The sequence below is a fragment of the Diadema setosum genome, chromosome 7, assembly GCF_964275005.1.
Source record: "Diadema setosum chromosome 7, eeDiaSeto1, whole genome shotgun sequence".
NCBI classification, from domain to species: Eukaryota; Metazoa; Echinodermata; class Echinoidea; order Diadematoida; family Diadematidae; genus Diadema; species Diadema setosum.
The window spans coordinates 25,790,739-25,855,255 of NC_092691.1; the positions used below are offsets into that span (position 1 = coordinate 25,790,739).

Consider the following 64,517-nt stretch of genomic DNA (forward strand, 5'->3'; position numbering starts at 1 on the left):
CCTCGAACATGACGATTGAAAAAATTAAAGTCTCTCATAGCTTAGGAGAGACTTCGTGAAATGGTTTTTACTTCTCTGTGAAAGTCTCTCCTAGCTTAGGAGCGGCTTGGCCATTTTAAGATTTATGTGATAGCTTTTATGTGATAGCTTCATGAAACGGACCCCAGTTTAAGGACATGTGTCCCTCTGATGACGTCACAACGACCATAGTGATGGAACTTCCAGGATCCACGGTGATGGATTAAAACGTGATCTAAAAGCCTTGACGTAAAATTCATTTCATCAACTAAATGTTTTACCTCGTCACGTGAAGAGTCACGTGAAGAAAGGCCGTAAAACATAAACTTATCTTATTACTTATCACGTATTATATATATATATATATATATATATATATATATATTCTGTTATTACAATGTATTCAGGATGTTGATATTGCTAGCCTGTGCACTAATTCAGATTCTTTGCACTTGGAAGAGACAGTGATCTGTAAATCATAATAACCATATTTTTTTTTTTTTTTTTTGGGGGGGGGGGGGCTTTTAAACAGGCTTACGTTATTCCCGTAGGTTGTATATAGTTTACTGCTGACCAATAAATACCATTGAGACTGACCCTGTATAAATCGTATGAAAGTTGGCGAGATTAGAATGATGAGAACCCTAAGCTAATTTTGCTAGTACACACGGACTCTGCTTGATAGCCGAGACATCTATGGAAAATGAAATGACATAAGTTATTTCACTTTATAGAGATATGCTTACCGTACGGCTGGCATGGCTAGTCACTGTTAGTTGTCATTTTTTTTTACTCTTGTTGTGCTGTTACCTATACACTCGGGCATATAATACGATGAGAATACAATGTATATAATATGTGTATATATGTATATAATTGCGTGTGAACAAAAGAAAATCCAAGATTTTGTATACGAACTATAATTTTATGGCAAGTTGTCAAGGAATCGCATCATCAACCCACTCTTTTCGATGCATATTCAAATTGACTGTTTAAGATATGTTTTATTTATAACTTCCTAAATTTATCAGATTTTGATCCAATTTTCACTGTTGTGCTCATAAAGCGTAACTCTTTCTCATCAGATTAACTTCAAACAGATTCGGAATTCCCCTTTGAGAATAAGATAATGTTGTATGTTTTGATTAGTCAATTCTAACTGATGTTTAAATTAAGTAAATGCAGTAAAATCTAATTCTTATTGTTTTATTTTGCGCTACTTTGCAATATTCTGCTGTCAAAAAGGAAGTCGAAACTAATCGAGCTGCCTGCCTCGGTAATGAGGTATGATAATCACTTTTCATCCGCACTCACAATATCCTGATTCCAGCATTCCACGTAACAAAATACATGTATTTGTAATCAATAGGTCGATAACAACCTAGCAGAGCAATGGGAGCCCTGTGACCACTTAACAAGCGGCATGTCACTTCGTTATTGAACGCCAAATGGCCAATGAGAAGATACTCTGGTCAATTACTCATCTTGACAATAAGGCCCTTACTTCAGCAATCACTGAACAATGATATTCAACATCCGAGAAAGACGCATGCGCATGACCCTCCCTTGCGTATAATGAATACCCTTTTTATTATAACCTTGGTTACATATTCTAGAAGTTGGAGCTATTGTGTGAGTATGTGTTTGTGTGTGTGTGTGGGGGGGGGGGGGGTATGCATGTGTGTATTCAAGATATATTTTGTTCAATGTATGGAAACTGGAACAAGGATCATTTCCGAGTGATGATTGGATGCTATACTCAACATGCATCAATTTGAAAAATAGGATTCTTTTATTAGTAACTGTTGAATTTCTGTGCATCGATTATGGCTTTATAGCATGATACGCTCGTACTCAAAACATTCACAGCAACGACAGCAGCAGCAACAATAATAACACACACACGCAGTCACATACAATATCAATAATGATGTGATTAAAAACAAAAACACGGACTGGCAAAAATACAGACTGGTATTACCTCAGCCATAGTTAACTTCTCAAGCAATGGTACATGGCTATACTCGCTCAAGTAAAAAATTTGAGCGGTATATTTAATATAATGCTTTCATTAACTGTAATGCTGCATTGCAAACTTGTTTCTTTACATTGTGGTTATTGTTGTTATGGTAATATTTGTCACGGTAATAGAATTAGACATTATACATGCAGTTACAAGTCACTTAGATCTCAAGTGGTATACAAAACAACTTCTTTTGGAGAAGAGTCAAAATGTTAATGAAAACTTATACTAAAAGTATGAAATAGTTAGTATAAGAACAATGAAGCAGATGAGGAGGCAGGATAATATTGAAAATTGAATATCATCATTCAGAAAATAATAACTATGTACATATCATGTGAAAAGTGTAGGTAGAAACATAATTTTAAACTTTGCTTCGATTTCGAATTACGATTGTCTTTCGCATGGAACAAATCGAAATTCCAGTTCCAGTTCTTAGTTACTGGGGAAAATATATCAGAAGGAAGCTATTGATAACCACCAGAGTCCAAATGTGCTGACACTTTTTTTTTTGGGGGGGGGGGTGTGAGGAGGGGGATCGAGGAAAGAATGAATGGATGTCAGACGGTAGTTGGAAGGCGAAAGTACATTGTACCTGTATTGTGCATTCTTATACTTATAAAATGACACAACCAAATAAGGCTTATATGTTACTTAAATTACGAAGTCAAATGCAGAACCCCAAAATTGGCAGTAGGTAGTCTTACCATATTCGATATATAATCCTAAATATTTGTTGTAATCTTACCTCACGCATGCAGCAGCTGTTATGATTTGAAAGAAGACATGACGTCTGATTTTTTTTTTTAATTAGTGAGGAGAAATTGACTCTTACAATCACTGTCTGCCTACAAAATAAGTGTTATCTCACGACGAAATGAAATAAAAAGCTTGTTATGTTAAAAACTGATCAGGAAATCTACTTAAGTGACGTCACAGTAAAACACAACCGGTTTTGGAATGTTTAAAATCATATTGTCATTATTTGATTGCTGTGTGGCATTTGTCTCTCTGTCTTGGCGTATGAATAGAGACGTACTTTGATAAAACGAAGCAAGTTCTAAAGTAATTAATTATATAGAATACAACTGTTTACAACATTTATACGGATGGATTGCAGAGTCCAACGACGTACAAGAATTGTTTTTATGCTGACATCAATGATGATAGTTTGTAGAATACAAGAAAACATTTCATAAGCGCTATTCATAAAGTTTATAAGGTGGTGAACTCAATTCAAGACAAAGCGTTACTAGTAGAAAATTAGGGTCAGATATTTTGCATGATTAGATTTGAATCTAGTGAGCTTTGTCTGCTAGGTCTAATTTGGTTTAAAGCAATCCAGCACTTGTTGAAAATTCTTATGGACGTTTATGTCGTTATTTAAAGTGGTGATTTTAATGATGTATAGTTAACATTGACCGGGCCCTTTAAGTCATGTATTATTAGCATTAAAGTTCTGTTTTTTGTGTTGTTTTATCAAAACACTGCCTATGCCTCGGAGCTTATCTTAGCCGTTGCGTAGTTTGGATTATCAATGCCGGGCTCCTTGGAGATGGACGATGTCGGATCGATGTTGCCGCCATTTTTGTACGACATCGCGGCTGGCGGAAAGGCTTCGGCTCTTTGCTTGCGGTAGTGGAGAACGCCCAGGGCGACGAACACGAGTAAGGCAACACCCACGAGAATACCGAGGACGATGGCGGCAGTTGTTCCTGAATCAGTCGAAGACCCTTGTTGCCCGCCAGTGACTGACATTGATAGCAAGAACAAATAAGAAAGCAAAGCACGAGAAACAGAAGCAAATAAGAAGGAACACACAAAGGTCTATGGAAAGAAAACTCTTTGCTTGAATTCATCTCTTATGATGTACACAATTATTCTATCAGCAATACGCCGGGGATATTAGTAAAGACCTGTTCAAATTCAAGTCAGTTGAATTTACTGATTTACAGCCACATATTATTTTACACCAGTAACTTTATTCCCCGAATTTTCATAGATATGCGGTTCACAGTCATCCTACTGATATTTCTAAGAAAAATGCAAACAGGTACTTGGACTTGACATTGTCAAATGACAACAGAAATGACACACACACACACACACACACACACACACACACACACACACATATATATGTATATATATATATATATATATATATATATATATATATATGTGTGTGTGTATATGTATATATACACACACATACATATACACGAGGGAGAGAGAGAGAGAGCTAAAAACAAACAAACAAACGAGCACCGCAATATGTGAGTCCTATATAACATTCGTCTAGAAATGTATCTTACTTCGATAGGACGAAGACGTTATAGACAACTGCTAAGACATTCTGCGATTTGTTGCAGAACAAAGTGACCTGGGATGTGGGTGCCGACTACGCGAGAAACACAGATCATTGTCTAAAAAGGCCATGTACTTACACTGTCCGCAGTAACCAAATACGACGTAGACATTGTCGATAGCTGCCGTGCCCTTGTTGTCTGTACCAACTGTTGCTTCTAAGACAATCTGGAGGACAAAAAAAAATGGGAAATCGCCAATGATTGGATTCTACGTATTTGAGATGAGGTGGGCTCTTAACATTGATACAACATTGATACTAATACTGGTAGCACCAAAATATCCCGATTGACAAACTTGTCAGTAAGAGGGAACGGCGCAAAAAAGGAGCAAAAGCATAGTGCAAAATTAAGACTGGGTAGATGTCAATGGTATAGTCCTCTGAACATGCTGAAAGAACATTGCTAACTCTGAATAAATCATCCAGTGCAAATAATGATTATATCCTTTATCATTATCAGAAGTGAGATAAACTGAGTCTTCACTATTATGATCTACATGTTCGCGCCAATATTTAATGCATGGGCTATTCTTATAGGTTTTGAATAATTATGCAAGTATTTCGTTAACTAGCATCATTTTTGAGGTCTCGAATTTTAGCATTTGAAATTGAAGAACATCTTCTTATTGTCGTGTTTGTTTGTTTGTCGGTTTGGTTTTTTTTTTTGCAATCGAAAGATTAAAAAAAAAAGTTTGCACACGCCAATTTTAATTTCTCCCCTCCGCTCAAATTTGAAATCGAAATCGTGATTATAAGAGAGGCGGCGACGGTGGTGGTGTGTGTGTGTGTTTTGTATGTGTCCTCACCCTGTAATTGTTGGCGTGATTATCTGCTGTTAGCGTGTACTCTAAGGTGGAGAGCGTTTGCGTCTTTTTAACCGACTTCAGAATGGTCCGTTCCCCGCTGAGACCCTCGGACACGATGTTCAGCTCCATGGCTTCCTCTGCGGCGTAGTTGACAATGAGACAGTGGTCGTTGTATCGAAGTGTCAAGATGGGGGTCTTCAAGATGGCCACAGAGCCGGCGGTCAAATTATTACCGCTGAAGTACATGAACGACCCAAGACCTGTTGATACAAGCAGACAAAAGACACTATAAGGTTTAAAGGTATAAAATCATCCGGAATGTACGAGTCTGCCGAAAAAAGATGGTCCAGAACGGTTCGAAACGAGCCCGTATCCATCGTGCGATCACTGGCGTGGTATCATTCTCATTTGCCAAACTTTAGAGCCCGATAAAGGATTGTTGGATATCCTCTAGTGTGGATACGAACATATTACTGTCACAGGCACCCTTCGCTAGCGGTATACGGGAATGAGAGAACGATGCAACTAGTCATGTGTCATAAGATCATACTTGGTCAATTTTTTTTCTGTCGTTTGGATCTTAGCCCACTCAAGACTAGCGAACTGGGGACAACAACAACAAACTAATTTGTCTCGATGTTTCTACTTGAATTATAGTTGCACGGACAATCAACATACATGTATATCGCATATGGACATCGTGCTTTCAGTTCAATTTGCCTTTAGAACGAATTTTCTTGCCGTACAGTATGATGCTGCATATAAAGGGTAGATGGTGCTATCGCAATCCTGTATCTATAAGTCATCTGATACACAAACATACACACACACGCGCACGCGCGCACGCACACACACACACACACGCACGCACGTGATTATTATCGCTCTCTATATCTGCATAACTTTTTTAAATTAACTTTTGAAGGCATTCAGACGATATATTGCAGGGGACAAAAAGTGAGGTCCATATGTATACGTGTTCTTGGAAATGTCGTTCGTTCAAGGTACTGCCTAATTTTGATAGTCTTGGGAGAGCAATAACCGTGCCAGCCATTTACCTGGCATTTTGATCGGGGGCATTTCGGTGGTCAGCGCATCGAACCACATCCAGTCAGCGTCGTCGGTGTCGTCTTGTTCGAAGCTGCAGTCCTTGTAACCGAACTCGAAGTTGCACATGGTTTCCATGGGGTAGCCGCTGCAGGGTCCGGCCATGAGGACGACGTCATCGATTGCGATATCTCCCCGGTAACTGTTGCCAACGGTGGCTTCAAAAGAGATCTGGACACGAGAGGTGCAAAAGATCAATTATTATAGGTATTTGATAATGCACTTTGAAATTTGGCGGGAGATTCGACGGAACTTAACTGGATATTCTTGAATGCTATTCAAAAGTGTTCTTTTATCGTGTACAGATCTGTGTGTGCCTCTGAAAGAGTTCTCTCTGATGCAATTGTGAGTGTGAGTGTATGTGCGTGTGCATGTGCGTGTGTAAGTGTGTGGATCGATGTGCCTTTGTGTGTGTGCTTGTGTCATCGAATCGCTTTAAGCAGGGAGGTGAGTCTCACCTCCCTGCTTTAAGCCATGCAGCTCTGATGTGAAATATATGCCATGACAACATTACTTGAAAAGGTTACCTCCAGAGCAAAGAAGATTATTTTTTTTCTTTTTAATTTTTGATGAGATATCTATAAATAGCATGATTAGATAGCTATGATTTTTGTGAAGAGAAACTTAAGAAACACTATAATTGATGGCCAGTTTCGGAATTAAACGAGTTTATAATTTCCATGGGCGACTTTCGTATGTTTGTGCGTGTAATGCTACGATCACTGCGTATTGCTACTAAATCACGACAATGTCATTAGATCACAAGAAGTTAGTAGCAATGACGCTACATTTATAAATGTAGCATCTTAGCTACTAGTTCGTACATAAGATAGAAAATAACTATTGATTAACACGTAGATTGTCGGTGTATCTTTTCATTTTACTCATATTTGTATTCTCATATACTCTATATTATCTTGTATATCTTTTGTGTCGTTATGTGTAATCTGCAAGAATTGTATTCACTGGTTTGTCATATTGTTGTTTATATTCTTTGTTTGTACTCTCATACCCCGAGAGGGGGTCGAAAGAGTCAATAAAATTCACTAAAATTATGATACAATTTTTACAGTTCTGCCTGTTTATTGTACTCGACTTAACGGAGCTGGCTTGAAATTTTTAAGTTCGGAAGCAGCCCATTGTTATCCAATGTACGATGTTCTACAATTATTTCATTCTTGTTGTTGTCATTGATGGCGATGGTTCTTATTAGTCTTACCATGATGGGTCCATATTTCTTGGGGATATTGACGTTGTACGGATTCCATTCGGCCGTCGCGTACCCCGTCAAACGAGCGAGCTCGTTGTCGGGGTAGTAGTCGCCGCTCTCGTACACAACCAGCGTGGCGGTATCGAGCCCGCTCATATGGTAGTAGAACTCCATGCAGTAAGTGTCGTTGAAGTAGTTGATGACAGGCGAGACGATTCGGGCCTTGTCTCCGGGTAAGCGGGGTTGAGAAGTTTCAGCGTACATGTAGAACCCTGATGCAATTATGGACACATGTTGAAAAGGTGAGGATCCACACGAAAGTAAGTGACAATGATAATGTTGATAACAATTACATAGTGGTAGCAATCATATGATTTTGTACTATATTTATGTACAACTACCAATACTGCAAACAATTAAGAACGTAGTAGCAGTAGTAGAATGATGGTAGTAGTAGTAGTAGTGGTGGTGGTGGTGGTAGTAGTAGTAGTAGTAGTACTTAGTAGTAGTAGTACTTAGTAGTAGTAGCAGTAGTAGTAGTAGTAGTAGTAGTAGTAGTTTTAGTAGTAGCAGTAGTAGTAGTAGTAGTAGTAGTAGTAGTAAGTAGTAGTAGTAGTAGTAGTGGTGGTGGTGGTGGTGGTGGTAGTAGTAGTAGTAGTAGTACTTAGTAGTAGTAGTGATAGTAGTAGTAGTAGTACTTAGTAGTAGTAGTGATAGTAGTAGTAGTAGTAGTAGTAGTAGTAGTAGTAGTAGGAGTAGTAGTAGTAGTAGTTTTAGTAGTAGTAGTAGTAGTAGTAGTAGTAGTAGTAGTAAGTAGTAGTAGTAGTAGTGGTGGTGGTGGTGGTGGTGGTAGTAGTAGAAGTAGTAGTACTTAGTAGTAGTAGTAATAGTAGTAGTAGTAGTAGTAGTAGTAGTAGAAGTAGTAGTAGTAGTAGTAGTAGTACCAGTAGCGCGATGCAATAGCAGGAGTATCGCAGAAGTAAAAAAAAAAAAAAAAGTAAGAAGAAAAAGAGGGAAAAAAAATACGAAAAAGAGGTAGCAGTAGTAGTAGTAGTAGTAGTAGAAGTATCGAGTAGCCTAGTCATGAAATAATCATCAGTAGTGGTAGTTATGGTTGTTGCTCCTGTTTTTTCATGAGGGTATAGTAGCTGTTGCTGCTACGGCATCGGGGATTATTAAACAACAACAACAACAACAACAACACAACAAACAAAAAACAAACAACAAACAAACAAACAAATAAAAACAAAACTCACCCTGGTCAGTACCCGTCGTGTGATCTGCCATCGGCCCTGTTCCGTCCGTACCAGTCGGTCCGGCGTTCCTGAACCATTCAAAGTCGTTATCATCGGATTGAGTGTACCCACACATATTTGAGTCGAAATCGCAGGTTGCTACAGTTGGTAGATAAGTCGTTGGCTCTGAGGCTGGGTGGGGTGGGGAGGGGGAGGGGAGAAAAAAGATACATTCTTAATAATATGCCAATATCAATTAATGTATACATCTTCATGTTTGCAGAAAACATTTTATTTTTGTCGATATAAGAGACCGAGTGAAGGCACCCTACACAAAACTTATGATATTGCAAATCCTGGAACTCAACTGTCTGCATAACTGCTGTATAGCCTAAATCTAGGGATCTAGAGGGCACGGCAGACTGTAGGGTAACGCATGGCCGGCAGAAACGGGGGGGGGGGGGGGGGGGGGGGCTCGGCCCCCACTTTTTTTTTTTTTTTTGCAGCATACAAAGAATACATAAGTTGTCACCACTTTGGGCCCCTCCACACCACTTTTTTTTTTTTTTTTTTTTTTTTTTTTACCCCGGAAGTCCGGAAGTGCGTAAGTGGCACTAGAAAGAAAATAATAGATAGATACCTGAAAGTGTGAGGTAAGGTTGTGTTTTTCCGCTGAAGACCTTGTTTTTGGGTTTGGGTTTTTTTGTTTTTTTTGTTTTTTTGTTTTTTTGTTTTTTTGTTTTGGCTTGTTAGCAGAAGAAACCCGGAAGTGGAATGCTAAAGATGAGGTGAAGACCTTTTTTTTTTTTGTTTTTGTTTTTTGTTTTGCTTGTCAGCCGAAGAAACCCGGAAATGGAATGAGAAAGGTGAGCTGAAGACCCTTTTTTGTTATTTCTTTTGCTTGTTGGCTTATGAAACCCGGAAGTGCCCCCCCCCCACTTTTGAAAACGCTCCGCCGACCCTGTAACGGAATCACAAGTGAGAAATTATAGTGGTCTGCGTTAGCATTAGTATCATTGCCACTCAGTGTGTCAAGTGTTTATTAGACCTGTACCTGAGTAACAATTATGTTGATAGTATCAGTAGCATAGTAATAGTTATAGTAATATTGATAATTGCAGTAATAAGAAGTCGTAATAGCAGAAGTAGCAGTAATGATGATTATCAATTGCCAATAATGATGATAATGTCCTCGTTAATACTATCATTTTTTTATCATCATCATCATAAACATGATATTGTCATTATAACTATTCTGAATAACTTTTTGAGTTTAGTGCAATATAGTTTCATATATTTTTCATTAAAAATAACAAAAAGGTATCACAAAAAGTCGTGACAAAGCACTCGTAAATATGGTTCATACTTACGCTTATACAGTCTGACAATATACGAGAATGCTATAGATATATAATGATAGATACTCCATAGACAAGAGTGGAAAATAAAATTAGAAAACGAGGAAAAGGCCCGGGGAATTAAGGCTAAGCGTCAAATCAGGAAGTTATTGATTTTGGAAAGAAGATGGTTAGTTGGTTAGTTAATTAATTAGTTAGTTAGTTTGATTGTTTGTTTGTTTTTATGCTTTTTTGTTGTTTTTCCTGACATCAAGTTGTTTATTCTTACCAACGCACTTGCCGCCTTCGAGGCTTACATCGTCGATGGCTATATCAGCCCCATACGTCACTGCTCCGACTGTACCTTCGACGATAATCTAAATAGTGTACAGTAAAGAGTGAGTGGACACAAAATTCGACTAGATTGGATCGTATTGGCACTAAACCCAAGAATTCCGCATGGACTTTTGACAAGCACAACTTTCATCCGTGAAATTTTTATCATACGTTCTAGTTAACCTCTGTAAAGTTTCGATTCCAGATTATATATCATCATGAAACGATGATCGTGGTTATTTTATTCATTATTGCAAATTGGACAAAGAGTGTTTCGTGTATGATCAAATAAAACAAGGCAGTTTACTTTAAAGGGAAGTAATTAAGTCTTCAGATTCTGTGTTGTTTCATGTTTGTTTGTTTTTTGTATAGGTTTTGTTGCGTATCCGGGCAATTACCCCCAGAGGGCAATTACCCCCGGCTAAATACTGGTTAGTGACAAGTTAGAATAAAGATTAGGGTTAGGGTTAGGTTTAGGGTTAGGAGTTTGGGTTAGGGTTAGGATTAGGTCCAGGGTTAGGATTAGGGCCAGGGGAAGGGTAATTGCCCAGGGGGTAATTGCCCTAGACCCGTTTTGTTGCTTTTTTCGTAACAGAGGAAGTCATTCTAATCAGATACGGCTATATACACTGGTGTAATCAAGCTGATTCTCTTTTTTTTCCCCTATGATTTATTCATTTTTTCTTTACCTTTAGCACCCGTCGGGTGCGTGACCTTTATCAGGAAGGACTATTTCAATCAAAAATATCATGAAAATTCTACGATCCTACATTTTTGATTTAGGGGTACAACTTCCTGTCCTGGCATGGAAGCCAGTAGAGGATGAATGGGTCTTCATCAGCACCGTTTAATTCTTACCAATGCAATAAAGAAGGGTTCATAGAGATATTACAAATTGGCTATCTCTTGCACGATTATCAACCAGCTTCAACCAGAACTCCCCCATTAAAAAAAAAAAATAATAATAAAAAAAAATATATATATATATATATAAAACGACTGTATGATAAATTACAACCATATACCATGGGCTATCTCTTCTGAATCTACACCTCACTTTTAAGTTGAAGGAATAGACATCAAAACACGAGTTAAAAAATAATCTTCTACTGCATTGATGTTGCAGAAGAGCTGAATCTAAAAAAAGCGTCCAAACGCATTCAGCCGGGGAAGAATAAACAGTATATACCAGCTTTTCGGGTTTACAATTAATTCCACATTGTCTAACTGTATAATGTAAAGAAGAATATCTAATGGCCATCTCAAGTGATCGGAACACACCGTCTCTTATGACTTTGTGGACAGCGCTCTCTTACTTTAATTCATTAAGTCCTAGAAAAAATGCCATCTTGTCCCCATTAAATTTTCTCTCTTGAGTTTCAATGCACATCACACATTCGACAAGGATTTTGATGGAGCTGGTTACGTTTATCAAATTTGGACAGACTCAGAAAGAAACATACAAAGATACATTAAGCTGGTATGGAAAAGTAACAGGAACGTGGGCTTTCTACATTGTGTTTCATATAGACAATTTGATTATAAAGCTAGGACAGAAAAAGTTTTTTTTTTTTTTTTAAGTCTTCAACCGATAGAAACTGCTACAGATATGAAAAGCACGGGGCTGATATGAGAGATTAGAATGTATTCCATCTACCATGAGACTAGCAATTAATAGTAAAAATAAAAATAAAACAATTGATAAAGTACGAAACGAATGAAAAAAATATTCCACATTGCCATATATTTTCAGAATCATTCTTGTTACGACTGACACTCCTATAATCACGGCAACATAATCATCATCATCTAAACTAGCGTTAACACTTTTATAACCATTGTAGGCATTGTCAGTATCGCATAGTTAGTTGTACGGGGTGTGAATTTCGGCTTCGTACGTACGTTAAAGCTTCGTACTGACGCTGGTACGTCCAAAAGGCCTTCCATCCAGGCCTGTCCAATGTTGCCGTACAATTGCACCTGAGGATCAATCGGGATTGTGTTGCCATATTCGACGAGGTAAAGATTCAGGAAATTGGTGTTGCTGCCGTACATGTAGTACCAGAAATGGAAACAGCGGTCGCTACCGGACGGCGCGACGAGCGCTGACCTGAGTTCCGCTCGGCCGTTCGACGGAAGGTTGACGTAGGTGTCGATAAGCATATAATATCCATCTACAGGCAAAAGATGGGGGGGGGGGGCGAGGAAAGGTTTGATTGAAGGAAGTGGTGTGAAAGAAACGTTTGTCTTAAAGAGTTCACGTGCTCGTTTGCTCACGATAAAAGACATTACGCAGACACAGAAAGATGAGAAGACTGGTAAGTGAACCATTCGCCGCGTGCCAATAATTGAAGAACTTCATTTACTATTGTATGGCCCTAATTATGCCAAATTTGATTTTGATGTATACCAATAATGCATTTTTTACATGATGTATATATGAAATACACCTTTCCAATTGAATTAAAGTAATGAAGAAATAAACTGAATTGAAGTTAAAAGTCAAGGCATAATTTTGCCTTATGAAGTAGGATACGGATGCAGACTTGGTGCCCAATTCCATAGTTTTCGGCGAGAGTGCTGTAGAGTACGTAGGCCCTACGGTCAAAATTATCATGGGGTTGAAGGACAAAGGTATATTTCAAAACAAAATGTCACTTTATCAGAACGTATAATTGCTCACCCTCGGTTCCAGTGGTGTGGTCGACTTCGGGGCCGCTGCTGTACTCTGGGCTGGGACCTGAATTGCGAGTCCAGTCGAAGTTGTCCCTGACACCCTGCGACCAGCCGCACAACGAGTTATCGTCGTTTTCAAAGTCGCAGGTGATGCTGTTCGTTGTCGGCGGGGTGGTCGTTTCCGGCATGATACTTGGAACTTGATAGGGGTGCAAATGGTGATGATTATGATTATGATGATAACAGTAATGATGATGATTATGATAATAATAATAATAATAATAATAATAATAATAATAATGATAATAATAATAACAATGGTAATAATAATATATAAATACACACAAACAATCGTCACAAAATGGAGACAAAAAGGATAAGAAATCTAAGGATGCGCATAATCGCTACCGGGAGCATGGCATGCAATGTCGAGACACAAGCCTCTGTACTCCGTAGAAGAGTTTTGCCAAAGATCCGCTTTACTATAGCGTTCGCAAAAAGGAACAATCAGCAGGTCGTTAAGAGAGACTAGTGGAGACATCAGTTAGCGCCAAGAGCCAGTCCCCGGAGCCAGTCCCCGGAGCCAGTCCCCGGAGCCAGTCCCCGGAGCCAGTCATTTCGGAGATCTGGCTGCTATTCTTAACTTTACGCCTTTGTGATTACTGAATTTTACTACCCGCGTTTGGTAGCTGTCCGAAGAAGCTCCTGAAAAAAAAAAAAAACCAGCATAGTGATAACCATTACAATGCACTCAATTTAGATTGTCAAAGTGACTAACTGAGTCATACAATGACTTATAGGAGTGGTGCGCAGGTCAGGCTTTCCTGTGGTCATGATAAGATATCACAATCGCATCGCACCCAGCATCGGCTCCCTAGCCTTTCGCTCACGATTTTCAGTGCTTGCAATAGAGAAAGCTAAGAGAGCATTTGAAAAGGCTGTGCATATCATACTTAAGAAGTCTGCTTAGAGTACGAGTCGGGATGATAGATTTCTTCATCATCATACACTAGGTCTTATCTGCCCCGACCGTACGAGAGCAGACTGCTCCCTACGCAGAAATTTAGCTGCAAAGTATAAATATTTTTTTCCAGTTATTATTCTTATGCAAAGTATTTGACATGATAAAGATAAATGCGCAACTATTCAAATGTGAATGAGAATAAGATACGTTGGGTAACCCCGAGCCGCTTCGTGCGAGAAGAGAACACACTAACGACATTGTCATTTTCACTATCCATTAAAGTAGTGTGCTACACTATCTCAATCCACACATACAGGTTGGACACTGTTGACTATGGTACACATCGACGTCATCAATGGCCAAATCGTCACGAGAGTGGATACCGGTCTTTCCTTCGAATATGATCTGTCAAGAAGAGAAAGAGAAAGAGGCAGAGAAGATAAGAACAGATTGATACAATTTTAAGAGAGAAAAGAATGAAAACATATTCAAGACAAGCAGCGCAAGAGAGGGAGATATGGAATGCACATTAAGTCATTTCTAAATGGCTTCTCTCATGAGGGACAGAACCAATACACCATTCTCCAAGTATGATGTTAGCATTATATACAGTGGAAGTGATTGTGATTATCTAAATGTTTACAGCATGCTCATTTAAAGCATTCACAGGTAAAGTCAAAACAGAAAACTGTTAGTTGACATCAGTTGAAGTAGATTATCACATAAAAAGAATCCAAACTCGTGTCTTAATTTAAGTATCATTCGCTTTCGATACGTGATCTGGACATGCAAAGCTCGAATCCACATCATTGCAAGATGACTGTAATTAATATATCGAGTAGAATGAGAACAAAAGAAGGAACAGAAAGTAGGTTCATAATGATTTCATATCATAATCGAATGTTTCAGGTGAGTAGAGCGATAAGACGTTTGGCGAGGTGGGCCCTCTATTGTAGAATGGAGTCCAACTCGTAACGCACACTATAGGTCACAGTTGCTACAAGGAAAGGGATTTAATAAGTGGGTCCCTACTTCCTTATCTCCTCTATGACTGAATGGCGATTGTTCCGTTGGTTTTAAAAGCACCTATGCCTTGCGTTCGTAGGAGCTTCCAAAAGAGCTCTGTCGTAAGCAGTTGCTTCCTGGCAAGAGTTCACCGTGAAGTGACAGTTCTTAAGGTTTGCTCTTGTAGAGTGTCTTTGTATCTCTTGAGGGGTCTTCCCTGAACGTGGTGCCCCTGCTTCAACTTTTCATAAAGTAACATTTTTGGAATCATATCGTCTTCCATATGAACAATTATACCTCTTGTCCATCTCAGATGGCACTTGATGATCAAGCAATCGATGCTGGGGAGGCCGCACTTTTCCGGAACCCGGAGGTTGGACGCTCTGTCCGGTCACTCTGTCCTGTCCACTCTGTCCTGATGTTGCAATTAAATCCTCCACAGACATCGCTGGGATGGTGAAATTGTTCCAGCAGCTTGAGCAGGGGGATTTGCCGGCGATAAGTGGTCCACATCTCTCAACAATAGAGCAGTGCTCTCAGGACCAAGGCTCTGTTGCACGTCAATCCTGGTGGAGAGAAGGATGCCGTGGACTTGCTAGAGTCTCTTTGTCAGTAGGTCAACGGCGCCGCGCTAGCCTTTCCAGTGCGCTGCATCACCTCAGCATCCAGGGATCCGCTATATGTAACGATGCTATCCACGTAGCCGAACTATTTTCACAATATTAATCTCTGGGTTGTTGATGATGATAGGAGGAGGCTGTGGTGCGTTGGTAGCCTGTGGTGGTGAGGGCTGAAAAATGGCTCCAGTTTTTCCACGACTGCTCGGTAGCCCGAACCGTTTGCAGGCAGCTGCAAAGCGATCGATCAGTAAAGAACTGATCGCTTCTTTCCATGACGACTTGGGAGCCGGCTAGAGACAAAGAGAACGGCCACGCCTCTGATCTATTCGAGACGAGCAATGGAAGAAGACAAAATGTTGTGTTCTTGCCCCAACCTGAAATAATTCTCTCTCCCGTTTGCTGCGATGTTGCTCGACGTCTTCGGCGATCGCAACAGGGATGTGCACATCCAGTTCTTCGCTAATGAGAAACTTGTCGATTACCTGCGAAGTCTTTAGGCCCAAACAAAACGGTTGGAGGCCTCCCACGAAGACATGTTTTTATATAGACTGAGGATTTCAAGCATGTTTGGAATTCATTAATTAGTGATAGTATTTTGAACACTGGCTTTTCTTCTATCTCCCCCCTCCCCCTCCCCCCCCCCCTCTCTACCTCTCTCTTCGTCTCTTCTTCTGATGGGGCATGGTCGAGATAATGACAAAATGAATGACAAACGCCTTACCTGGCATGGGGTAGACTCTGTAGGGATATTGACCCGGCTTTGTACCCATCTATCCCCCCAGTTTCCCTCGTAATAAACCAAGAGGTCTTCATCTCTGATCGAGGTCGGGTTCGACACGCAATAGACGTTGAGGCGCTGCTCGTCATTGCCGTAGCTGTGGAACCAGAACTGCAGACATGAATGACTGTTTTGCTGCCCTACGGAGGGCGAGATCATACGGGCTGTCCTCCGGTGTCCCACATCGCCGTAGAGGAAGAGGTAAAACCCTGCGGCAAAAATATCGTGGTAGTGGGGGGGGGGGGGGGTGAGAGAAGAAGAAGAGCGGGAAAGGACATGGACAGACAGGCATGAAAAAAAAGTACATGAATGAAATAAATAAATATATTCATGCATAGAAGACGTGGCGTATTTAAGAACATACAGAAAATTTCCAATCGAGACCTTATCGTCGCCGATACGTACTTATACATGTATGTATGCAATTATTCCTGCTTGTATAGATCATGTGCGTGCGTCCATAATTAAAACAACACTGAACGATTGCACAGTAAGGTTGTCAATGCATGCAAGAACAAAAGCAATACATTAGAGGTGTATATATCCTACTCCTCCATGAATCCCTGCAAGCTTTTGCCGTTTCCTTACCAAACTCAGAGTTGGTGGTATGGTCGACCAGGGGACCAAAGTCGACATACTGGTTGGCGCGATTCTGCCAGAGCCAGTCGGCGTCATCAGTATCGTCCTGTGTGTAGGCGCAGATGTCGATCTCTTCAAAGTCGCATGTACCCTGTAGATCGCCTGGGGGCGGCTTATCTGCACGGATTGTTGAAAGGAACATTCATTCCAGTAGAATGTTTTCATTACAAAATATCATGCCTCGCAAAACTTACAGGAGATGGAGGGGTAACTTAACATTAACAAAAACAAGACTAGCTCTAAATCTGAAAATATACAATTCCAACAAGACAATCACTGACAAAAACGATGAAAAAGCAGCGTGAAGACCGTCAAGTGCAAGTGAAAGCAGATCTGCACAACAATTTTATTATTGCGTGTACATGACGTCACCGTTTTATCTGAGGCAACATTTGGATATCATTTCAATTAGAAATAGAGAAAGAGAAAATCAATCGTCCCTCTGAAGTTTCATAGGTTGAAGAACGACTTCCCATGTCACTTACGATTGCCGGGACACTGCTCTCCTCGAGATACAGTGATGTCATCCAGTGCAATATCTCCGTCGTAACTCGCACCTCGAATGCCCCGGAACAAGACCTGATGAAGCATGGATAAGGTCAAGTCAGATCATCAGCTTTTCTCTGCCTTGCTGTTTAGTCTAAAGCGACCTCAGGGTCATAATAAGTCATGATTGACGGCGGTGCATTTCTTACATCGGACAAAATATGTCTCCTTACACAGAAAAGTCAAATGAGACTGAGCATACGTTTTGTCCATTGTGTGTTGTCCGTTGCTATGAATCTACTGGATAAGATGTGTGAAAGGAGACTCTTATACCTAAAAATACGATCCATATAGCCGGCACTTTTCATTCAATCATGTATGATTTGTTGACTGGGTTTACAAGTTTAATAGAAGATTATTAAAAAAAAAAAAACAATCTGTAGCCTGGGGATACCATTGGCCCGACTCGGATATATTAGAGAATCCCAATAACAAATTGCGCATGTGTGCGGCCATTACTTGTCTCTATGGAAGTACAGACAATTTTAATCTTAATTGAAGAATCCCGACTGCAAAAAATCATGGGGTCGACCGTTGCCGAAAGGGTACGCTTTGATGCACATATTCGCAGACCGGTAGTGCTATTCGTGGTTTTCGAAAGTACCCCAGTGGGCAGCGAATGAACCTGATCACCCATGAATCCCTATACGCTGCCGGATATTTAACTAAACGGTACCTCTGACAAGAATCCTAAATAGAAAAGTGAAGAAAAATTCCTGCTTATTACGGAGAAAAAAAACAACTGAGGGTCAAGATCGCACTGAATATGCGTACATGAGGTGAATACTCACCACAAAGTCCATGTCCATCGTCACGTCAACTTCCGCTCCCCTCCACCTGTCACCACGATTGCCCGTCATTGACCACACAGGGTCGCCAAGGTCTGTCTCTGAGGCGGCCCGGATGTACACCTCGAGAGTGCCGATGGTGTCGCCGTACATGTGGTAGAAGAAGACGAGGCAAGCGGCAGTGTTCGTGTCATACGTACCCGCCATGACCGGTGACGTCATGTCCGCGGTGTGTCCTACACTCATGTAAGATGCCTCTATGTACATGTAATAACCTGCAGGGAAGCAAACGTCAAAAACCGTTAAATGTCTATGTTGATGAAGCAATATCAACGATTATGATGAAGAGAGAGAGAGAGTCAGAGAGAGGGAAACTCACACAGTTAAAAAAATAACAATAATAATAGTAGTAAATTGGAACACAGTCTCAAATTCAATCTGTCGTTATTATAGTATAGTGGTGTTCACCGTTCATGAGGCCTTACTTCTGTAAACCAACGCGGAAACCACATTTCCAGGTCTCAAGAAAAAGAAAAGTTCCTGAAGATACTCAGATGGAATCCATTAGAATCTATAGAGAGGGGCCGCAACGCCCCTTTCCACAGTTCCCTTTCTACGACAAAAAGACAGGACTGCAGCAAAAGAAGTTACACCATGAGAAAGAGCAAGGGATTCATTTTCAAGGAATCTCTCTCTTCGAAAGTTCCCTACTGGGACAGGATTTTCACTGACAATGACCGAAAACGGACAATTTTAATTAGTAAGTAGGACATTCTCCAGACTTCGAGGTGCTCGAGAGAAGGCACTTTACTCTTGCAAACTTAGCTCCCGACACAATCGAGTGCTTGACGAAAGCGGATAGGCGAGGTGTAGTTCTGACAGACCAGACAAGCTGAATGTCACCAAGGATTTCAAGTGAAGTATGGATCAATACGCTGCTGAACCATCTACCTGCTGCTTATTGTAAGCTGAAAGGAAACAGGAGTACAAGGACACGTGAGGAAGGGAAGTCTTCACCATCACAGTTTGCGACAATGTCACCGAAAGAAGGAATGGTGAATCTTTGATAGCGGGTTTTGCAGAAATAAATTCTGTTTAATTCTTACAAATGAATGGTGTATAGATTTACCCGTGACTTCACATTTTCTCAGCTCCGGGTAAGCACATAAAAAGCTGCAAGAATTACTGAATCAATTTACCCAAGAAAGGTATTCGACTCTATCAACAAGGACGGCGTTCCTTGTAAATCGTTCTTTTCTTCTAAGGATTGGCTTTCAACCAAAATTATCAAACGTGATTAAGTTTTCAAGAGACGTCATAAAGGAGAGAGTGAAAAATTAACTTCAACCCTCCAGAACACCAGGAAGAATTATAATTTAGCATTTCGATCTGAGCAGTACGCCTGTTGAAACATGGGTGTACGAACAACACACTCATCTAGCCACACATTGGATGACCGGTTCTCGATGGTGTTGTTCAGAACACACTTAGCGAAACTCAACCGATAAAGGATCAACATCACTCTGAGAAAGAAATGCGTATTGCAGAATCTCTAACTATACGCAAACTTTCGGAGAACTCTGAGAGCAACCCATCCGATTGTCTGGCATGGAGTCCAGTTCACAGAAAGCATTTCTGTAATAGGTATCTATACCGCTAAAGGATCAGGAACAAGAATTCTGCCGCTGTTCAGTGTTACGTCAATGTCTTCCTCAAGGGCAGTATCCTAAGTAGCTGATGGACAGCGTCCCTACGACTTGCTTTAGTGGGATTTTGGACCGATTATCTGCCTGCGACAAAGACCATTACCCCGGCAAAGAACGCCACTAACCGCTATCGACATGTGTTAGTTATTTACGACATTGTGGCGGCATTTTTCTGGAAAACCACCCCTTTGGCGTCGACATCATTAATAGGATGCTGAGGGGGCATTACACATTACAACTCAGATAGACAAACGGCCAGCTGACAACAAAGACAAAATGAAGATACAGAATGTTATTAGACCATACTGTTCTGAGACACGGGCTACATGCATTAAAGAAGAGACTCCTACATTATATCAATCAGCAACTTACGCAACCTAGACATTATTCTGGCAAAGTGCAACATTGAAATATAGTCCCTATGGCTGATCTCTCTTATACTCACTGCTATGGTAACGTAGAAGAGAAATAATTACAATTTTTTAAAAACAAATATCCTGCAAGATGGACTGACTTTCGGCAGGACGACTCAGGCCATGGATACCTTTGCAAGCAATGAAGACATGGAAAGTCGAAGTGAGCCCAATTTTAACGCAGAATATCCAGTGAACCTTTCATGTGGTTTTAGTCGTTAAGAGTACCCGCTTCAACATCTCAGCGTGGGAGAATAAGAAGCAAAGGAACACAGCGACTGCCACGCACGCGTGTAGAAAGAAGAACAGCGATTTCGTCACCATAGGCCGTGAACTCGAAAAGTACATGCTCACCTATTAGAGTAAGTTGCATTTCCTTAATTGTCTCATCTGGAACCGACCGACACTATCTAAATATCTAAAGAAGATTGGCCCACAATGCCGCCTCAGAGAACTGGGAGAGCTGCGTAACGTTTTTAATCGTATACCATACCTGGTGTGCTTAATGCTGTGCGTAAATTTTGAATACAGAGTGTTGTATACAATACGTTATACGTTTCATACATTTGCATTTTTGATATGCAAAACATATGATAATATTTTATTGATGTGTAGGTGTATGTCAGGGCTCGAAGCAAACATTTGTCTCTGTTCTAGCATCTGAAATCTTTGAATTTGAAATGCAGTGGCCCGCAATAAAAGGAAATATGAAATTTTATTTTGACTGCGTGTTTAGCTGCCCGATCAGGCCACAAAAATAATAATAATAATAACGTTTTAGAAAATTTGATGGCCAGACATCTTTGATTTCTAGTGGCTCTGGGCCACGTGGGCACCGCTGATGTCGAACCCTGTGTATATGTATACATAGATTATCATTGTGTGTATGTATGCAATGTAGGCCTATATAATTATGAATTATTCCGTATGTCTCCCTCCAAAAAAAAAAACAACAAACAAAACAAAAAAACAAAACAAAAACAAAAACAAAAACAAAAACAAAATACAACGGGACCCACCGCAACGATAACTTCAAAAATAGTAAATCAATCCAAATTCAATTTCAGCGTATGAAACTAAATAACTTACTACCCACACCTTACAAAGACCCCATCCGATTTGCTTCAGGGGTCAAAGAGAAATGAGGATCTTTGTAGAGGATGTCAGGAATCCCTTCCCTCCAAGTTCTGTCCATTGTGTTCACACATTATGCAGTTCCAAGAGCATCCAAGTGCCAAACTTGGAAGAATCAGACCTATGACATGCTTTACAACAACCCACATTTCTCTGTAACCTCTTAACCAAATCGAATGGGGTTTTCTTCAAAATACAGGTACACAATATGTTATATTTTTAGATCCTAATAGCATTCAGACAGTTAAATCATATTGAAAGTTATCAATGCCGAAATCCGATGGTATTTGTTCTCTTTTTTTTTGGGGGGGGGGGAGGAGCACACTGTATAGGTGACTATATAAATTTTGTATATTCCCTGTGTGGAGCTGGGCGTCCAGATGATGGATTTAAGGTTGATCAATATGTCTTACCGTCTGCTGTGCCTGTGGTGTGGTCGATGGCTGGACCGGTGTACGTGCTCGACGTCGAGCCCTTACCCCTGTACCAATTTTGGTTGTCCCCCGGCGCCAAAGTCTGCACGAAGTTACACTCGTCACTCTCGAATGTGCAGTTGAAATCAACTGAATACGTGGAGTTGATATATAAAATAATATATTTTATATATGAATAATATATAAAATAATATAAAACACAAACATGAACACAACATGCATTTCAGCATTTCAGTGTATACAAAATGTATGTATGTATATATGTATATATATATATATATATATATATATATATATATATATGTATAATTATACTCATGTGTTTGTATACATTAATATACAATATACGTATTAAAAGTACAATGCTAATCCTAGTTTAAGTTTAACTAGTTCAACTTTACTAGAAAGCGCAGAATCAAACGAGGAGGAAAGTCAGATACGAGTTTCATTACAATTGGCAGTTCACTATAAACAGATATCTCATCCTTCATCGTATTGGAATTCATTATCAGTGAACAAGCCAAACAAGATCAAAAACAAAAAGTTTAGTGTCAACATTCCTGGCAAGAAATTAATAATTCCAACGTAAACAATAACGACAGAAATGACAACAACAACAACAACAACAACAACAACAACAACAACAACAACCACAAACTCATAATTAGTAATACTAATGTAATTTTCTGTCTTTGTGCGGATATCTACATGAGACAAAATGCAATAAAAACAAACAAAACTCCCAATATACGGACGACTTAAGAATAAAGACTGGACATAAAATTTTTTAAAAGTTTGTGCAGTTGTTCGCAGGTAATCTTTTCCGTTTACATTCGGAGGGTTTGACTTACAAAATGGACATTCTCCATCAGATACTGTGACGTCATCCAAGGCAAAGAATGTCTTTTGTGCAGTACCTGCTACGGCTTCGAAGACCACCTGCGTGTGTGTGGGGAGAAAGATTCATACGGGGTCATCCCACGAGCCCGACACCTTCAAGTCATGCAGCCCATAAGGTCGATACTACGCAAATAAGGTCCATGAGACCGACATTGGGAAAAAAGGCCAGTGAGACCGACTCTGCGTACATTATTAAGCCCCGTGATGTAACAAGTGTCGGACTCATGGGCCTTATTTGCCTAGTGTCGAGCTAATGTGTTGTATGTCTCGTGGCGTGTATGACTCGTGACTCCTGGGCTATGACTCGTGGGTGTCGGACTCGTGACATGCATCCATTCATATACTTCATCCCAGTGATGAGATATCGCATTATCAGATATGATATTCGTTATACTATATACAATCCAACACCTACGATGTCGGGTTCGGTAGATTATGTTTTATGAAACTATCGGAAGCACGTCTTTTTAACAACTTGGAAGGACATAAGAAAATGAGACACAGACCGACAGTTTGAAAAAGTGAATAGATCACATTGAAATTTCGTCGAACTATGTCACATAAGCTTGATACGTTACGTTTAATGTGTGTTACTGTAGACCATGCAGTGCTAATGCGTTTGTATGTATTATATCACAAGCACAAGAAGATAATTGTGAAGTGATAAACAGTAACTATCCCCAACAATGATAAATATACTGCCTATGTGTCGAAGACTTTCAATTAAATATTCATTTGTGGTGCTAAAAATGAGAGATAAGTTAAAGTTCCTACTGTGAATTAAAAAGCCGTTATTTTAGTCCTAAAGAAGCTATGATTTACAGCACATGAAACATAGAGGTTCGTGGATGTTCTTGCGACATCTTTGAAGTTAAAATAGTCAGTAAGATAACAGAGAATAGAATGGACTTGACTTCACATCGAAGTCTATGCAACCTCTACAACAGTGAAATACAGTTACTTAGCAACCAATTACGTTTGTATAGATGGTCTGAATGTGCATCCTATGAGGTGAAATAGTAATCTGATAAAGGACAATTTTATCACTCATAAATGCAAAAAAAAAAAATAGAGTTTTCAAGAAACAACCATTAATATACACTCGCAAACACAACACATAACAAACACACACTTACACACACATACAGATTAATGTTAAAAACTGGAATACGATAAGAAGGAAGCAATAATAAAAAAAAAATAAGACAAAAAGGGGGTGTGTCCGTTGGTTTGCGCAGAAAAGATCGCACGAGCGAGCGTGCTACCGGTATACATGCAAAAGCGATCAAATTAGCTTGATGTGAGGTAGCTATGAATAATTTGAAGATAAACGTGTATGGATATAGTAAAATTGGCGTGTATGTGCATGTGTGTGAGAGAGAGAGAGAGAGAGAAAGAGAGAGAGGGGGAACTGTGTCTGTATGTGATAAGTGAAATTTGGGTCCAAGGGTTCTCCTGTTTTGCTGAGTAGAAAATGGACGTTCTTAGATTACACAGTGACAAGGACTTTGATAAATATGATACTTCTCGAGCATAAGGACTCAGGTAGCATTTTGTCCGTCCTCGTGGTTTTCAATTTTGCCCGTTGAACACTTATTGAAGTGTAAGGGAGTACTTGTTGAATGTCAAATTCCGTATGTGATTTTTTTTTCTTAATTAAGCCAGGACAAGTCAAGGATTTTGCCGAAGGCAGTCGGTCAACAATCGTGTTGAATGGTGATAAAACGGCATTAACAACAACAAACTCACTTTGTCTGCGCCAAGGGATGGCGTGATGTGAACGAACCCGGCTCAATAAAGCTTCAACCACGATACGACATCATTATTGATAAAGACTCCGGTTCTGGCTACCTTACTTGCGATAGCTATGTGGGGTATTTGCACCATTTACCACAACTATTCTCACCTAATTACCGCCAGTTTAGCACTCACCCATCGATACGGATCGTCTAACAACTCCCTACCTTTACTGTTTGAGCGAGCAAAGTAAACGTCATTAAGAGGCAGCGAGGATACTTACTATGTCGCAAATCAAACGGTAGCTATTTCGTGGCACCCTGAGCAAGGGGTACTTCAACACCCCTATGCCATAAAACGTCATAAAACAGTGCTTCGTAGAGAAGTCGGTAGTAATCATTCTACACTTTATTCAAAGTAATGCGATTCTTCGCTTGGACGTGACACTTTTTTCTTTATTCTTATATTGAGATCAGAACCAAGTTTGGAGATGGACTTGCATTGTATTATAAGTATTGCCTGAGTGATACATCTCATTGTATGACTTTATGACTTTTCTTTCTCTATTCTCCTTTTGAATCATTACATTGTGTATTGTTACTTACCATGCTCACCATGTTGTGTATTTGTTTGTAGTACCTGATTGATTATTTTTTTCCTTTCATTTTTTTGTGTACTGTATTGTATATTTCTATGTGATTTTATCCATGCACGGACATGTTGAAAAACAGCCATTGGCTGAATCTTGTTGCCGTGCTTAGATGAAATGAAATGAAATGAAATGAAATGAAATGAAATGAAATGAAATGAAATGAAATGAAATGAAATGAAATAAAATGAAATAAAATGAAATGAAATGAAATGAAATGAAATGAAAGGAAATGAAATGAAATGAAATGAAATGAAATGAAATGAAAGTGGTCAAATAGGATACAGTGTATGTGTACATTTAGACCACTAAAACATTAGTGTCCAAGTATATGACATTTTTGAGGAGAACTTACATACCTTCGCTACTGTTGGCTTGTATATATCTTTGACGGAAACATAGGTGAGTGATATACATATAGGTATAGAGTGGCCTAAGTGAAGAAAGAAATCAGAATGCATCAATGCATAAATGAATACCAAACAATCAATCAGTCGCTCACGACATTCATTAACATTACCATGTACGAATCGGACTGGGGTGTGATAGTGTATAGCCCTCGGATCCACTCTAATTCGGTGTCTTCCGTCATCGACCACGTGGCCGCCGATGGCCGTCCGGCCGACGTCGTGTACTGGTACATGTTTAAGTTACCGGCGTTGTCGCCCCCGATCTGGTAGAAAAACTGCAGGCATTGACTTTGACTGTTTTGCTGCAGCGTCGGCAGCAACAGGCGTCCGGTGGCGCCGGTGGTCTGAATGCCCGTCTGGGCGTAGAGATAATGACCTGTTACCGAAATGTGTAGGAAAGTCTTTAGTTTGTCAGAGTTTAGATATCATATGTGTATATGAAATCAATAAAAGGAACATACTTATACTCGGAATATACTTATATATTCATGACAAATAGGGATGTCTAAGGATGCCAGCTGGATTGGATGAAGCTTCGACACTTGGTCTTCTTCAGCTTGTAAAAAATGATAGTAATAAATAACAATAATAATGATTCAGTGCTTATTTACGTCGATGTAGGGCAATTTGTCAATCAGTTGCAATAAAAACACCTCGACGGAAGAATTTCATGAATTTGAATAACATTTATAAATCGCTTAATATCATATTTCTAAGCGCCGGGGAAGTGAAAGCAAAGATAGAGAACGAGTGAAGAAGAAAACAATGAATAAGTACACCCACAAATAACTACAGTAAACAATCATGTATAACGACAATTACAAAATGTTTAATAATACTAATACTACTAACACATATCACACTGCCTGTTAAATATCATCTGTTTTTACACAAACATGGTGTCATAAAGAAATGGCAATTGACCGAGGTGTGTGCAATGGATATAAAATATTGAGCGAAATTGAAATAATAAGCTATGACAAGAGCGTATGGTACATAATATATTAGCATCTATACCACAATATGATATAGGCATATATACAAACATGTATAAAAACTCTCTATATATTATACCCACATACATGTGTATGTGTGTCCTTTTGTTGCCGCTCTGCGTGTCGTTGCGATGTATTTCCATATAGGGCATGAACTTATGGAGTTCATATTGCAGTTTTACGATGCATATCTTAAAGCTTTGATATAATCAGTGTCTCTTATAACAGGAGTTTCATGGAAGTTTCAGTGACTACAAGACTTAGTGATACATGAGGGTCCGGTATTAGTGAAAGAGAAGACAGGAGTATCTGTACGAGAAGTCGTATTATTCTAATCATAATAATTATGAGAGTCATAAGAAGAGTAATGAAAATGATACTTTGACTGAATTATTCTAGTAGTTAACTTATCGAAGAAGTTTTTCCTGCTTAAATTTTAGGCATGAATCTCTATACTTATCACTTTTCAGGGGTTTTCAAAGCCTTAAAATTGATAATTTTCACTCGGTCTTGACATTGACAACTTATACTTTTCAAAGCTGTCATGGGGATAGCTTTCCTATATTTACTAGATCAACGAGGGGCACTTTGTAATGGTGTCCTTATCACATGGAAAGAAGTGAATGATCCATAACCACTGTGATCCATAGGGGGAAGTGTCCTTCACTCTAAAAAAAAAAAAAAAAAAAAAAAAAAAAAAAAAAAGGAAAAAAAATCCGGGTCAGAACTGACCCGGAACCGACTCCGTTGGGGTCACACCCCGTTCCGGGTCAAAATGACAACATGAAATTTGGTCATGGAGACCCGGAATTGGGAAATGGGGTCACCCTGACCCAATTCATGACTCTGAATGGGGTCATATCTGACTTCATTCCTTGTCATTTCTGACCCGGAACGGGGTGTGACCCCAACGGACCCTTTCCGGGTCAAGTTCTGACCCGGATATTTTAAGAGTGAATTCAGAGGCCTCACACACCACTACCACCACCACAGTCACAACAACCATATCTTGCTCAGTTTGGTCGCAGACTTACCATGGGTGACCTCGTAGGTGTGGTCAACCAGCGGCTCGGGGTCAGTGAAGGCGTCGTCGTCGCTCGTCTTTCTCAGCCAATCAAAATTGTCCGTTGTATCCTGTGTCATGTCGCACAGTGCATGGCCGATTGTGATTTCGTATGTGCAGGCATACGAGTCGGCGTAAGGGGACGAAGTCGTAGCCGCCAGGCAAGAAGCTGTTCGTTGCAGACAAATCGTCAAGCGACAGTGGGAATGACAAAGGGACAAATATTGCTAGACTAAATGTTACACTTCGAAGCATTGCTTTCTGATTCTTTTTTTTTTTTTTTTTGGTCGCCACCATTGCTAATTAGTATATAAGCACTGATCTAATTATAGCAATGGGAATGCTCTTTACGTTGACAAGAGAGAAAACAAAATCGATAGTTATTGTGAAAACGGAAGTTCAATATCACACAGCTTTAACCAAAAAAAAAATCACTTATGTAAATGTTAGTGTTGAAATCAATAACTCGTCCGTTCAAGACATTTTTTTTTTTTAAATGGAGATAGCAAAATCGGAAATGGGTAGTCATGTGACGTTCATAGCTTTTGCCTAGATGCACCGTCACTCGCTGAATTATGATACACAAGTCGCATATTACACATTCTCTTACAAGAGACAAGTCACCTGATCCAAGAGGGCTATAGAGTTCTAATCTAAGGACACCAGTCACGTGACATACTTGACTCTATAGCTAAGATCCATGGTTAATTTTACCATCTTACTAGTTATTAAGGTACCTGATACGTTTTACTACAGCATGCAAAGGTTCATATCAATCCGAGAACGTATTATATAAAAGTGCGTTTGTTTTGTTTTTTTCCGAAGATTTGTTTGTAGCCTACTCATCTTCTTTGCATTTTTGAATTAACCAACCGTCGGAATAACACACCTTCGGAATAACGCACGAACGAACCATATTATTTTCTGATTAATGAACATCTATAGGTGTGTGTTTAGGAATAACGAACCTTGTTTTATTTTCTGATTAACGACCCTTCGGCATAACGAATATCTCCCGCCCAATCATATCCGCACATCCAACTGATGTACATCCGTATTAAGATGCATACAGGATAAACCAATAAATTACGTTTGTTTGTATCTATCATTTTTAGTTCATTGGGTAGAAGTATATCACTTTGAAATTTGTTACAACGTATTGACCTTGCATGGTGATTATATCTTCGGTAAGTGCTGTCTGTTTCTGTTTTTAATACGTATACTTGTACAAAGTGTTCCTGACAATCTCCTTGTGTCATTCCAGAATTGTATAATCTGACTAAATCCTTTTTGTTTTTTGAACGATTATTTGTGTTTCCTCCTCACTTTCAATCTTCTTCTCTTTCAGAAAACATTTGTTTTCCTTTTCACTTATTTTCCGATTTCCTCTGTTTCTTATCTCCCTGTAACTAGCTCGTCTTTTGTGAGCTCTTTCTTTCAAAGTTGCCACGTTCCATATATAACAAACAAACGATTCTCTGTTGATTCCAGAGTATCGCTTTACTTTTTGAAACTGAATGATTATCCAATTTCTTAAGATATGGCGCCCGACTCTTAAAGTCTGTCAAAATCTAAGCTACAATTTGGGTGTAATATCCTTTAGAAAAATTATTTGGAGTACACTTCCGTTTAAAAACCGAAATCAAAAAGTTCTGCAGTTCGTCACGATATCCTCATTGACGGAATTTCAAAAGTTGGTGTTATCTCTTGGTATTTAAATCTTAAGAACTTACTGATGAAACTTCTGGGAAGAAAAAAATGAGTACATTATTATCATATCACTTTAAAGTTACAAGTGAAAAATCATCTTCGGCTATGTATTGCTCGCGTTAATAAATCTTTTATAAGAATTTTCTGACAAAAAGTATAAGACTCACATAAAAGTGATCCTATAAGGAACATGCTGGCCAAGACAGCCAGCATCTGTGAAGTCCAGATAGTCGCCATGATGATCCAATTGCAACCAGCGTCCGAGGCCCAAATGATTTCCTCGGATGGAATAATACACGTCACGAGATTTTTCCGCAATCGTGGGCAAAGATTTATGCAAATCCGGCGGGTCGACGGTATACCCATAAAGCAATAAACGGAAGATAAACTTAATTCTATCGGAGGTTACACGGCGATAAACTCTCCTGTTTGTTTTTGCTTTTTTTTTTTCTTTCTCTAAGGTGAAGAACAAACTATAGCACAAGAGATGAGCTTAGTTATGTCGTTGGGAAGGACAATATGTTGCCAACAGCTAACTTTCCTATCAACGTTTTTCGAGGAAGTAAATGAAGGTCCAAAGAATTTGTTTATTACATTTTCCCTCTTATTCTTAGCTTACAGCTATCCAAACAACAAATAACATGGACTGCAAGTTACTAAAGACATTTTAGTGTCAGTAGCTGGCAGTTAAGATGATACAAAAAGACTCTAGTGAACCTTTTTTTATTCAATGTAGCTTAGTCATACAAAAACAAAAACTTGTTAAAATTGTATACGCTCATTATTCAGTGATAGCAATCATGACTTACGCTTTAGCGGACAACGAATTGATATTTCATTTCATTTAATTCATTTCACATTTCTCAATGAATAAAAAAAAAATCAAATGTAACAAAACTGAAAAATACATGATATCATAGGAGGCATAATATTACAAAATGAAATAGGGCTTGCACATAACATCCAGCTAGGGGACATTAAAAACTGCAAACATATAAACCATAGTGGTCGATCTTTCAAAGTTGGAATATGGGAATGAATGCTAAAGAAATATGAAGGAACCTACTTAAAAGCAAGCTTGTCGAGCGTAGGTCCAAATTAAATTCGAGCTACAGATTGAGATGAGGAGCACGGTTACAACAAATGACCGAAACAGAGAGAGAGAAAAAAAATACAAATATACAGGGATATTGCAAATTCTTCTCTCATGCAGGTCTGGGGATCGGATAAGCCACATGCTGTAAGCAGATGAGCCGTTATCATTTTGACAGTAATAATTGATGGGAAGATAAACATATTTGTCAATAACCACAAAACATATTCCTGTATTCAGACGATGGACGGGAGCACTTTTCGGACACTTGTAGAGGTTTCTGGGAACATTCCTTGTAATTTGGAATTTGAGACATTCTCGTTCATGTCCGTTCCACGAAAAAAAGAAAATCTAGCAAGAACAGAATACCTAGTCAACTAAACTTATGAAAATCAAAGATACTTCATAGGTATTTCGTAAACAAATCTTCAACTTTTGCTAAATATTGTTCATGTGAGTTTCTCCTTGGTTAAAATAAGATAAAACGTGCTCAAAAATCACCCAAATATATTACATGTATTATGTGCAGATTGAGTGAATGCAGCCATATTAGAACACATCGGTGAAAGATTGAGGGAAATCGGAGAATCCGATCAAAAGTTATGAATGTCTAGAGTTTCGGCAAATGTTCAGTGCCGCCATCGGTGGACGAGAAGACTTCAACAGTTTGTGATGTCACTGCATCATGCAGGACGGCGATGTAAAAAAAAATAATAATAAATAAACAGAATTCAACATATTGTCACCTTTATGAGCAAAATGAAGGAGCACTTTACATACGCGACATCACGAAAACTGTAGCTATAGGACCCTACATTAAGTCTTCTAACCCAGCGATGGATGCACAGAAACTTTCAAATTTTAAAAATTGGATCATATTTTTATTTGATCAAATTAGAAAATGGGTTGCCTGATTTTCGTCAAACTTTCACTGATGTGTTCTACTAATCTTGCTGAATTCACTCAATCCACATATATACTAGGGTGAACTAGTAATATAACGGTGGCTTGACTAAATTGGAAAAAAAAAGGTGGTCAGTGTTATTGCTTGAATTCTGCGAAGCACATCAGCACAAATCTATATGAACTATAAGTAAGCACTGTGCGATAGAGCCCAATCATCCGAATCACTAGATAACGTGGGAGAGAATATTTTATCAATCAATTACCATCTGCCAGGCACTTTAAGGAGAATTCCGGACCAATTTAAAGTTAGTCTTATACGAAGGAACAAAATTTTGTAAGGACAACCATCTTGACAACAGAGTATATTCCATCAAAATCGGGGAAAGATTAAGGAAGTCATGAAATTGTGAAGTTTATTTATATTTTCACAAAACACTATATGAATATACATATGAATATTCAAATGACTGAGTTGGGGATGTCACTACCTCATACCTTGTTATATATTTTGTTCAAAAAGTCTTGAAATTTCTAGTTTTTCCCTTTGTTTTAATGCAATAAGGGCCCAATTCTCACACTTTTTTCATTATCTTAAAGTTATTCAGCCAAGAATATATTTTTAAATGCATTTATAGCAGAAAAATTGAAGTGACTATACGCCTGTATATATTTCTTCTTGCTGTTGTGTACACGATCAGTGGGAAATTGCGAGGAGTGACGTCATCTGCTCTCTCAGTGGCATATTTATTTAACTGTCAAAGAACTGTTTGCAAGAATGAGCGAAATTTCATAATTACATAACTTACCGCAACTTTATCCGATTTTGGTCGCAGTATAAAACTTTAGTCTTTCTTTTCAGACTATAAGCTTTAACTGGTCCAAATTTTTCCCTGTAAGAAATGCAGCAGATCAGTAATACACTTCATTTCATATCTCAGTTCATTGTCTTTCTTTTCTTATTTTGTTGCTTTTAGGTAGCACTTCACACTTCAGTGCAATTAACGTATCTGATTATTGTATTCTGACATTAATGACACAATCCTACAAATCTCTACATATCTTTACTTCGATTATGTAAAAATCGATACATCAATGTGTATAAAATTCCTCTGCACGACACTGTAATTTCTTGTCCATGTGCGTGAAATTTGTGATTGTGATTGGCAAGAAAGGGTTAAACCGGGGACAATTACATGAACTAGGAATTCAAGGGATTTTTATTTGTTCCCGGGGTGAGTTGGGACATGATAAGAGGTGACTGTGAAGCGTGGTTACGTTTCATAGAAACTGTGATCAGTCAGTCACTACTGAACATCTGACGAGACATGCAGTCTATCTGATGCAACATATCGATCATTATCTCAATATTCTTTGTATAGTTCTCGCAGGAAAACTGCGTCATGTAACTATCGTTGGCGGTGTCTATTAGCGAGACATTTTCGCGCTGCTGGTGTTTCTTTCGTCCCGTTGTAAATGGCATGTACTTTGAATCCCGTGCGGTATTGCCAAAGATTTATAGATCAACGCTATTTGATTGGTATATAACAAATAGAGCACTGTTCTGTTTACGAAATCACGCGCACGTACGCGCACGCACACAGAGACTGACAATACACGATCACAGACGAAACAGCTGTTCTTGATGAGCATGCGGAGAGCACATCAAATTGGCACAAAAAAAAAAAATAGCAGAATATCTTTCATTGTTAGAAAACTAAATTAACGGCAAAAAGAAGAAAAGTAATTATAGGTATATAAGAAGAAATATAAGAAAAAAAGTAACAAAAAAGTTAATAGTTATAAAAGTTATAGTCTGTATAGTGAAAAGTAGAGTCAAAATAATGAAATGATAAATCATGATTATACGATGATTTTATAAGTACCATGTACTGATTTATTCTGAGATTTCACCCCTCCGAACGTATCGCAAAATGTATGTTTGTAGTCTATGCAAGTGTATGTAATATGTATATATACGTGTGTGTGTGTGTGTGTGTGCGTGTGTGTGTGTGTGTTTTAAAAGACAGTATTGTTGTTTTGGATCACTCGTAGTTTTGTGGACTGTTAAAACTTATTCATGTTGGTCTGAACTCCTCGGTTCTAATGTTTTGTTAGGAAAACACAATATCGTTTGTCACACAAGAAATAATGATGTGTAACAGCCAATTTTTAAATTAAAAAGACAACTTTCCCTACATCTATATTCATTTATCAATCTGCGAAAGGGCATGAATTGAATTTTATATTCAAAGCCAAACATTTGAATTGTTAAAAAACTTTTTAAAAAATGTAAACTCTTGCAAAACAAATTTTTAAACTCTTGCAAACATTTTTTTTTTCTTATGAGACAGCATATATGACATTTTTGAAATGCAAAACTTGTAAATGTCTTTTTTTCAGTCTGTTTTACCACTGAGTTACACTATACTAACAGGACTAAATATTACTTCGTTCGGACATGGTTCAAAGACTGACTTTATTGGTAAACCTGACTGAACACAATAGTGCTATAAATGTTCATAAAGATAAGAACCGCTATTACAGTTGTAAAATTTTCAGATATCACGCTAATGTATTTGATTTCTTTTCAACACTTTGTAAAGTTTAAGGTTTGACGACTGCAGGAGACAGCTCTGGCAGAAAAAAAAAATAAAATGAAATAAAATAGAAATACAAATGGGAGCCGAAAGTCAATAAACTTCATCTCTTCTGCATTTCTTGCATTCTTTATTCAATATTCTCAATTATTTAACTCGAAAAAAAAAAAAGATTTTCAACTCAGGTTGGGTCTTGGTGAAATTCGTCTATTAAGGCTGGGGAGTGTCTGAAATTTTGCATGGGCAAAAGTGGTAAAACTGATTACACGAGCTTTGCAACATGTACATGATGTCTCCCCATTGGGTCATCTATGTAGATAGATGTATGTACCGTACGCACAGTACATCAAACCCTTACCGCAAGAGTTATTCTTGGGAAATGTAATTAGAGATAAAGTTTCAAGTCCTCACAGCCTTGATGTGTCAGAAAGCCAATTAAACCAGATCTGAGAGTGAACCACAGCTTGTCCATATTTTCCTTTCTTTTCTCTCTCTCTCTCTCTCTCTCTCTCTAGGGCTTTTTACACTTGTAAAATTTTGCTTAGCCCCGGACCAACGGTGGGGCTAAGGGGGGGGGGGGGGGGGGGGGCTTAGCCCCACCGTTGGTACGGGACTATCCTTAGCCCACTTTCTGTTTACACTCGTTTTTGCCAAAGTGGGCTAGCCCCACCGATAGTACGGTACTATCTGGCCCTGCAAAATAGCAGGGGTTAGCACCGCAATTGCGGTGCCAAGCAAGTGAGTGTAAACAGAACGAAAAAATAATCCTGGGCTAAGCGACGGAGACGAAGTCCGACCCTCACTGACCAATCAGAAACGAGGTAGTCAAGTGCTGCCGGTGCGTGCGTGTACGTGTACAGTACACAGCGTAATTATGAATATTCATGTGGTTTGGAAAGTCCGGGGCTAAGAAATACGAGTGTAAAAAGGTCAGTTTTCTCCTTAGCCCCGGACAAGAGATAGTACGGGACTAATTGGCAAGTGTAAAAAGCTGAAAAAATTGGTACGGGACTAACGATAGTCCTGGGTCAGAGAAAGTCCGGGGTTAAGAAACACAAGTGTAAAAAGCCCTTCTGTGTCTCATTAAAGCCCCACTAAATAGACACAGGCAATTTGCACTGCCACTTCTCAACTCTCCTAAAGCCAAACATTAAAATCATCATTCCAGCCCTCTCGCCCCTTCCTCATTCGTTTCCAAACATAAACACAAGCATTAACATCTACGTATTTACATATTGACACACACAAACACACACACACACACACACACACACACATATATATATATATATATATATATATATATATATATATATATATATATATATATATATATAATATACATACATATTCATATGCAAACACACAAACATAAAAAAAAATGGCATTTGAGTAACCTGCAACATCCAAAGTCTAATCGTCTTTAGCCCATGTTCCATGAAGTTTGTATATGTTATGCCTATGCAATGGCGTCTCCAGGAATTCTGTAAGGGGGGGGGGGGGATATTTCTGATGCCACTACAATCAGCTGACAAAGATAGCTTCTTTAAGAAATGAAAGGGGGTGCACACACCCCCTTTCATATTTTTCTCTATTCATTTCTTTTATTTTCCAAAAAAATTAAAGGGCAGCATGCGCCCAGTGTGGCCCTCCACTCCCCCTCCCCCCCCCCCCCCCCGGATCCACCACTGTTACTTGTATGTTGTCCTTTTTACTGGAGAGGGGAGGAGGTGGGCTGTGGAGAGAAAAAAAAAAGAACATTTGCTACAACGATTTATGATCTGTCACAACAATGTTGAAGGGGGAGGGGCCATTTGGCCATTATGGGACATTATATTTATACAGTGGACTCCCATTATAACGAAGTCCTCGGGACCGACAGTTTTCTTCTGTTATATCAAAATTTCGTTATAACTGAACAAATTAACAATAAAAATATATAGGGCATACAATGTTGCCATTTTGATTATTTGTTGTAACCATGTTCGTTATAACGGGAGTGCACCGTATATACGTATATACCGGGTGTCCCAAAAAAGCGGAACGGTGGATTTTCAGTACCTTGCGTTCTAAAAGTGATATATTTTTTGATATCATTAGAAAGAGCATCTTCCGCAGAAGACCATGATACCAAAATCATTAAATTTGGTTCAGTACTTTTTATTCTACGCCAATTTCTGTAAATGCAGTCATTTTCAATTTTTTGCGACTTATGAGATAATAATTTGGGTGCGAAACGCGTTCCATACGGTGAATTGTGTAAGCTCGTTGATCCATGTCAACAAAAGATAACGCTTTCATATTGGGCGCGCACACACACACACACACACACACACACTGTTTTTTCCTGGCCCGTGCCCAATGTGAAAGCTATATCTTTTGTTGACATGGATCACCGAGCTTACACAATGTTCACCGTATGGATCGCGTGTCACATTATTATCTCATAAGTCGCAAAAATCCGGCGAAATTTGACAATGACTGCATTTTCAGAAATTGGCGTAGAATAAAAAGTACTGAACCAAATTTAATGATTTTGGTATCATAGTCTTCTGCGGAAGATGTTCTTTCTAATGATGTCAAAAGATATATACCTTTTAGACCGCAAGGTACTTAAAAATCCACCGTTCCGCTTTTTTTTGGGGACACCCGGTATATATATATATTTTTTTTTTTTTTTTTTTTGGGGGGGGGGGTGTATCTCATTTTCGTATGAAAATTCTCACAAGCACTTTGTTCAGTATTTTGAAATTGTTGAAACATTGCTCTAAAACAAAAAAGTATATCTACAGTCACTCACTTCCCACTCACAAATTCTTTCCCACTACAAATAATCAAACAGTCACACACACATATACTGTCATAGCCAACTCTTTTTTTTTTTCTGTCTCTCTCTCTTTCCAATAAAACGGAGTGGTCTGGACTAGACAAATGTGTTTATTAGGGATTGCGTTGCTATCACAAATGGAGCAAAATTAATACTTCGGGGGGAGCTTCAGTTGCTTAACATTAAATCATGTGAGTGAAATGCATTATTTCAGGATTTTTTTTCCCAAGAGATGCAAATAAAGCATCCAGTTAGGTTGCTATCATTAAAAAGAAATGTACATTATGAATTGATATTAATGGTACTTGATGTTTCAAAAGGTGCTGCTCTTGGATTCTCTGTCTGTTAGTTTATTCATGAAATTAGAAAAGTATTGAATTGGCATATTCTTTTAAATACATGAGGCTGGCACAAGTATGACTGTTTTTCTTTTTTTCATATCACATCTTTATTGAAATTCATGTACATGTAAACCATGCAAATTCTTTTTTCATATGAGCAATATTGCTTGCTTTTGTTTGAGCTTGTACAGTGCTTCTGGGGCACAAACATTTGACTCTGTGGTACAAAAATATGAATGTCCACCAAGAGGTCAGTTATTACAGTAATCAACATGAACCAATTTCCTTCTTCTTCTTCTCCTAGTGTGTGGCACAATGTGCCTGGTTGATACCGTTTGCCGACTATTGCTAGCCACCTGGGGTGAACCACGAGGGGTTGGCATCATTCGTCCATTTTCTTGTGTGGGTGGGTAGGGGGACCACTTTACTGGGTTGGCACCATGCTCTTTGCGATGAATGAATGAAATGGGATCATTTACGTGCGTGAGTTCCTGATACTCATAGTGTACTTCTTGAATTGTGGCAGTCATGTGGTTGCCCTTCATCTCTTTAACCGGATTGAGTATACATTTATGCACGTATTTGTGTCTGAAGAGTTTAATTGCAAAGTGAGTAAACTCCATTTTTGTCAATTTGAGATATGTGCGATTAAACATGCTCAAAGAACTAAGAAAATAATAGGGAAATATGGGCGATTTTCAATCATAACTTCAAAAATGTTCCTTCTAATGGCGAGGTATCATTCCAAAGATTTTAGTTTGTTCTATCTGTTGGTAGACTTACAAGTGTGTACTTCAAAATGTTTGAAAATGGCACTTAGCCTATTTTGAAATCAAACTCTTCATATTATATAGATACATACATATAACAATAGTCAAGATTTTGGTCAAGAATTCATCAAGCATAGCCCACTTCTATCCTCTTTGTGTCAGCATCTATCATTTATTGCAACTCAGGGATGATTTGATGTGAAGGCTTCATTTAATTCTTTTTGATTTCATTTTCAACTGGGAGAAAAATCAGAACTCAGAGAGGATTTGTGCACAAATCGATGGGAGGCAACAAAAACGGAACCTCCATCTAACTGGCAACATAGGACTGCGACTAATATTGTGATTGTGAAAATGTGTGAAATTTCTGAATTCCTGATCTTTTTTTTTTTAGTCTATCAGCATTTCATGACACAAAAAAAATCTCCAAATATCAGACTAAATTTGAGCATAGAGTTGCATTGCACACTGTAGGAATTCTTTCTGACCTGCCACTCCAACTTTACCTTTCTGTGCTAGGGACTTTTAATAGACAGTGTGTACAATGCTATGGGGTTTTCTTTGCCAATTAGCACTCAAAGCACATGGAGGGTTAAAACCACAGATTGCTAGATTTCATGTGCAAAAAGGTGGGCTGAGAGTTCAATATTGGAGAGGCATTTTGACCCTCATTATCGGAACACAAGTACCTCAAAACACTCCAATGGCAGTTTACATGGCAAAGTTTAAAAAAATTCTGTAAATTTTGGTCAGTATACTTCATTGCAGACATTTTATACCAGTAAATATAGAGCTTTAATATCAGATATGTTAACAGATATATGCTTCTCAATGTCTCTCTCTCTCTCTCTCTCTCAATTCAATCCACTTTACTTGACCGTTCTCATCTAAGTGTGCTCAATTTTCTACTCATGGTAAGTGCAGTTCTATTCAATATTCCGAATTGATCTTCTATCCCTGAGTTTTTTCAGAAACAGGGTCTAAACTGATCTATTACGTTTTTCTTTTCCATCACAAATTATTTTTTTTTTGACCTGGAGTTGCCAATATCTTTGCGACAATACAAATTTTCCGTTGTGTCATCCATCGATGGGTTGGTCATACACTCAGGTGTACATGGACGATTCTCTTCCATAATGAACAAAATCACTTGAGTCTATTTCAGCATATTATAGAAAGTTTTACTGTGTTATAAAACTACCCAGTTGCCTTGACCATCTGCATTGAGTTTCACTGACAGTTGTGAAGACATTTTGGACTTGCAGCAAAGCTGTTACAATTTCAAAAAATCAGAACTTCAACCTTATACAGGTCCATCTGAAAATCAAGATGTGCGACGCTTAAATGAAACTTGCTTACAAGAGCCATGTATGGCTGGCTTGCAGCAATTTCATCCTTGAAATCCCTTCTTGAAAATAACATTTTGAATTTGACCCCTATAACATGACCTTTGACCCATCCTTAGCTTTAAAAGCCAGTGTCAAATCAGTCCATCTGGCATGGCCAACTCACACATTTCACACTTCTTTGAGCTCTGTGTGTTAGTCCCACAGTTGTGCACTTTACGACAGCAACAGGAAGTTTTATTCAGCTGAAAGGGCAATCAACTGGCTGGTTAGCGCCATGACCTAGCCATGATGTTGGCATGAAAATGTGTATGTGTGACCTTGTACAGATAAATCCAAGTCACATATCCCACACGAATGTTGCACCTAGAGTTTCTCATAAATGATTTCCACACAGGGTTGATATGAATGGCCACCATTGATGTTACACATAGTGCCCATCATAGCGATATGAAGAATCTCGTCTACAGCTAAGGGTACCTTTCATTCAGCGATCACAAGTGTGTCAAATTTTGGTAGCAGATGCATAATTCGTACCGCACTGATCAGTCTGCTGGTAAGAAAATATCTGATTATTTAAAAAAAAACAAAAAAACACACAGATCTTTTGCAATAAGCACCTGCGCATTCAATACTGACTGCCTGATTCCTGCGATAATTGATTTCCTGTCAAGCGCCCTCTGTGTCAGATCCTGACAGCATCTGGCCAGTGAGCCCAGAGTACACTCACTGAGAGTCCTTTAGTGACCTTGGGAGGTCAAGCACAAAGGGTCAGTCACTGTCATCATCGTCCAGGCCATCGATTTCCTCTTGGTCCCCGCCCACGGCCCGCCAGAAGGCAATGGCCACTTTTTCCGCGTACCGCCGCCTCTCTTCTCCCTCCAGCGAGTTTGCCTTTTCTGCAACATTTAAAAAAAAACACATCACAAAATAATTCATAGCTTTCTCATTTCATTGTTTCCTGACATGATATCATTCTGATTTCTTTATTATTTTCTTTTTGTAACATCAAAGACATTCTAAATCCCTATGGATTTGATTAGAATTTAGGTTCACTTCACTAAAAATGGTACATAAAAGATGTAAATAAATAGAAAGAAGTTGCCTCCAAAAGAAAGAATAAAAAAAAAAATCTGTTTTCATTAAAAAAAGTACAGAGAGAGAATGCGAGAAAGGGGGAGAGAGATAGACAGAGAGAGAGAGAGAGAGAGAGAGAGAGAGAGATCATTCCAAAGAGGACAATGTCATAAATTGATAAGAAGCAAGAATGTTGTCGCTGTTGAGTTTTAAGATTTTAGGGAGGAAAAAAAATCATTCTGAAATTTCTTACACCAACATGGAATTTTTGAATGACACAAACAGCATCAGTATCAAATGCATCAGTTTTATCATTTCCCTCAGCAACAGCAGAATTTATTGGTGTTAGTTTATCGTTGTATTGTTAAATGCTACGCATTTATAACACTGCCACAAACATTGCACATAAGAAATAAAGAAGCATGAGATTTCATGATTTGTTCTTAGACAAGTGCTTGACATAAGATCGACATTCACATTTTCTTTCAGCTGCTGAGTATATACAGATACATGTATGAAAGCGAAAATTGCAGCAAGTCTAGCCATGCAACACCTAAATATCAACTCAATGTAACAGTGTACTGGTATCACGACCCCTTATTTATCCACCATAGACTTTGCACAACTTGTCTGGATATCTCATCCGCACTGAATCGATTTCCCTCAAAACTTTGCCTGTGGTGTAACTTCACTACTAAACGGCAGTAGCCCCACAGTGAAGGGCAACATGGAGCAATTTATGAATTGCGAGGATTTACACACGTCCCAATCCACAGACGATTGTCATGATGAGATCCGTGCCAGTCGATAAACAGAGCACACCAAGTCAACGACTGCTCTGACTGACGCATGAAACACAGTAAAGTGAGAACAGAAGAATGTGACAGGAAGCACACAAATCACATTTCAGTTACGCTCCTATTCTTCTTGGTTGGCAGACGCATCTCGCTTGCCATTTTACTACTTTGGAACAATTTTGTGCACTTTCCTCATAATCTTGATTGATTATTCCTATCTGTAAAGCTCACTGGTAATTCAATTTCCAAGAATCAGTTATGATAATGATTTTAATAACAAAGATGATGTCAATGATGAATTAATGAGAACAATATTTCATGATGAAAGAATTGAAAAAGTGATAATAATAAAAGCAATAATCAAAAAGACAAAAATAATCATTGTCATATTGATGAATATCATTATCAAATTGTGTGACCTACTCAAAGGCTCACCTACCACATCACACCTACCCACAGGCATTTATAGAATACCTGAAATGAACTTTGATTTCTTGCTTTACCTACCGACAGTGACATTCCTTCATCAAATTTATAGACTCATAAACGACGATGTCGTCCTGACACAGACTGGTCAGCTGGGAAAGGACCCCACTTCCAGCTCAAACAAGTCTAAAACAAATATGCCCAAACAGAGCTAATGCCAACATCATATTTAAGATCATGGTGACATGCAGTACCATGTACCATGCCAACAAAAACAAAGAAAGAATCAATATGTGGTGAAATATAAGATTTCTCATAGTCGTATCTCCAAACAAAAAAGATTAACTTATGGCATTGCATTTTTTTTTATGCATGATGGATGCAATACAAACAAAAATTTGATATTCTAAAGGAAGCTTACAAAATGCAGAGTGTGAAGGGTGTTAATGTCCTTGTAGAGATCTTCTCTGATGGTTTACGTGGCCGACAATGTCACATCACTGAAGTAGTAGTTAACAATGTAACATAATATCTTAAAATGAAACAAAAAAAATGACATTGCTAATGATGATGGTGATGATGATGATGATGATGATGATACTACTACTAATTATAATAATGATAATAATAATAAGAAGGAGAATAATAATAATATTAATAATAATAATTGTAATAATAATAAATAATTAAGTGGGCCCCTTCATTTTTGCACTATTCTACCAAATGGTCCTGCCTAATAAAAGAATATAAAAATTTTGTCACTTTTCATCTCGCCTTGTTTCATCTTTACTCTCTCTCTATTTTCCTTTATTTTTCATTCCCTCAATGTGCATAGAGACATTGATCTCTAGTGATATGCACTATTATATAAATTATATGGTTTGTTATCATTAATCACCACCCTAGCACTGCCTGGTACCCATCTAACAAGCATACATCAGGGCCAAACAGGATATCATGGGCAAAACTTTGTGCTCAAGGAGGTACGCACAGGGCAAGTTTTGAACTCGGGACTCCAAGTCCAAAGCCTCATTCGCTACACCACGGTGCTACCATAGTAAAGTAGATCCTTTCATCTACAGGCAGAGCTCAAATTTGCGTCAACTACCTGGTAATCATTTCAGAAAGACGGGGGAAAAAAAAAAACAGATCATACCAGGGTACTTCCACTTTATTTTGCAAAAAAAATGCACAGGCCCTTGAACTGAAATTTGCCCCTAGTGCTATGTTGTACTTTATTCTAAATATCACCTCAAGACAAACTTATGGTGAGAATCGTGAGGGCACATAAAAATGGATTATACCATTCAATGCTATGATGCTCTCACGAGAAGGAATTTATTGGTCCTTCGACCTGTGCACATATATATTTCTGTACACAGTGACAAGCTGTATCATGCAGCAAGCTGCATTAGAGAGATAATTGGTCGTGGTGATCACACCCCTTGGACCTCATAAAAGCTGACAAGAGCAAAGACTGGTTTCAGCACAGAATGCCAGAATGACACAACAGCTAAGTTTGGAACAACTCAGAAGAATTTTTGTAACTCTACTGGGTGTCCAGCATACATTTGTGATTAAATTCCAAAAATCTTCCCCAGTCATCCATCAAATCCGTGGATTACCATCATGACAACACTTGCGTACAGTACCTGGTATGCGACAGCACAAACATGAATGATGGGCTCCCAATGTACATATCATTACACAGGATTCAAACAATAAATGCAGTAAGCAAAGTATACGCAGGCTGACTGATGAACTGATATGGCACTATATACGGCCTGCTGCAATTTCAAACTGGGCTATCTTCTGGTTGTGACAATTTCTCTTTCAGGATTCAGAGGTGATGCAATACATACAAAATTTCCCATGCCTCCCTTTTTTCCCCCTCTCTCTCTAGAGTGCATAATTACTTCACTGTGGGCTCACAAAAAAGGAAGAAAACAAGAAAATAAAGACAACTGAGCACAAACAAGTTGTCTCACAAAAATAAGCTGCAAAGCAAGCAAGATTGAAATAAATGCTTGGAGATTTTCAATTTCTCTCTTTGCTGCTTGCTTCTTTTTTTCAGCACTATTTATTTCATAGTTTAATTTCATAGCTGAAGGGATATGTACTGGGGTTATTACCACTATATGGAACAGGATGAATTTGTCGTATAGTAGAAGTCCAGTACGTTAGGAACCCAGAGCACAAAAAGCCCTTAAGATTGGTAAGATTTGATAATCAAAATGTCCCAGAATGAAGTCTCTGCTGAGAGCGGGCAATACTCATTCAGTTTGGTGGTTGGTATTAAAGCAGTTACGAACAAATTGGTTCATAACAGTTCCTAAAGTTTCCAAAATTTTTCCTTTTTCAGCAAGTTCCATTTGGTGGTTATTTTCATCACTTGATCCACAAGTCCAAGAGAGTAATTTAGTGCAAAAATTCACATCCTGAATTGCAATAGCAATTAGCATCTGTGCATTTTGCTGCATATATCTTTTACTGCTGAAAGTCAAATGGAACTGGTTAATTGCATTGAATCTGCACATAGCTAGACAGAAAATTCACAAAAATTTGCCAATTTCTGAGAAAAATCAGGATATTTAATCTCCTCAAATGTGTTGCCAACTAAAATTTTAAGTGTAAAGTTAGGAAGAAAGTGGCTTTTGAAGATTCTGCAATGTTCAGAAACTCATAATGCACGAGAGACTAATGACTAATGCTAATGACTATATCGTCGCTAATGACTACATTGTTGCTGGGGTGACAAGACCTTGTATCTGAAATTTTGGTGAAAATGACTTTTTTGAATCAATGGTCAAATAATGGGTTAAGTCTTTCTCCGAAAATGAAGCCATCACAGCATGTCAAAGGAAGGGCTTTCCCATTCGCTATAGTGCTTTGGCCGCCATGTTTTTTGGCTCTCTTGAACATTTGACGTTTTGTAGATACGAGGTCTTGTCGCCCCAGCGACGATAAACTCCACTTTCAGAACCACTAACAACAAAAAGTAAAAACCATGACAAGAGGATACAGCAGCAAACATGAGAACTGTTGTTTTCTGGGACTAATGGCCCATATTCACGAAGGTGGTTTAAATTTATTCCATGGTTCAGGCAAATTTCTTCTGTGTAAATGTGCGCAACTGATCGCCTACATCAATAGACATCCAATGACAATCGCGCATTCATCGCGCAATCATGCAATCTCACATATATGTAAGTATGCCTTTTTCATGCTTGTTCTAGTCCACAGACTAAAATTTAGACCACGGTTTTGACTTAAACTGCCTTCATGATTATGAATATGGGTCAGTGGGTTTAGTAAGAGGTAGTTTTGTGTCAGTGTAGAAATCAAAGTGACAACTTCTCTGACAACAGACTTTTTGCTTCCAGCTGCAGCTGGATATGTGCACAAACACAGAACACACACAAACGCACATAATATACATGTTCATAACTGACTGACATAACTGACTGACATAGAATTAATGCAAGAGCACAGGACTTACCCTTCATGTAAGCCATCTTGGAAAAGAGCTGCTCAAATGATTCACTTTGAGGGTCTTCATTGCCCAAGGCTTCAAACAGTTTCATGTCCTCACTCAGCATGGCATCTGAGAAAAGACAAAACAAACAAAACAAAACAGAACAAAGCAAAAGGGGATGAGATGATGGCATTGATGATATTAATGCTGTTCAGTGCCAATTCCATATATGCTGCTTTCTTGAGGCTGAAATGATCACTACTAAATGATGTCTAACTTGGCAACATGAGTCTGCCGTGCATGCAGATTTCAAAGAATCACAGGATTAAAACTGCACAACATTCACACTGAAGTAAATGCAGACTTTCATCATTGCCTGAAGCATTGGGTCAAACTAATTAGAGCTGCTATTCATAGGGACAGGAAAGGCATAAGAGTGCTCTATTAATACAATAGTTGAACACCTCACAACTACATTTATGTGCAGTATGTTTATAGATTTATCTCTGCCAATTGCACTGCAGTTTGCATGTGAAATTTTACAATTTCACATTCTCTCATGAGAATATATCTATTTGCAGCTGTACCGAATTATGTTAAACTAGAGAAGCACTCTGAGAGCGCGGACCTCCGCCAAGCATGCAGCTCATTTCCATCACTGATCTTACATAGAGATATCAGTGATTTCCACCCATATGTACATGTACTTATAGCATGCTGAATGTCGCCCGATTTCCCAATAAAGAAGCCTTTGTTACGTCATAAACCCTCAGCTGCACGGCGCGCCTCGCCCTAGCAGAAACTAGAGCATGCACTTTAGTGCGCGCATGCAAACCTCAAATGCGCGCAGCCTGAACCCCCAAGTTCATTGACCCTACCTGCCAAAATATCAAAAATCCTTCATAAATTCCCCCAAAATTCTCTGATCACTACCAAAAGTTAATTGTTTGTTACTTGTGTCATTCTCAACCTTTCCTGCAAGTTTCATCCCAATCCGTTAACTACTTTTTGAGTTATTTTGCACACGGACAAACTAACTAATGAACAAACACACAAACCAACGGTAACGAAAACATAACCTCCTCGCTTGGCGGAGGTAACTATTACAAAGTCCTTGCAACTGAGAACATCAATCCTATTATCAAAATAGAAATAGAGATAGAGATCTAGAGAAATATCATGTTACATCAATCTTCCTGTTTGAAAAAAATTAGGATTTCTGTTCCAAGTGGTATTGCAGTCAAACTACAAAAAACAAGTGACCTGCAGGTCTAGCGCTCACCCGAGCAGCGAACCTTGACTTTATGGCACTCCACCCAAGGCAAACTATTTTAAGAATCTTGATATTCTGAGGAATACCCTCCTAACTTTGGTATTTGGGCCCCACCCCAGGGCCCCTATGGGACACCAGCACCATCTGAAAAATTATGATTCTTTCTCCCCCATTGATGATTTGTGACATGTTCCCAGCCAGCAGTTTTCAAGGGGAATATGAAAATGCGAAGAAGCTTATGCACGACGGACAACACAAAATAGATAACACAGAGAGCATGCAAGACAACTGGCCCTGAACAATCACAATGGCTCACTTGAGCCATTTGGCTCTTGTCGCCTATGATCATGTTAAAAGGAAGCCCTGGCTTTCTAAGTTCATCTACCTATCTGTCTACCTCTAGATCCATCTTCCACAGGGTCTACTGATCTATCTATCTACTCCTTCTCTTCCCTATCTTTAAAGTCCATCTGTCTGTATTCATGTATGAACATGTGTGTGTATAATACACACATACCTAATGAGGGTAAGTCCCTTGAGAAGTTGGCATTAAATTTTTTTTTATTTTTTATTTTTTTGCAAAAATGAATCAACGATTTCTCAATGAACAATCAATGTGTGGATATATCAACATAATACTACGTAAAAACTTTGGATGTCACCTTGTGTCTTCGCAATGTTTTAAAATATATCATATTGCATTTAATCCATGCTTTACCGCTGATAATACTTAATATACATTTTTCATATATGCTGCCTGTTCGCTGGTATGTACGTCTGCATGTTTGCATGTATGTACTGGTACATGTATGTATGTTTGCATGTATATTTCTTGCATAACCTATAGTGTGTGTGGGTCACTCTTGCAAAGAGTTGACAAATTCTCTCTGTAGAAAATATGTCTCATCGACATCTGAAGAGGAAGAGTTACCAGGTAACAATGCTGTGACATGACTGACAGGGTATTTTGGAGCTCTTAATGTTGCAATAATAGTAAGATATCATGATTTTCAGACATGTTATGTTTTTGTTTGACTTGCTTGACTTTTCTTCTCTGGCATCAAAAAAAAGAAGCAATAAATTCAGGGCATAAAATGTTTGATTGTTTGTTTATAAATACTTACAGGTTCCCACCTGATACTCTCCAAATGAAACCATGTGACTACAAGTATCAGGCTACTAGTATTATGTCAATATGAGCAGGACGTGGAACACATTGTAATAGAGTATACTTTTAATCACCTACGTATCATTAATGTCTGGATGAATACAGGTACAGCTGCACTATTTACCTTGCACTGAGACATCTAACATAGCATCAAATCAAAGATGAGCCAAGTGTGTAGTCATGTAGCTGTACCTATGAATTCCAGCAACACACAACAACAAATTGGTAAGCCATGGCTTGCACAAAATGCTACAGGAAGCAAACATCATAATTACTATTGACTGTGCAAACAAAGAAAAGGCAAGAAACACACAAGATTAACAAACCTATTTTATCAGGTTTCGAAGATACGCTACTCTTCTTTGAATCTTCTCCCGCGGCCACTGAACTTTGCTTGACACCACTTGCTTCACCCGACGGAGCCAAAACGTCCTTGTTTCCTTGGCGACCACTATCAGTCCTGCTGCTGCCGCTATGCACTTCACAAGTCCTCGCACTTTCGGTATTCTGTGTAATCACCTCTTGGCCTCCACCACTCCTTTCTTTCAAGGGTTCTGCTCTTGCATTCTCTGAACATTGCTCAGTGGATTCAGTCCTCTCTGACCCCAAATTTTCGTTCTCGCTTCCCAGAGGCATGTATCCGTTCGGAGGCTGCGTGTCCGATGCGACGTCATCCTCCCTGCCGCTCTGATCGTCGCTCGCCGCAAACTTTTCCTGGAGACGCAGAATGTGTGACCCATCGTCATCTGGAGGGATAATAAGATGCATGAATTGTTCAAAAGCAACATTATGCAATCAGAAGAGTGACAAGGTGAACTGAAAATGAAACAAAGTAGATAAGATATCAGATAAATTTTCAGAAACCAATTCACAAATACCTTGGAGAGTATGTAATGTAAAGCTCATACAATATGACATTCTTTCACTATTAATACCCCAAATCCCATCTGGCAATCAGGTTAACAGTCCAAATAAATTCTTTCCCTCCCCTACCCTCCCTCATTACATCACATTACAATAATGTTGTATATTCCATGTCGTCTTGCACACGCACACAAACACATACACACCCACTCGCAGATCGCTGCTTGCAAATAGGTTGTAGAAAAAAAAATTATCTCGTATCACTGATAAAAATACCTATAGGGCAAATGGTGTATACCATGATTGTTTCCTATGTGCCTTACAATCATACATTGTAGTTGTAAAGATGTCACAAAAAGATACAGCATAGCAAAACATAGTGCACTAGCATACTTATATAAATCAATCATGATGCAGCAATTAAGTGAAACTTCAAATACTTCTTAAACAATTGTGCTGAAGTTAGCTGTCAAAGGTTGCCTGGAATATTGCTATAACAAATACACACAGCATGGTGAAACCTGTGAATTAAGATAAATATCATGTATGTACACTGTATCAGGTACTAGAGCATCTTGTAAAACCAGAAAAATTTGTGGCACAAAACTTTTGCAAATTGGACCTGATGGCCTTTTTAGCAGCATAAAACTTTGCCACTGGCATTCAATGAAATGTGTGTAATACAAGCACTTTTGCACACATTTTATTTTTGTGAATCTTGGCTCCTTGTGAAATTCTGTGAAGAAAGTTTCATGCATGCAAAATTTCTGATTTTACGGTATTCTGTTACAGCACCACAGGAAATAAATGCAATCATTTGCCAGGGAATACAAGGTCTCCAGACACATAATAGAAAAGTTGTTTGATCTGCACCATGGTGGGGTTGTTGATTCAGTCCATTGGGTTCAACTGTAATCGGACGCTGCCCCTACAAATCTGTCCATGATTGCATAGATAAAGACAATGCACATATCATTAAGAAATGGAATGTCATTTGATTTGAAGTGGGCGGCTCAAACATCAAAGTTAACCTTCTCAGCTGACTCCAACTGACAGCAGTCCTCACCAGCTCCAGAAATATGTATGGGCCCTCGGGTCAATCGTAGGCCATGGATCAACTGTCAAATGTTTTGCCCCATTGCCGGGTAAAAGAACTCATAGACACTATGATCAAACAAACCTGAGCCATCATAGCGGAAATTAGTAAATACTGTAATGGGCTGTGTGAAGTGGCACAACACAAATAACACTGCTTTAGTGAACTCATAAAGTTCAAATAAATAATCAGTCTTGTCTCAAATCTGGCAGGCATCCCAATAATTTAGTACTACTACCACCACTGATAACAATAATACTGAGCATTTGTTTGTGCCTTTTGCCAAAGTGTCAAAGTAATAATAAAGATAACACTATTCCACATGATGGTGGGAACAGCTTGTTAAAAACAAGAAACAAAGAACGGGGGAAAGAAAAAGAAGATAAAATATTACCCAGTCTTAATGTGATAAAAACATTTGAAGGACGGACTGCAAAGATTCAATTCTTCATCACTGATTTCATGTACCAGGATCACTCTACTAATGACTCTAAGAACATTAATATACAATACTTGTCAAACATCAATTATGCTTTTGTTTGTGTGCTGTTGTTCTTTGATTTTTTTGTTTAATCTTGAAAGGACTACATCTTGAAAGCCTTGATAAGCCTTGCAAATTCTCAACAGTCCTACAGACTGGTACATTTTGATGCAGTTAAATGTAGTAAAATGTTTTTGCAAGCACTGAGTGTGTGTTGGCGGGGGTTGAGGCAAGTTTTCATTGGCAATTGTCTAGACATAGCTCTGAACATCATTTCAGAACCCATACAGTAAATATTGTAACAAAAGATTGAATACAGGGATATAATGACATGTTTGACAAATAAATTATGTATCTGCCATTAAGTCATTCCAACACACAATAATCCTTCAGCTTATAATCACCACCTCCCAGGTTCAGCCTAACTACCAACTTGTCTCACATAATGACCTTTAAATCTTGCCTCCCAGTAACTTTGCACAAGCTTTTCAACTGGTAGATTCATAGACAGTGATGAGAAATCTTCATTGCTGCACTGGTCAATAGCCTTTGAATGAACTTGCTAACTGCACACTTCAATACACTCAACGAGACACATTATACTTATCACACAGATATGCATTTTACAAACAAACTTCTTCTTTTTTTTTGGGGGGGGGGGGTGGGAGGGGGTTAATGGATACCTGCAAAGCCTATCTGAATTCTAATTAGGTACTTCAAAGGTTCATCTTGATGGGCCGACTGAGCCTATTTTGTTTTGCTGTCTGCTCAAAAAAGCGCACTATAAATAATAGTGATAATAATAATAATAAAATCATAGGATACTGGATTAAAACTGCAATTTCAAACATCACAACAGACAGCTTATTTGTCCAAAGGGAAATAAATTGTTCAAAAAATGATGAGAGATAACACTTCTTCAAACAGCCACCAAGCACTTGATGCTATTTCTATCTGACACTACAATGTTGTAAGAGCAATGTATTCCTGTGCAATGAAGAGCACATGAGATGGTATCAAAGAGACACCTTGAAAATAGTAGTCAGTCAACAAGGACCACACTCTCAAAGGATGGGATGAAGTGAAACAAACAGAACAGTATGAAGGCACCTTGTTGGTGACTGAGTTTAATATTACACTACATTGTCTGTAAGATAATTTCTTGCACAACTACAACAAATGATGAATAAAAAACAGAATTCTCATATCTTGATTCTAATCAATGTGAAAGGCATCACACAGAGTGCATAAAACCTACCCCAGGAACCTGAAGACTGAAAATCAACTGATGATAACTACACAGAGAGGGGGGAAAATGTGAAGGAAACAGATGCGATTTCAATACAACTAACATACTTGCAGTAATAACCTGGTAATCGTACTCCCTATCATACTGTTGAATACAATACAAGGCAAGTGACAAAACGTGTCTCGCCCATTTGTGTAGAAGAAATTAATGTTTTTCTAAACCCCGGAAGTTCATTGACCCCGCCTATGACCTTTGATCTTGTGGTGGCCTAGCCCGACCAGACCCCGTGCGCTAAGCTAGCACGGGGTCTGACGGTGTGTGATACACATATCTACGGAACCCCATACACATATCTACTAAACCCCTCGAACACGGCCACACAACAACAAAACTATTGAAAATTTCTACATTCTTTTCACAAATTTTACGAATCATTAACGTGAATTGAGATGCTTGGACTATGAGCATGGTATTTCAGTCCATAGTGAGCCCTCACGCAACATACACTGAGCAAAAAGTCCAATCTTAACCCGGAATGCTGTGATCATCGCGGGGCCATTCAAAATAAACCTTTCCCAGCTTTGAACGATGCAAATTGCGCTGCTAGAGTTTGTACGCCCGCGAAGTCGACAGCGCCCTCTTTGCCCAGTGCTGCGTCGACATTTCGAATCATTTCTGCAATTTCTACGATTTCTGCGGCGTACAGGATTAAAAAAGGTGCAATTTTTGGTAAGTTATAAAATGAGTATATCAACATCAATAGCTGAAAACGGTAGCTAAATAGATAAAGTTTTCACCTTATGTAGTCTTAGTAACAAATATGGTGCAGTAAATTCAAAATCGCACCGGCGCCCCGGAATACAGAGATTACAGAGTGTCCACACCGTACAGCCATGTCGCGACTTACACTTGTGTACAGCGACAGGGCTGTGTATAGTTAGTGGTGGCCTTATACTCCCCAAGGGACATTTACCATTCAAGTTTGGTCACAAACAGACATAGGGATCAAAAGTTATGAGCCATAATCGAAACGCGCCATAAAAACTTAACATTGGGAACTAAACATTCGTTGACCTCTGTCTGTGACCTTTGACCTTGTGGTGACCTTAAACTCCCCAAGGGACATCTACCATTCAAGTTTGGTCACAAACGGACATAGGGATCAAAAGTTATGAGCCATAATCAAAACGTGCCATAAAAAATTAACATTGGGCCCTAAAAGTTTGTTGACCTCTGTCTGTGACCTTTGAAATTGTGGTGACTTTCAACTCCCAAAAGGACATCTACCATCCAAGTTTGGTCACAAATGGACAAATACATCAAAAGTTATGAGCCATAATTGAAACGTGCCGTAAAAACTTAACATTGGGCCCTAAAGTTCATTGACCCCTGCCTGTGACCTTTGACCTTGAGGTGACCTTTATGTTTAGTAAAATATGTAACTTTGTATAACCACTCTTCACTCCAAGTTTGATTGAAATTAAAGTCCTCAGTAGAGAGTTTTTTGTAGCACTGCGGACGGACGACGGACGGACAGATCCCTTAGTCTCCCCGCACCTCCGGTGGGCTCGACAAAAATGAAGACAATAATGGGCTGCCTTTCTGAGATTAAATATATCCCATTGCTTTGGTATCCATGGTAAAACTGAATGACTGTTTCTCCTTCTCATAAAGAATATTGTATTCTAAAGTGACTTATCAGACACTGATCCTCTCCACTTTAGTTCTAAATTTTATGTGATCACTACCAAGGAAAATTCTGACACTCATCTCCTTTGCCAACCTGTACTAAAGCATGCACAAAAACATGCACAGATACCCACATACATACACCCATCCAGTTATATGATGCAGATTTTTTTGCACCAAAACAAGTTGCCACAACACACAGTTCAGTTACTACATGTACGCATGTTCACTGAAGGACAAACACGCACAAACATGATGAAGTCAGTCCAAGCTACTGTAAGTACAAGTAACATAATTATATCTTAAAAATGGGACAAGTCTCTCAATCCTTGAGACATTAACAAACACTACAGAGGCTCTAGTTCACTGAACTCTGGCACAAGCATGTGACTGGAGTAAAGATGTTATATACACACATACATGTACACACACACACATACATGTATATACACACACACACACACATACATGTATATACACACACACACACTCTCTGCAAGCCATAAAGCACACAACGGACAGCGCCCTCATACGGGAAGACCCAGCTACGTGTATATACAATGAGCAATAATCCAGTACTACATTAGATTTCAGCGCAAACATTATACATCTGGGTGGAACATTTAATATTTTGTGTATGGTTGACAGAGCAAAATGTCTCATAGTAACATTATTTCTCCTTTCCTTCATGTCATTGCTTTTTTATCCTTGCTTTCATTACCTAAATTCTCATCTCAAATTTTGTCTTGTCTGCTTCTGGACACATACAATTACCAAAAATCCTTGAAGATTCTTTGATGTCACTACTTAAGTGACAATGAAATTATGATAATGCATGATCACAAAATTAACATGAGTTGCTCGCATAGATGGGAAGAATCTAAGGACAGAACCTTAGGAAACTAGCCATGGATGTTGTGTTTTCTTTTTCTGTATTCCCCCCTTTTTTCCCCACAATTTTTATTACACACCCTAAAATGTGCCCCCCTGTCCGCAGTCCCTGTGCAGTGAGAGACCCTCCCCAATCAACAACAAAAGGAGTGGTAGAAAAGAAAGAAAAAATTCAAATCAGTGCAATCTGATTTTGAATCCTATTGATAAGCCCTACCTTTCATTTCCAAATTTGACCATGTGTGTGCATGGAGGGCAGAGATTATTCGCTTCACACCGTATGGGTCTGCTCCTGTGAGTGAAACAAGAATTAGCACCAGGAATTAATAGCAGCATGCTGTGACATGGCAAATAACAGGATGTGTTTCCTTCATGCTGAAAGAGAAAGCCAACAAGATGAGCCCACCAGATTAATCTTCTGTAGGTACCCCCCCCCCCCACATTACTTTAATTCGAAATATGGATACGACAAAATCTGTAGACTTCTCTGTGTATCATGTAACTTTAATTACGATGTAAAGTTGAATATCGATACATGGAATTTTCATTACTATCGTAAGTTTGATTTGCAGATATATTACAGATGCAATTTGTGAATTTGTAACTTTTATGACATAAATGAAAATAAATGAATAAAATGAAATCATACTTTTTCTTTTTTTTTAAATGCAAAACTTTCAGTGACTTTTTTCATGCCACTTGATGGTAAACTAGTCAATTGGCCAGTCCCCCATAAAAATGACTAGAGCACACCCAGTAGTTCCTGTTTTGATTTCGCAATTCCTCAAGAGAAGTGAACCCAACTATACTTGGGGCTTCACAGTTGCACTGCTGAATCTTCTCATTCCTCATAAGGGCGAGTACCGGTGTTAATGACACCCGTTCAAAGGCTACTCGTGGCAAATTTAATGACTCAATGTTTCAGTCGATATTTTTACCGAATCCGTCTTCCTCCTCTTCATCCTCATCCTCTGGTTTCTCGAGTTCCACCAGCTCGAATGTGTTATCGAGGCACCAGCCCAGTACATCCTGCTTGCCAACTCCTGATAGATTGTGTGTGGGGGTGGGTAGAAACCAAACCAAGAAAGATATTACACTTCACTGCCAAAAATGGCATCACGGTACCAGGAGGAAAAAGATGGGAAATGAACTAAATTTGGAGTCCAAAAATGGATATATTTAACATGAACATCAACGGAAGCAATTAAATGCTTCTACATGAGCAAATATGAAACTGACAGCTGAAGAACTTGGCAGTGTGAAGATAAAATATCTTGCTCAAGGTCTATACTAAAACATGCTATAAACATGCGGACAATAGCCTTGAACTGGGGACATCAGCACTAAAAATAAATGTTCTTATCCACCGGGCAACAACAGCTCTTTTACTACCATGTACATTGTATGTACATAAACATTTTTTTATTATTTTCTTCTTTTTTTTTTGGGGGGGGGGGAATCACAAAATGGGATGAGCACGACAGTTTTGTGATGGTTGAATTTTACAATCAAGAACCACATTGATTGACAAAGACGAATTGTATTACCAGCATCACTTTTCAAGAGAAAAATTGGTAATTTCCAACCTTATAAAAGATATGAAATCTGAAAATGCATTTCTCATATAGGGTGTGGAGGCAATATTATCGCAAGTTGTTGATTTCATCAATATTGGTCGACTCACAAAATTAGCTAAATCAAAAATACTGCTTACATGCACAATGTACCCTAGTTGTTTTTTCCCCACTTTTTCTCTCTGGTAAAATGTATAACCCTACACCTTGTCGAAGTCACTGATGCTGCTGTTGATGAGTGACAGATGCAATTGATGAGTGACAGAATTGATGGTTATTATTGATATGCAACACAACCAAAACAGATCAATTTATTTTAGAGTATACCTTCTATGTGTATACATGTCCTTCATATGGCCAAGTGCATGTTTCTACTGGACATCTCGTAATACCTCGCATCACCATGAATTTTTGTCACATGCATTGCCTCATATATTTTACTACTACTCAAACTGTTTCTACTCAGCAATAAAATACACAGTGAAGCAGGCTAATGCAAGGGCACTTGCAAAATGTGGTGACATGGTTACAGATCAGGTTGTGCACATTCTGCCTCGTGATCAATCAAATAATGCATGGAATCTCCCAATAAGAATTCAAGACTTCCGGCACATCACGAATTTCGCACCTGTTTCTATTGAAAATCGTCCCTTGCATCACCTCGCATTGACTACCTAAAAAGGTGCATGTTTCTACTCAACAATAAAAATTTGTAGTGATGTGATATGCTGTGAGGTTATGCAAGGTAATGTGGGTAACACCTCAATTTTTTTTTCTCAGAAGAGACGCATTAGGTAGTGGGTGATGCATGGTAGTGCGAGGTAATCCATTGTTCACTTTTTTTATGAGGTGGTCGATGCAAGGAAATGTCAAAGACTGTTTCTGTCTCTCATTAAAGGCCATCTGATCTGCACATAAATACTGAAGTTTTCTTGATGTGTCTTGGCCGTGACAATGCAAATTTACAAAACTCTCCAATTCATCATCTCACCACATGCATGACATTATATTACATACATATTTCAAACATTTTCTGGCACATCTCTTAGTTCCACCCAACAAAATCCTAGAGAGTATCCTTTCAGCCTGCTCAAATAAAAGTCAAAGATCAAAATGCTGTACATCTTCCCATAACTTTGCGCACAGATTTATTACACAATTTTAAGCATGGGGACACCACCTCACTATGATATTGCAACATTTCTGACAGCCACCAGTTATTTTAAGGGGATAGTAATGAAGTAGGGAATAACATCAAACCTGTGATATGTCAATGTAATTGCATGCCCCCATCATAAGGGAGCAACATACAAACTGTAACTGGAGATTTCATGGTGTCCCTTGATGATAACGGTGGGAAAAGAAATATGACCTCCCATTTTGTAGGGTGGAGTTCAGCAGGGTGCAAAAAAAAGCATAATAAAAATGTTTTTAACAGTCTGATATGGCAGACATCAACAACAGCAGTCAGTCATGGATTGTGTGATGTGTACGCTAGTGAACATAAACATATTACATTACAGTTAAAGATCTTCATATAATATGTCGAAAATTTTGGAGGACATTTACCAGGATTCTTGGTGAACTGCTTGCAGGCAAGGATCCTGACCTCAGGGTTCATTTCCTTCACTGTTGACCACTGTGACTTAACTGTCTTGAAGCTCTGCTCCTAAAAGGCAAAGGAGTTAACAAAAAAATATTAAACAGATTATGTTTAACTTCTCTTTTTTTTTCCTCCCTTGCTATTGATATTTTGTGCATCCCCTGCCATATCTCATCCCACATTTTTACATTTTTATGGTATTCTTCAAACTGTATTCTCCCATCACTCTCCTTATCTTACACTCTGTGTCTAGATCAAATGATGATGCCTCGATGTGCTTGACATCAACAAGATGATGCCTATCTAACTTGCAAAGACCACATACCTTTGATTGATAACAAAGAAAATGCAAATTTTCCATATGTTTGAATTACATTAACCCGTTGAGGACAGGCTGATCTTGCTATGGTACAACATGCATTTCCAATAGACCCCTGCCCGAGAATAATCGGGACTCATATCCTCAACGGGTTAACATACATATGTGACCTCCTACAACAAAAGGATCCGAAAGTCGGGGAAGGACAATTTTCTGAAAATGGCATGACATTATTCCCTTACTCTTCCACTTTAATTTCATATTTGTAGCACAACTCATAAAAGTACTCGGTTGCGGAGATATCGATGATTTTATTAGCGCATGTCAAGTAGTTGAGGAAATCAGAGTTTCGAGAAAAACGCCTTCAAAGTTTTCCTTCTGATGCTATCATGATCAAGGGGAGGCGAGACAGTTTTCACCGCTTGACAATAGAAGGCATGCTCTTAGCGACCTCCGCGATGTTCATTCAAGCTTATCACCAGCAGTCTACGCATGACCAATCAGTAATAAAGATGCCACGCACTGACCAATAAGATCACTCCCTCGTTGCTAGGGGCGGAGTCTAGCTGCGGCGCTAAATCCAAATCTTCAGACTCGTTTCTGTTACGTTGAAAGTCAGAAAATCATGGCCCAGAAAAATGCTGATTTCTTGCCTTTCCTTTGATCATTTAGCTTCGAAATTCGGCAGATGATAGACAAAACATTAGGCTACAAAATTATGCCAAAAACAGAAATCCGATTGTTTTGACCGATTTTGATGATGCGTCTTCACACTTGATTTTCTCGGCTTGAACGTGAGCGACCTTAGGATCCTTTTGTTGTAGCGGGTGACATATATGTTAATGTGCATGAGAAAAATCAAATGTGATTGCTGGAAGGAGAGTAAACAAAGAATTCTAGATGTTGATTCCCTCTCTGTTGGGACTCACTGAATCATCCATGATTAAGACGATGCCCTCCATTGAGTCTCCAAGGCTTAGTGATCCCATGATGCAGGGCTCGGCAACACAGACCAGGATGTCTGCCTTGTAGTACTTGTTGTTCACCTGCCATGGGTACCCACAGACATCTTCAGCAATGGGACTATGGGGAGACTTGTCATCATGCTTTGTGATTTCTGCATCAACAAGGAAAAACACTTTGTTCGAGCCATGTACAAGCCTACATTGTAACATTCATTGTGGCACGTTGTTGTTTCATAAAATCCAAGTTTACACTTTTAATATGGCCAACATTCTTGGACATGGGTAAGCAAATAGTTCAATGGTATTTACACATGTTACCCTGATAAAATTTAAAAATTTAGAATGGTTGATGAGAACGGAGCTACAAATCGGAAGTGATTGGACTAAATCAGGAAAATGTGAATAGACTTAGGCAAGCAAATCAGGAAAATTCAGATTCATACCCTTTTAAAAAGATGAAGAACCTCCCTTTTTGAGCTAAGGGGAAGAGCTGAAGATTTCCTTTGCACTATTCTTTTCAGGTCACTTCTACTTAAGAAGTACAATCTTTCTCTTTACCTCTTGTGGCAATTCATATTATGACTATAAACAATATATCTGTCATAAAGCCCAAAAGAGCAGGATTTTCAAAATAAACAGGTTAACCTGACATGAAAAAACAACAACATTTATACATTGTATGTATCGAGAATACAAAATATTTCATTTCAATTAAGTATACAATCAATTGATTAATTGAATTCTTCGTAAGATGGGGGGAAATACATCTTAAGCGCTAGAAACACAGTTAGAGCATGCGAGATTCAAACTCAAGCGGGAGAGCGAAGATTTTGAGAAAATGTCCTGAAAGCGGGAGAGTTGGAGTCTCTCCATCATGTTTTCTTGCAGTGCAGTAGCTTTAGTTCCATTACTAAGGTGCCAGCAATCCAAATATAGGTGTTAAAACTCAAACAGGAGGTCAAAATACATTCCATCATAAACAGATACTCGAGAACTGAATCGCATCGCCATTCGTTCTTTCCAAGAACAGTAAGGAGCTGGAATTCCCTGTCGTCAGAAATTGTTGCAGCGCCATATGTGGGAACATTCCGTAACTGACTAACGATAATCACAGTGGCTAGTTAGTCTTGTTTTTCCATATTTGTTATGTGCTTGTAAATATCTGTAAATAAACTGTATTAAAGGAGACTTAACCAGAAGAAGAAGAAGATTACTTCTGAATGTCATATATTGTACAACAGGTAAAATGTAAAATTTAGATCAATTCACCACAAAAGTGCACACTAATGATTCATGATAAGTTTCTCCATATATGCATTTCCTACAGTCTATAAAGAAAAGAAGGATGGTGCCATCTTGAATGAAATTTACTTTAGAGCTAACATTAGTGAACACAGAATCTTATGATCCTGATCGATGATCATGATGGTGCATATGTGGTCATTGACGGTGGTGGGGAACATTAAAATTTGGCCAAATTCAATTCAATCTTTATTTCCGATTCAATATATAAATACATAACAATACATGTGAATATACATGAGCACATTGTACAAAAAGTGAGTTTAAAAACAAGGGAAACATCAACAAAACAAGGCGAGATTATTATAAAGACAAAAGAATAAAAAAAAAAAACACATGGGGAAAACAGATATCGCAGGTACATAAGATCAGAAACTCATTAACATTGTGTTTGGTGGATCGGAAAATGGTATGCGCGTAGAAAGCCACAATAGTAATAGGCTTGTTAGTTATGTTGCACATAGATTCTATTAGAGCAGGTTCATTAACTGATTCCTACCATTTTATGTTCGGGGCAAGAACCGAAATGAGCTGCATGGTTCTCTACCATACCAAGTAAAGTACAATAAGTTCGCTTTACCGAGAATCACGTGATATAATAATATGCTAATACGCCATGTAAAAAGATACTTAGTACCCTTGCTGGGTCAGATACCCTTAGGGCAATTACTGGTACGCAACGAAGCAGAGGAATTCACCGCACCAGGCAGGGCAGGGCCGGGGTAATCATGAAAGGAACCAACATGAATGCGAACGGGTGGGACTGCAATCTGCATACCACAATTGTCTCGCGCAAGAAATGCCGGAATTGTGTAAATACACACAACTGACTCATTCGGATCATCAAAAAGCAAAACCTGAGTAAAAAAAAAAATAGGTGTCCCGTCGACTGGCGTTACTCACGTTTCATGATACTGTGCCCATCGACACTTGAAGAGCAAGACACAAGAAGTGCTGCGGGCGTCGCCATTGCGCTCTTCAGTCTCTTCTTTTCCCTAAAAATAAAGTTGAAGACTAGCCTGAATTACAGTCCCATTTCCTTATTACCGGTAATTGGGGCCTTACACGACCAACATACCACATGTAGCGGATCCAGGAATTTCGTAAGGGGGCGCCTTTACAAAATTAAAGGGGGCGCATGCACCCCTTCCCCACTTAAAAAAAAAAAAACAATAAAAATGAATAAATAAAGGGGGGGGGGGGTGCAAAGTGGGGGAGCACCCGGTGCGCCCCCCCCCCCCCCACCCCGGATCCGCCACTGACAGGTCTACATTATCTTTCTGTTCAGTCAGGTACTGTAGTATGTGAGGAACAGAGTACGGTGTTGATCAACTTGGTATTCACAGCTATCATGACGTAGCTGCTACGCCAGGACATTACTAGTATTGCATACGGTACTTGCCAACTCTACCGCATTTGGCGGTGGACTACCGCTTTTGAAAGATTTCATTAGCATTCAAGCTCATGCTGCTCGTATAGGCATCTTGGATTCTACCACTTTCTCAAATGAAAATGTTACCAAGTATGGTATTGTGGGAAAATCCAGTGATAATGTGGGTGGGTGCTAACTGGACACGCGTTGAGGAAGTTATGGTCTTGTTACCACATATGGAAGCCCAATATGCAAGTCCTTTAAAAAAATGTTTTGTAGGGAAATCAAAAGAACTGTCCAAGACCCTGTTTACAGTGCGGGGCTGGGCCGAGCCGCGGCCGAGCCGCGGCCGAGCCCAGCCTCAATTGCGAGGCCGGGCCCCACAATTTTGTCCATTTACACTGCCGGGCTCAGCCGCGCTTGATTTTAATTCAAACCTTTCAATATGTTGTCGTAGATGGCGCTCTGCTGGTAAACAAATGCAATTTGGTATTGTCTAGCTGGTTTTCAGACCCTTTGCCAAATGAATTCCGAAGTCGCCGTTCGGGCAAAGACCTTTGCCGAAGGAAAAAAATCCTTTGCAGGACAAAACCACCTTAAACTATACTACTTTTCGACGTACGTTGAGGGGGTTAATATCCTGAACAGCGAAATAATTCAGGCAGAGGGTTTGGAAGCCAGACTAAAATTGGCCCCGCATTTGGCCCAGTTTACGTTTACGCTGAGAAAAGGCCAGGCTCGGCCGAGACCACATCCAGAGCGAGGCCAAATGGGAGGCCAATTTTGGCCTCGCATTTGGCCTTTTGCGCGTTTACACTGAAGCGGGGCTGGGCCGAGCCGCGGCCGAGCCTCGCACTGTAAACGGGGTCATAATCACTTGCCATACTGTCTTTTCATCATATCCTTTGTCATGAATGGAAGGCAATGAAACTAGGAAGTATTACTGGTATTTCCCTTTATGACTATGATGTGAGAGTGACAAGGACACTGGATGATTATTCTTGGAACATATTCCCATGACAGAGGAAGTAATTTCCTTCATAAAAAAAAACACTGGAAAGGAATATATCCTGTTGCTTAAATTGCATGATTTAAAAAAAAAAGAAGAAAAGATATTAGAAATTGATGATCACCAACCAAATGATTTCACATTCCAATGACCAAGCAATACACAGCTGACATTGACGACAATCAAGTGACAATGGAATGGTCATCACTTCCCCCGAGTTCAATTTTGAGACTTTCCCCATGTCAAAAGGCTGTATAATACGTCCCTGATGTTTCATGCTTCTTCCTCTTTTAAGGGTGTATTCATCTTCTAAAGGGTCTGTAATTTTGCCCAACAGTTGTGATCAAGTCCGATTGGACTCGTAATTGAACATTTTATTGCATGCACCCCCTAACTCTGCAATGTTTCACACCCAGTGGCGGATCCATTTTTTATTTTTTTTTTTATTTATTTTTTGTGAAAACAAAAAGAAACAAAAAGAAAAAAGGGGCGCGTGCCTCCCCCCCCCCCATTTAATTTTGTAAAGGCACCTCTCCTTAATGGAATTCCTGGATCTGCGCGACACCTGCGATCTGAATCTCATACAGGTTGGTTGAGTAAGACTTATCTATACAGGAAGTGGTTATACATTTTTTTTTATTGTTGTTGTTCTTATGTCCCTCCCTTCATCCACCTCTCCATCCATTTGTTGTTGGTTTTTTTTTTCCTTTTAAATTTATTTTGGCGTGGGCAGGAGGTTTGGTCTGCTTTACACATCTCAGAACTCTTAAAAAAAACATATATTTTCTTGAATCCAACCGCTTTCGTTGTAGCACACAGAGACATCTGAGGATCATCTTTGTCATGTCATGTGGTTGACAGAAAGGAGTGCACATACACTTGCACACACTTTCTTGTTTTTGTCAATCTTTTTCTTTTTGTCAATCACACACACACACACGTGTGGGCACACACAAACACACATTGACTGGAACACGAACTTGAGCATACACACGCATCAACAAACAAAACATTTTCAACTCCCTTCACTTACAAAACACCAATGAACTGGATTTCAAGATAAATCATCTTTTTTTTTTAATAGTAATTCCACGACTGATTAATCATGTACATATACAAAGGCTGTGAAACATACATAAAACTATCTGCACTCAATAATTTTGTGATATTTTTTTTTTTCATTAAAATCTGAGAAGACACTGTTCATACAGAGCCAGTGTGCATATTTTCTTTATTTCATTTGTACAGTCAACAAAAATATATATTTCCACTTTACTAGTACACAGATAGTGTAATACCATAATTCTACATGTCCCTACAGGTTTTATGTCTAGATAATTTCCGCAACAACTTAAAGTCACTACTAACAAAATGATGATCTGCATACAACAGTGACTTCCATCTAGTAAAAAGACAGCCAACTTATTAGCACAGATAGTTCATTTCGCCAAGTGCACTTAACACCATGCACACTTGATGAATTAAATGTTCATACTTTTGCAAGAGCTTCATCGCAGCACAAAACATTTCTTACCTAGTGCCTGCATGACTCCATAAAACACGGTGCATATTAATTCAAAAGTGATTCAGTCTACTCTGCCGTCAAAAGGCTAGTGTACTTTTGGTTTTCTATCTAAGAATAGTTCCAGTCTTTGTAGGCTGTTCAAACATTTAAAGTTATTAATTTTCTTTGCTGACTAAATCTATGGATTGTTTAAACAGAATTTAATACACTATGTAACATTTTCTTCCCTTGAAATACTGAAAACATGATATCAAAAGTTATTTCTGCAGAACAGAATTAAAAAGAGTAATACCATATATCCACCTTATATTATGCATCAATATAAAAAATTATATAAAAATGTCTTTTAAATTCAATCATGCTAAAAGATCCTTCAGAAGGAACACTTTCACGAACGAGAATATTCTTGAAACAATGTTCAGTTACGAGCGCACATATTGTTGTTACTCTAATATAGGACCAGAGAAAAATGAGAGATAGAGAGATGAAACAGACAGAATGAGGGGAATATGCAAATGTGCCAAATGTAACTATAGAATTGGGTGAATATTGGTCCATGGCACTAATCTTTCAATAATTCATGAAATTCACTCGTAATGACAATGTGTGGATTAGCTACGAACATCAAAGCAAATAACAAATAATAAGAATAACCTGTTTAAAAAAAAAAAACCACCAAGGTCAAACTGTAAAAAGCTCATGGACAGTTTATGCATCAACCTTTACTTGAAAAATGACAAGTACAAAAAAAAAAAAAGAAGAAGCAGTTCAACATCAACTTACAAAATTCGACAGAAATTATGACATAGTTTTCCAACAGAGTGAACACCAACAACACACAAGCTCTGAACTATTGTTGGTTTCAAGAAGCTTTC

General features: G+C 38.8%; 2 protein-coding genes across 2 annotated transcripts; both read right to left on the minus strand.

The window, feature by feature from the left end:
* Positions 1-3,428: 3,428 nt before the first annotated feature.
* On the minus strand, positions 3,429-29,844 carry LOC140231139 (MAM and LDL-receptor class A domain-containing protein 1-like). Its single transcript, XM_072311291.1, has 19 exons — positions 29,775-29,844; positions 27,869-28,066; positions 25,950-26,215; positions 22,995-23,082; positions 22,123-22,272; positions 18,460-18,731; positions 17,608-17,701; positions 17,072-17,239; positions 16,427-16,692; positions 14,395-14,485; positions 13,124-13,315; positions 12,343-12,614; positions 10,394-10,481; positions 8,789-8,959; positions 7,542-7,804; positions 6,274-6,493; positions 5,216-5,475; positions 4,489-4,576; positions 3,429-3,792 (listed from the first exon to the last, which is right to left on the minus strand). Exons 1-19 carry the CDS (start codon positions 29,842-29,844, stop codon positions 3,533-3,535), a joined length of 3,477 nt encoding a protein of 1,158 aa, XP_072167392.1. The 3' UTR covers positions 3,429-3,532.
* Positions 29,845-37,445: 7,601 nt separating this feature from the next.
* LOC140230480 (alpha- and gamma-adaptin-binding protein p34-like) lies at positions 37,446-60,720 on the minus strand. The gene is made up of 8 exons (XM_072310633.1): positions 60,640-60,720; positions 58,399-58,586; positions 57,117-57,216; positions 54,912-55,016; positions 54,191-54,265; positions 48,030-48,449; positions 45,287-45,391; positions 37,446-40,386 (listed from the first exon to the last, which is right to left on the minus strand). The coding sequence occupies exons 1-8, from the start codon at positions 60,704-60,706 to the stop codon at positions 40,259-40,261; spliced, it is 1,188 nt and encodes a 395-aa protein (XP_072166734.1). The 5' UTR covers positions 60,707-60,720; the 3' UTR covers positions 37,446-40,258.
* Positions 60,721-64,517: the final 3,797 nt, after the last annotated feature.

Coding starts and splice junctions, on each gene's coding strand:
- LOC140231139 (XM_072311291.1), bottom strand. CDS start 29,844: ATGGCGACTATCTGGACTTCACAGATGCTGGCTGTCTTGGCCAGCATG. Junction 12,615..13,123: donor CCACACCACTGGAACCGAGG/GTGAGCAATTAT, acceptor TTTTGCCTGTAG/ATGGATATTATATGCTTATC. Junction 5,476..6,273: donor GCCCCCGATCAAAATGCCAG/GTAAATGGCTGG, acceptor TTGTATCAACAG/GTCTTGGGTCGTTCATGTAC.
- LOC140230480 (XM_072310633.1), bottom strand. CDS start 60,706: ATGGCGACGCCCGCAGCACTTCTTGTGTCTTGCTCTTCAAGTGTCGAT. Junction 58,587..60,639: donor TGGGCACAGTATCATGAAAC/GTGAGTAACGCC, acceptor TTGTTGATGCAG/AAATCACAAAGCATGATGAC. Junction 57,217..58,398: donor TCTTAATCATGGATGATTCA/GTGAGTCCCAAC, acceptor TTTGCCTTTTAG/GAGCAGAGCTTCAAGACAGT.